Source organism: Urocampus carinirostris, chromosome 1 (genome assembly GCF_059441175.1).
Source record: "Urocampus carinirostris isolate Australia breed hairy pipefish chromosome 1, RoL_Ucar_1.0, whole genome shotgun sequence".
In the NCBI taxonomy this organism is placed as follows: domain Eukaryota; kingdom Metazoa; phylum Chordata; class Actinopteri; order Syngnathiformes; family Syngnathidae; genus Urocampus; species Urocampus carinirostris.
The window spans coordinates 40,773,699-40,833,949 of NC_142349.1; the positions used below are offsets into that span (position 1 = coordinate 40,773,699).

Here is a 60,251-nt window from a genome sequence, read left to right on the forward strand (position 1 = left end):
GCTATACTAATAAACATGACATGATGTGACTTGAGTTTTGAATAGATGGACTGGGAGAAAATGTTGGAATAATTTTCCATAACCTTCAAGGCAATTCAAAACTGTTTGATTTCTAAACGATTAAAAATATCAATCCCTGTGTCCAAATCAGACACCTTCATCCAAAAACATCTTGCATGTTTCAATGGTATCCCCCAAATTATAATTTCCATATATCCATAACTAATAAACAACATTTTCCTGTTTTGTAAACCTTCTTTTATTTACAATATAAATAAATAAGCACCAAAAATGTTACTAGTTCACTCAATTTAACGTGATGATAAACCCTGTTGCATATTCCAACACACAACATCAATAAAATAAACACATTCATCAGCCGTCACTGCTAAAGTGGGTTCTTGTCGAGTTGGAGCTTCCCTCTCCCAAGTCCTCCTCCACCATGTGCAATTCGTCCATCACTTGCAAACTCTCACATATGATCCCAATTTGCCTCTTCATGTGCGCCATTGTGTTCTGCATCTTCCTCATCTTCCTCTGCAGGGCGGCAGCGATAGCCCCGTGGTTCCTGCTCTTGGCCTGGTACTGCAGTTTGAGTTGCATGTAGCAGTTGTGCTTAGCTCGCGTGCGGTTAGAGAGTACGGTGCCGCAGCCCATGTGGCACGGTTGGCGCCAATGCTCGCAGTGCCGTGAGTGGGTATCGAGGTCGCGGCGGAGTAGCTGGGCCCGGCAACCGGGATACGGGCAAGAGACAAGCTCAAACAAGCAGTTCAGACTGTGGCAATACTGCTCCGAGAGGGCAAATGTTGCTGTGCAACCATGGATCTCGTTCTTACACTGTAAAGGACATGACATTAAGACAAGTAATGTTCAAACAGGCAACGATAAAGAGTATACGTTTCTCGAAGTGATTATTAGCCATGATATTAGCCTGAGATCCCGTAAAAATAGCATAAAATCCAACTTTGCAAAGAATATTGCAGTTATGAGTAGATGCAGCCATACATTTGACCCAAAAAACCTTCACATAATGTACAGGTAGTTCATTTTTCCTTATTTAAGTTATTGTATAGGGATTTGGGGAAATACATATAAGAGCAATGTAGAATTGGTTATTTGATTACAGAAGGAAGCTATTAAGACTGTGCATAAAACCGGGTATGAAGAACATGTACAAATTTGAACATTTAGTGAAAGGTAAATTACTATTTTTAATATACAAACCAAGCAAGCACCAACAGATATTCAACAGATGTTTCCGTACAGAGCACACACCTATCATTTCTCGGGAATCCATAACTTCAAGGTCTAATATTCTCGCACATTGAAAAGCCATTGTACCACCCAAAAAGGTGTTAATTGATGGAACGATTTAGATGATGATTTTAAAAATGTCCCTTATTTACATGGATTTAAAAAAATATATACAATACGTATTGTAGAGCAAATAGGCCCAGAACAAACATGACTTCCACATTTGTTTAAAATAACTCACTTTGGTACGGATGGAACAACCGCGTCCCCTTTTACTCCACACAAAAACGTGGTCTTTGAATATTATTTTTATCAGAGACTGAAATTGTTTGCTACTGCACTCGGGAATATTTGCAGATAGTTCCGGTCCAACATTGACAAAAAGACTATTAAAGTTGCCCACAATTTGATCTAAATTATAATTGTCACTGTTGTTCTCAGTTAAATAGTTTGGATATGCATTATAGACTTTATTACCTTTTATTATGGTATTTCATATTGCCAAATTTATTTAATATTGTTTTTGTTCTTATGTAATAAGTACAATATAATTTTTTTAGTAGCTTCAATATGCCCGTCAATTTGTTTATATACGTCTTATATCGGGATTCGGCTTCCTTGGTTCTTAGTTTAATGAATTTCCGATATAAAGTGTTTTTCTTCTTGCATCAGTGTATAAATCCTTAGTTATCCACGCATGCTTTACGGATTTAATGTTAATATTAACTTGTCTTATTGGACAATTTTTATTATACTGTGCACTCAATATCTCCCAAAATATATCAAATGCACTATCCACATCTTCTGTACCATATATTTTATTCGAGTTTACTTACATTTTGATTAAGTGATTTTTTTTTTTTTCAGTTTTTAAGCGTTTGTAAATATATTCTATAGTTGTTTTTTGACCAAAAAGCTCATCATCATACATTGTAAAGTCTGGCAGGTGGTCAAAAATATCACATACCAACAATCCATTAACGTTTGCAAATTCAATATCATTTGTAAATACATTGTTAATAAGTGTTGCACTGTGTGAAACAATTCTACTTGGTCTTAATATAGTTAGGTATAGACTCATGCTGTACATTCTGTTAATATAGTCATCAGTGGTTTTTACCTTTGTTTGAAATGTTGAAGTCTCCACAGATGAATAGTGTTTTGTTGCTTGTGGCGGAATATGTTTTTTCAGTCCAATTTGTGAAGGTTTCTAGACTTAAGCCTGGTGATCTGTACACACAACTGACAATAATATTTCTCCTTTTTTCGTTTATAATTTCTAATGTTAAGCGTTCAAGCAAGTCATTTATTATGTTTTGAAATATTTCAAATTTGAATCTCTTGTGCACGTATGTAGTAACGCCTCATCCTGTTGTGTTTGACCTATTTACATTGTTTATATTCGTCATTTAATTAAAAATTGACTCCCTTTTCCTCATTGAACCAGGTTCCAGAAGCTGCAATAACACCAATTGAGTTCTCAGACTGCTGTAAGTATTCTGTAATTTCTACAAAATTTGCATACACATTTCTCAGGTGAATAATTGATCATTTCCCTTTAGATTTTACAGTAATATTATAGTCATTTTCTGTTTAATACTTATATAAGCTTCTTAAAATTTCTAAAAATAAGTCAAAAGTCATAAATCTTTCTATAATTTAATAATCTAAGGGGCCAGTCCTTTCGATCTTAAAATAATTGAATGAGTGTTTACTATAAGTTTATTTTCATTATCATGCCTTGACATTCAACATTTATTGTGTTTCTATTTTGTTGTTTGTTTTGCCAAGAATATTTTATTGTTCCCTTTTGTTAATTAGTGGTTGATGTTGTTTTATTTTTTTGTGCTGTGCCCAAATAAACTTAATTTATTCATTCCACTTGAATGGTTTCGTTTTGCAAAGAAAAGTGTGACATTGAATGTTAACAATGACAATAAATAAAAATAGTCTATTGGAAACTATATATTTCACTAAAGTTACTTAAACACCAACCTTACAGCTAATGTGGTTTAGGAATAGAATGGTTGATTAACACTATTTATGTGATATATTGGTCAATTTATTAATCACAGCCATGACGAGGAAAAAAAACTGAACGAAAGACTACCTGAATCTCAAGTTCGTTCTCATTTTAATACATACCTTTATCTTCATGCGTCCTATGGCCTTGCTGAGTTTGAACATGACAAAAATCATGCATGCGTTAATGGGCTTTCGGCAGCAGGGGCAAGTCTCCCGTCTAACAAGGTCAGACATCAGTGACTCAGTAGTTGCTTTTAAACATTTCTATACCGTATATTCAAGCTTGGATGTACCTCTTGAGCCACTGTAAAATGCATTTCTTGCAGAAGATGTGGTGGCAGGCCGCTCGAACCGGGCACCGGAGGACACCCTGGCATATGGTGCAGATGAGATCGTAATCTGGGTTATCCACAAACTGCTCCACGTCATAGCCGCCAGATTGTGATGATACATCCGCCTCCGTCTGGAGCGCAACAAAAAAACAGTTTTAGGAGGCGAATTGGATTTAAGCATTTTATATGAAGCAGAAGCAAACATTGGCAAGTGTTTGAGCCCCTTAACACATTGAGAAGCTATCATTTCCTTTGATTTAAAGCTCTACATTAACGCTAGATCTATGATGACTTATTTGACTGCTTCTTTTCTGCTATCATCCAATGAACTATTCTAGTTTTATTATTAAAAACTTAATACAGAATAATTGAAAAACTGAATGTGATCACTTTGAATTATTGTATAGAAAAAAAACAATTTTAATCGTATAAGCCGTTGTAATATTGAAATGTCACTGCCTGTATTTGGTCATGTTTATATAATTCTTTCATGTAAAAGCTCATTACTTCGGTGATTCAATACTATTCAGTCAAAATAATATAGTGACTCACATATTTTCTGTTGATTTATTTTGTTGCCAGAAATGGCCTTAAAAATGTGGTTGTCATCATATCGGTGCCTGTTAGAACCTGTTTGGACAAATACTCTTGTTTGGGGAATTTCCACTTTTTTTTCTTTAGGTTTTGTTTCAAATAATAGACCAGAGTGACAGTAAGCCAAATTAGTTTTTACACTTGTGAGTTCCTACGGCCTTTGTTCTGTAGCTCACTTGTGCCCGTAATGTTCTGTAATAAAAACTTTAAAGTAACTACTCGTTTCTCAGGTTTCATTTTGACCGACCTAGCGTGTTATAAAGATACAAACAAACACAAGGAGGAAAATCAAAGCCTTCTCCTTAAGGCCTAAATGATTAGTCTGGAATTGAAGGCACCAAAATGTGAAACCAGAATTACCCGGTACTTTATTTTTTTTAGGTTTACCATCACTAGGTAACATAAGAATTATGGCCGTGTGAAATTTGTAGCCTTGAATTATCCAATATCTATAGTAATTCTTAACTTTGATCAATTGAGTATTAAAGAATAAACTTAAAAAATGGCATTTATAGAAACATACTTTATTAGAAAAAATGATCTGCATAATATTACTACAGAAAGTAGCTGGTCATTCCAACTTCATTGTTGGGATCAATCGTTAAGTTGTTAGAAACTCTTGTTAGAACACAATGTAAACCGCACAATCCAGTATTAAATAATGTTTTACTGTAATAAAACATATTTTAATAATTGTCACTTACTTTAAGTGGTTCAAATCCAAGTCTAAATGTACTTCCCTTTATTTAATGGTTAAACAATTATCTAATGTGACTCATTTTAAGACAAATTGATGAAAAAAAATGTTTATTTCCTAGCCTCAATTACATTTCCTCATTGATTACAAAGAATACATGTCGCAACATTCGCTGCTCAAAATATCTGCGTTAAAAGTTATGAATTAGGTTGAATTAAATCCACTCTTAAAAAAATAAATCTTTACTCACCATGTTGTTTATTTATACTTCTGTTTCCATCCCAGCAACTTCACTCCACAATGACCCATGTCACGCCGTCGCGTTCACACCCGCGTTATCAGGACAAAACAGGCATACGTGAACATTCCTGACACAACATGAGGGAGGAACCCATGTGCTCGTGCATACAAATGACAACACTGAGGAGTCAATTGTGACAGCCCGGCCTTCATTTTGCAGCGCATCCTTTCCATTCCCTGTTCTAGTGATCATTAGATATTCTTTGTAGAGACAGAACTACTGCCACTTTGTGAGCCCAAGAATGGCTGGTTTCACACATTAGGTGCTTTAACTTGGTGAAAAACCATTACAATTCTTACAATAGTTGCATCTAAGATCAAATATACTGTAGAGTATATAAAGACATCCATCCATTATCTGCACTGCTTTTCCTCAGGAGGGTTGCAGGGGTACTGGAGCCCATCCCAGTTGCAGGGCACATAGAGACAGACAAATTACTCGCTCATTTACACCTAGTGACAATTTGGACCGGCCAATTAACCTGACATGCATGTATTTTGGAATGTGAATGAGGAAATCGGAGTGCCCGGAGGAAACCCACGCAAGCACGGGAAGAACATGCAAACTCCGTACAGGAAGGCTGGTAGCTGGATTAGAACCCATTACTTCAAAACTGTCCTGCGGACGCGCTAACCACTCAACTGCCATGCCGCTGGAATATAAAGACATTTTAGTGGAAAACCTCCTGAATAAAAATGGTGAGTAACAAATTAGTCAAACGTTGAGCTCATCGGAAAAAGATACTCTGCAATGTTTTCAAATCACAGGAAGCCTTCAGGCTGAAGTGGTAAAGGGAATCTATACATTGGACTTCAACAACTGCCAGTTCTAGGAAGAAACTGTCAAAAGTACAAACACGGCCAAAACAGCTTTCATAACCTTAAGTTCATTTTTCTGAGCAATCTTTCTGCAGTTTTGGTTAGCTAAAGATAAAATTTAAAAGTAATAAAGCAATGATCTGGACAATGCATACTGAAATACATTTGTCAGAACCAAACTCATCTAGGGAGGAAGGGGGTTGGCGATATATTATAACATGATGGACTTTGACGAAAAAATTGAAAATATATTGGAAAACAAACATTCAGCCTTTTTGAAAAATGTAAAACTATTATTTACGCTACCAAACAATAATTGGATTATGTAATTGTTTTTAGCAATTCAAAGGTGCACTCCTTTGGATGCAGGTGAGGAGTTTCAAATAAATTCATCCTTCTTATAAAAATTGTAGACTCATGCTGGTGAGCAGATTTTACTTTTAGAATTCTTGCTTGTTAACACCAAATACCTACTGTTAAAAACAATGCACATACTCTACTCTATCAGCTTTATTACAATAATTCACAAAATGACGATTAATACTGTTGTTTTTCTGAATGATCACCGAACCAAATAAAACATTTTTTGGAGAAGGTTTTGCTCATAACTTCAAAAAGATCTTTTTTTTTCTTCTTTCCTCTAACAAACAGTATCTGAAAAAAAAACAGACATTCGGCAATTGGAGAAGTCATAAGACCTTGCATCTATGTGCAAGATTTTCATATCTACATACCTATATATTTATAACAGCAAGACTTTCTGTTTTCTCAATCCTCTAACATTCGTCTCTGGTACTGTAAATAACAATAGTGCAAAAATGAGATACATCTAATGCACGTTAAACACAAATAAATACAGTAATCCTGCGAATTACACCCATTTTAGTTCAAACACACCACCTCAAACGCTCGATTCAGTCTGGGAAAGCTCACAATACCCTCGTCACAACCTCAAAACATTTTCTCCCCGGATCTATGGGATTAAAGTAGGTCACCCTTTTTGAGTCCTATCAACCCACTGCATGACTTTTTGCCCAGTTTTTAATCTTTATTTGTAATAGGGTACACTGCATGTAGTCTACTCTATTAGAAATAAATACACCTCCACAGACTCTGCCGCTATGCTTCAGGTGATAGGAGCAGAAAGAAAGAGGAACGGCGAGAGGTGCTAGGAATTAAATGGACTGAATAATAGTAGTAGTACAGTGAACATCATAGCTCGGGACCCTAATCATCTCAGTGTGGTTAATTACTAGAAGCAGCAATTTCCCCACGAAGCATTTTGCATGCACTTTCTTTTAGTAGTATCCCTTTAATGTGTCTGGGGGTTGTTGTTAAGTTCTGGGCGGCTGCACACAGCGACAATAAATTATTTCTCCCTTTTTCGAAATCATCTCAAACACCCTCTCCAGTCTTAACGGGTAGGGCAATAACGATGTCGCTTGATTGTGACGTAATCCCTCATCTTGACGATGACGTACGTTCCATGCGACTTATCTACCAACATGTGGCGAATATGTTAAGGATGCTACTCATGAGCAGCTTTAACGGAGCTTTGACTTCAGTCTGCGTAATTGAGAAAGTATAACGGATTGATCGTTTGTCTTAAGCATCATGGCAAATATCACCGTTCAATTCAAAACAAAGTAAGTTTGAGACCTATTAACCTACTGCATGATTCTCTGTGCCAAACTAAGCTAGCAGCAGTTTACTGTTTTCTACCAATGTGTTTTACAGCTATGCAGTTTCCAGGAAGATAGAGCCTTTCTATACAGGAGGAAAAGTACAGGTACATTGTTGAGTTGGTTCTTTAAATGTCAACACGTACTTCGCAGAGGGCTGTCATAGTTTTAGCTACAGATTCTACTTTATTTTTCCATGACAGATCAGCAAAGATGAAAAATACATTTTCTGCACCTGTGGAACTCGTGTTAATGTTTTGGAAATCGACACAGGAACAATTGTGCACAGCATTGAGCATGTAAGCAAGCGCAACCTCGAACTGAAAGCAAAGTGACGTGACTAGATTTTATTCTACATATTTTTGCAGGATGATCAAGAGGATATTACATCGTTTGTCCTAAGCTGCGATGATGAGGTATGGCTGCTTGCTATTTATCATTCGATGAAAGGCAATGGTTACTCACTATAATTTCACCAATGTAAAATTTATTTTGGAGAATTCGGATTGTCTTTACCATTCTCAGATAACGCGATTCATTTTCTTATTGCGCTCTCATTTGTCTTAAAATCGAAACAACTGTGTTCTTCTGCAAAGATTATGGAAATAGTTTGTATTTTTAATATTTACTGTGCATACATAACCTTTGATTAGTAGATTTTTGTCAACTGTATATGATAATACATGGTACTTAAACAATTCGGAATCTTCAAAAGTTGAGATCGATTGTTGTGACTTTCTTTAAATGATTCACACTTAGCCAGAAACTTGCAACTTGTGCATTGCTGGTTATATTGTTTGGATCTGTTTACTAATTCGATGTTTGGGTTCTTCTTCAGGTGCTTGTAACAGCCAGCAGGGCACTCCTACTGAAGCAGTGGGATTGGAGGCGAGCGCTGTGTACTCGCTCCTGGAAGGCCATACACACTTTTCCCGTAGCCAGTATGACTTTTGACTGCAGCTCCACGCTTTTGGCCACAGGTGAGCTTTAAGTATTGTTCTTCTTTCATTGAATTACAGTTGTTTGAAAATCATTGCATATGTAGTGTGGCGTTTTTTTAATCAATTAGGTGGATGTGATGGCACTATCAAGCTCTGGGATGTTGTGAAACAATATTGCACTCATAACCTTAAAGGCTCATCTGGCGTTGTGCAGTAAGTGTAAAACAACATATTGTGTAACTTATTTTTCAACGGAGATTGTTATTTGTTTACATATGATATGTCACGTTTCTAAAACTATAACTCAACAGTAATAATCATGTGTGCAGCCTTGTGGAGTTCCACCCAGATATAAACCGTTTGCAGCTCTTTTCGTCCTCACTTGACTGTGGGATTTGGATTTGGGATTTGCGCACCAGCCAGTGTGTGTTTGTGCTTCAGAGTCACTATAGTTCCGTCACTTCTCTCAGCTTTACTCCAGATGGTGATACCATGATCAGGTACACATGTTCAATGTGTATCAGTTAGCCCTCCAATTGCATGCATTATCAATCTTTCCGCACTTTGCCCCAGCTAATTTGTTAAAGTATACAGTAAAGATACAACAACCCACAATTTGTTTCTTTAGCTTTTATTATTTATACTTTTAGGTTTATCACTAGATGGCATCCCTTAAAATGACAGTAAATTGTTAAAAATATTTAGGTCTACAATGCAGTGCTTGCTAATGATTACAATGTTACTTACCTGGTCTATAGCGACTTTTCCCCCCGAAATGGAGATAAAATTATTGTGCCATCTTTAATGCGTATTTTGAAATGTAATATACTTTGGAATATTTGCGTTGGATTTTTTTTCTTCGTATAGTTCAGGGAGAGATAAGATCTGCACAGTGTGGGATCTGAAAACCCAGAAAGCTAAGAAAACTGTTCCTGTCTATGAGGTAAGTTAACAGCTGTTTTTTCGCATTAAAAACACACACACACACACAAAATAGCTTTTCTCTGAACCCACAGCAATAATCTGACTCTAATCTTTATCAAGACATCTAGTGTGAATTTTGAGCTATTCTATCTGTCCCATATTTCACAGTCGAATACTTTCACCACTATTCTTCCTAACAAGACTTTGATGGTTTCATGACTCAAGTGTATTGCCTTTTGTGTACAGGCTGTGGAGGGTGTTGTAATCCTTCAAATGAAAGAAGAACTCTCTCAAATTGGAGTCCAAAATAAAGATTTGCATTTCATCACGGCTGGCAGCAAAGGTTCACTGTAGTCCGTGTTCCTAATATAACAGTATATTCCTTTTAACCGGTTTCATCAAAAGTCACCGACTTTTCCATACAGGGCTGCTGAGAGTGTGGGAAGCCAGCACGACCCGCTGTGTCTATGAGCAAGCCCCTCCTGTTACCCTGAGCTCTTCGTCAGAGCATGACAAAGAGACAGATGACAACCCTCGCAGTCTAACATACTTACTTCACCTGCCTGCCTCGGCCCAGCTGGCCACGGTCACTGCAGAGCACAACATAGTGTTCTATCAGCTGCCTGCTCTCAGCACACAGCAACAGGTATGCCATGAATAATTTTTATTTGCATACTCAAACTAATCCAATAAAATTAGTAATGACAACAGTAATAATACTATACAATAAAAGACCCAAACCACGGTGTTATCATTATATCAGCAGGGACCTAAATTACATGGGAAAATGCACTAGATTTGATCTCGTCACAATATTTCTGCACACGGCACTACATTGTCTCACTTTTATCTTGAAATTGTACATAGTTGGGAATCCAGCCCAGATTACAGCCACGAGTGCTGTTGATTACAGAGGGAAAGGCATTAGATTTGATCTAATCGTCACACTATTTTTACTCACGATACCATGTTGTCTTGCCTTTTTCATCTTGAAGGCGCACATGATTGGTCAATTGCTGTACAAGAGTTGTTTGGCTTAACTCATTCCCATAATGCAACATTCTACAACATGGCACAACCTTTCCTATATGATTGCTGTAATCTGAGATTGAATCCCATTGCAGCCTATGTTGAGCATATGTGATCGCTGACATGTGTTGGTTGTTTAACCTTCACAAATTGAGGTTTGTACTTCTTTCTGTGAGGCCCGGTACCAGTCCGAGGCCCGGTGGTTGCTAACCACTGCATGAGCTGGCGGTAATGCCACTGAGGCGCACACATTTTTCATAAGATATAAATGTGAATGCATTTATGTAGCGCTTTTCAAGTCAATGAAGACCTCCCAAAGGGCAATGTGCTTCACACTTTTCAGTTTTACACATTAATCGATTGCAGCGTCAGCCATGCAAGGCGACTACCTGCTATCGGGGGCATTAGGGACCCAGTGTCTTTCCCAAGGACACTTCGACATATAACACGGAGGAGCCGAGAATCGAACCTGCGACCTCTTGAAAATAAGCGCTTTACCTCCTGATCCAATTTCGCCCCAACATTTGAGAGTAAGGAAGAGGATATCTATAGGATGCACAACATCCACTTTCAAAAAGTTTCTTGTTTGAGGCTACTTGTGTCATTTCCCCTACTTTATTTCCTGAAACTGTTAATCCACGAAGAACCACAATTATTTTAAATATGTTCAAAGAATGTAAAAAGTCTTTACTTCTTATAGGAAATGATAGTTTTTTTAATGTCCTCCTCTCCGCTATATTGCCGCAACCCTTCCTCCTTGTAATCCCTGAACTGTGACTATGACATGAAGAACATGCTGAGAGCACGCATTCGTTCTAAGTTGCTAGGCAGATTTTAAGCAATAGCCAGTTAGTTTATGTTCAGGAAACTCTGGGAGCAGCTAATAGAAGCGCGTACTGTACTGTATATTTGACTTTATATCCTTAAATGCCTTTGTAACTAAAGGCAATATTTTCCTGGTGAGGTACTGTAAATGGTCTGCATTTATATAGCGCTTTTCAAGTCAACGAAGACCTCCCAAAGCGCTTTACAATGTGCTTCACACTTTCCCTTTTACACACACTAACCAACCGATAGCAGCAACTACCTGCTCATCAGGGACATTACCTGAAAGTTTCGTATTTAGTCATTAGTAAGAGGTACCACTGTACCAGCAAAAGAAAAAAACAAAAACGAATCCAAACTAGATAGATAGATAGATAGATAGATACTTTATTCATCCCTGAAAGGAAATTCACATTTCCAGCAGCATCCCTGAGCTGAGAACAATACAATAATAAAGCAAAAAGAATACAATATACAGTGTGACGTGCAAATGCCCACTGTAGCGTGTTGTATAGAATAACTAAATAGTGCTACAACAGAATACATATTGCAATAAAATTCGGTAACATGCAATGTAGGTGGTGTGGTTTACTGTGGGCTTTTACTCTGCCGGGTAGAGTTAAAGAGCCTCATGGCATGAGGAAGAAAATATCTCTTCAGTCTATTAGAAAAGCTTCCGAGGGTGGACTCGCACTGGGGCCATAATACTAATTTATAGAAACAAAAAGTTGTTTCTATAAATTAGTATTATTAGTATTGGCCCCAGTGCTAATCCAAACTAATTAGAAAAAAAATCTAGACTGCTTAAGCAAGTGTTCTTAAGCACGGTATGGTGGCCCTAATGTGAGTGTTCCCTAAGAACACAATTTGCAGAAGTATTCACTGACTGAACCTTAGTCACAATCCTGTTATATTTATTTTCTCTGATTAAAATTTGAAAAAAAATTGGCAGTGAGGGGTTATTAGTGAGTGATTAGGTAATATCCTATGAACCTGTATAGATTGTTCTGTTGTAAAATTCAAGAATTTAATGTTAAGTGTTGAAATGGTTAAAAAGGAAGCTAAAGGCAGAGAAAATCATTCTAGTGAAATATTCCCTAAAATTTAGGAATATTAAATTGCGATTTCAAAGAATTTCCTCTTTGCATTTTCAGAGGAAAAAAGGACAGAATAGCAACCACTGTTGCCAATCCCAATTATGCAAATTGTTACTTGACTCTCCAAGCTACTATATTTTGCATGACTATTTCACAAGACAAGTTATAACAACAGGTGGGGCGTTTTTTGACTGGTTAGCACGTTCCCAATTCAGAGGTCTCGGATTCAATTCAGCTACCAGCCTCCCTATATGGAGTTTTCATGTTCTCCTGTGCCCACATGGGTTTTCTGTGGGTACCCTGGTTTCCTCTTGCATTACAAAAACTTAATTGGCAGGTTGAAGGGTGACTATTGTCACCTGCGGTGGGCCCCAATGCCCTGGCGACCTTAGTGAGGTTAAGCATTTCAATGAAAAGTGATAACACAAATGTTAATAAAGAGTAGATATCCTCTTCTCTTACCTTTTTTTCCCTTGCAGTTTGTGGGTTACAGTGACGAGGTCCTAGACGTGAAATTTCTTGGTAAAAATGACAGCCACATTGTAGTGGCGACCAACAGTTGCCAGCTCAAAGTTTTTGAGTTGCTCACCAACAGCTGCCAGATCCTCGATGGTCACTCAGGTGAGTTGCCAGCAGATGGCAGCATGTGTGTGATTTCTTACACACACACACACACACACACACACATATAAGACTGAAACTACATTCTTCTTTGTTAACATGAAAATAAGAAAATGGAACGGCATCATAAATTATAAAATACCTCTTATGTCCATCTATGTTCTTACTCGATTGGTCTTTGACTTCAATCGTTAGACATTTACATTGGTCTTAAATTTCATTTGGATGTGGTCTTGAAAGGATCTTAAAAAGTCTCAATGGTAAAAAAAAACCTTGGGGGAACTTTGATGTGACAATATGTCCCCCGAGAAAATGAGTTACAGAATTCATTATTAACATATTTGTCGGTTTCACAACTGAACAGTAATTAACTAGGATGTGCTACTTATGTAATCCAGTATTGTCATTTAAAATCGAGCTCTCTGGTGCCACTTGCCAGTTGATATGAAAAGTACAGCTTCCCTTCGACCACTTACACTGCGAGTTTTAGAGGCACCACTTTTTTTAATTTAATCACATGGACAATGAAAAAGTGTAACCTATTTATTGCGAAACTGGAGTTTTTTTCCCCTCAAAAGAGGGCCCCATTTATTATCTCTGACCATGAGTAATTAAGGTGAAGAACTGGTGTGGTGAGAGAGCTTGCCGAAAGGGTTGATGAAAATGTTCTGAGATGGTTGGACAAATGGAAAGAATGGATGAAGGCCACTTGACTGAATATGTAGTGCAGAAGCAGTGGGGAAATTAATGAGAGGAATGCCCAAATATGGTTGGGTAAATGGGATGAAATGTGCTCTAGATGTGAGGTTGGTGAATTTTATGGATGCAAGAGAGCATGGTAGGGATAGATGTGTATGGCGAAGCATGACTGATATCGACACATGTGCTGCGGAGGGGGTAAACCAGTGTATGCTGTCGAGACTCTGCTGATATAGGGTCGCATGGCACAGCAACTCACTCCTTGTTGTGCTGTGGGCTTAATGTTTGGTGTAAGATTGGGAAGAGCAAAGGGGAATGAATGTTTGGTCAGTGTAAGTGGGAACTTTACTCAAGTCACCTGCACGAGAGGGATATTGCTTTGGTATGTTGATAGATAGATAGAAATTTATCCAAGTAATAATTTCTCCGCTGTGATGATTGACAAGTAATTAAGCAGACTGTGTAAGAATTCCATTCCTAATTTGACATATCCTCTCGTAGATACTGTCCTGTCATTGGATGTGTTTAAAAAAGGTCATGTCTTTGCGAGCTGCGCCAAGGTGAGGACACACCTGTGCCTGTCATAATGAAACTTTCCCAAAAATTAATTGCTCACAATAGTAACAAGTGATTGTTTTTAAGTGTTGTCTTCATTCCACAGGACAGATCAGTACGTGTGTGGTCCATGGACACTAGTAGTGGCCATGTCCGCTGTGTGGCCTACGGCTCCAGCCACACTAACGCTGTTGGTTCAATCTCCTGTTCCAGGTAACTCATTGTGTTCCAAAATTATTATCAGATGCATTGAGTTTTAATTGGATTTGGTGAAGGTTTCTTAAAATTATTCCCCTCGAGTTCTTAAAGCAAGTGAAAATGTATTTATGAGGCCACACCTTACGCCACTCTAAAGAGAGAAATTTATGAAAGGTTGTAATTGGCTGTGCCCCCCAAAAAAGCATAGCTCATAATTAAAGGTGACATACAGTAGAACTGTGAATAAACCACCGTAAATTGTCAAACAGGTTATAAGCACATGCCTTAACCCGCACTACATACTTGTTTGTAGTGTAATTTTGATACTAGTTTAACAAATCTGATTACACAGAGACTATTGAATGTTAATTCAAGAACTTTTCTAACTCAAAAAAAGTTACCTCGTGTATTCAATGAAATGCCATTAAGTTGTTACTGCTCTCAGTCACCCACTTTTTAAATATCATTATTTAACTTGTGTGTACAATAATTCCTCGGTTATCGTGGTTTGCAGCCCTTTGAGACTCTTTGTGATTAAGGGCTATACAATTAAAAATGACTTGACTTGACGTGGGACCAGACCCCCACCGCGAAAAATGTAGATCCGCAAGGTTGCATGGCACCTTTATAAAAGCCCACAAGGGACTTTATTTCCTTTTTAGATGACCTTGTTACTGACTAAGAGTATACAACTAACCAAATAACAACTATAGATCTACTAATAAAAACACAGAATTGCTGTTGAATGATCTTCATTGTCATTATACAAACGTACAGTACAATGTAATATGATGGCTTCTCCCTTGAGTGAAAGAAAGCAACTAAGGGAGCGGTGAACACAGACTTGTGCTCGCACACCCCGTTTTTTTTACTGACTGCATACACCAGCCTATCACAGTCATGCACACCCAACAAACAAAGCCCTCCATAACTTAGCCTCATAATAGCATTTTATTTGTGCTGTCTGCTCGGAACACAGCGTACAATACATTGAATCAATGACAATAAAGACCATTAAGTTCAAAATCCACAAAGTGGGGTTAGGTCTCTATTACTTTCTTTGAATTTGAAAAAAAAGAGTTTTGTCCTAGTGTAGACATAGCCCAAGTCAATCCAAAATGAAATGTTTTAAAAATGTCTGACATTAATGAATTGTTGTTTGAACAGGTTGAAAACGTCCTTTTTGGTGTCCGGCAGTCAGGATTGTACAGTAAAGGTGTGGGATCTTCCTCCAGATTTATCTGCCACTAGCACAGACTTGCATATGCTTAATGCACGTGCCACGGAGAAGGCACACGATAAGGTACGCTGGCAAAGGCAAATTGGAAACAATTTTATTTATCACTAGGACTGAGGTAGGGAAAGACAAAGCAACGAAGTAGCAATCACGTAATACTTAATGTTATGCAAGCTCGGGTTGGTTGGGGTACATTGAGTCCTTCTATACAGCACTGTGATATGCATTTTATTGTAGGTAAAGTGTTAGACAAATATATTTGATTTAATTTGATTTTTACAAGAAGAAAAATGATGGCAAGAATATCCAGGATTAAAGATTTTGACTTGCTTTTCTTTTTTTAAAGTTAATTTATCTGGTCAAGTGCTGTCAATATACCTGCTCGCAACAATAGGGTGAGCTCAAATAGAAAATACGAAGATTAGATAGATTATTCAAAAGTATATCATTGCTGCAGTACACATGTTTTCCATCTAATATGAAAACTGTTTGCCCCACCTAGCTTTTGCAAGACATTGTACTGATATGCTGCTCACTGATATCTCCTGGTTTCAGTTTCTGCCAAGTAGAGGACCTATGGAAAAAAAGTGTGTTGCAATCTCACATTGCTATTTGAAACGCCATTATTTTAAAAGGGCTAGTTTCATTCTTGAAACTCAAAACCGCTACGTTATTTGTCGCTCTGCACTTTTTTTTCCACTCTCAGGCAAAAACATTGGGAAACATGGAATGTAGTTTGGTGACTAGGCCACATTCATTCCTTCTCAGAAATATACAGTCAATGGTGCAGATAAAATAGCCTTCTATTTTATCTATGACATTCTACACTGTCATTTGTACAAAAGAGACCAAATCATTAAATCAACAGGGATAATTTGAAACGGCCAATTAACCTGACATGCATATTTTTGGAGTGTGGAAGGAAACTGGAGTGCTTGGAGGAAACCTACACAGGCACGGTGACAACGCGCAAATTTCAGACGGGGAGGCTTCTGTAGCTGGACCTGAACAATGTACATCCACACTGTGGAGCTGTGCGCTAACCACCTATCCGCCGTGCTGCCACAATCAGTCATATTAACTCCTTTTAAGATCTATAGAAGACATTCTTTCCAATGATACCAAATTTGTAGGGGTGGAGCTTTGTTACCTTGACTTCACCGTTAAAGAAAATGTCTTCCCTCAGTGCAATAACTTAATGGAAAAAAGTGATTCATATTTTTTTATCAAAAACATTTTCTCTTAAAATGCTTTAGGCATTTTATTAATAACACTCTTATGAACACATTATTTTTTTTTTTTAGTGTAAGGACGTTGTCTCGCGCTAAAAAGTGGACTGCGTGCAGTTTTCCACTTTTTTTTTTTTTACATGAAAATTCCAATCATGGCTTTAGTTCCAGGGACTGCCAGTGTCTGTTCACTGTAAAGCAAACATCATAGCTTTAAAACAAAAATACCAACTTCAAAAATGTCTTATGCAGTATTCCAAATACTTCACATACTGTAGAATCGGGATTTTCAAAATAAATGTGATTGGACATTTTTTCCCTGGTAGTCAGGAGGATATGAGAGTATTTGTTCTAAGTTTGATTGTTTCCATTTATTTCAAGTTTGATCTTGCCCGTAAGTTGTTATAAATGCCACACCATGTTAAGACTGTCACAGCATATGAGACATTTGAATGTGAAGTAATTAATGTTATGCCGCGGCTGCTTTGCTTTTCCAGGATATTAATAGCTTGGCCGTTTCTCCCAACGACAAGTTGTTAGCTTCCGGCTCACAGGACCGCACGGCCAAACTGTGGTCGCTGGCAGGGGAGGGGACAATACAACTGCTTGGAGTGTGTCGGGGCCACCGTCGAGGCATCTGGTCCTTGTGTTTCTCGCCCGTTGACCAGGTGCTGGCCACTTCTTCGGCTGACGGCACATCTAAACTCTGGAGCCTGCAGGACTTTAGCTGTCTAAAGGTTAGCCAAGAGACTATAGCACCTTTCCAAACAATGAGCTCCCCTTTATTTTAGATTGTAAAATAAAACTGTTTTTTTTGTTTCAATTAGACATTTGAGGGGCACGACGCATCCGTGTTGAAGGTCATCTTTGTGAGCCGAGGAACCCAGTTGCTCAGCGGGTATTTCAGACACCTTTACCCAACGTTTCACTTTGCCTATTTATCCTGACAGTCTTACCTTTTTTTTTCTATTAAGTCTTTATTACCCGTTTACCCTGTTGTGCCATTTCTTATCTTATTTCAAACAATATTTCACTGTGTTGAGAATAATGATGAAGAGAATTCAATACATGAAAGTATGAACTCAAAACATGGAATTGCTCCTCTCAAACTCATGTTCTTTGCTTTTACTGTATTATTATTAATGATGCCAATTCCAAAGTTATTTGAAGTGCCTTTTATTAAACTTGGCCAGATACCGTAACATCAAACACTGACAGTTTACACACATTTTTTAAAATGTAAAGTAAATTATCCCAACGTGGTGTTGTCAAATTAGTATTGTGTCAAAGGTAATTTTCTATTTTGCTTATTTTGAGGTTCTCAATCAAACATGAGAACCGATTATTGAATACCATTTTTAAACATTTAAACTTAGAGGTGTTTCATTTTAACACAATCATAAAATGATATTTGCCAGACAAATAAATGAGACAACTGATTATATGCATTAAAATAAAATGAGAAACCCGCAGCAACACCTCATAATACCTTCTATTTAGCATTACGGAAGCCGAAGTCTTTCATACTTAGGTCATGATTTAAGAAGAAAATGTCTTTCATACTGAGTATGTTATTAACAATTTGTGAAAATGTTCCTTCTTTATGAATTGATGAACAGACCCCCTTAAATACTTCCTAAATACTATACCAACAATTAATCGCGACCTACACTAGCTTTACAATACATTAAGTCAGTGTTTACTAATGCTTCACTGTCGCCCTTTGTTCTCCCTTGTTTTATCATCAACTCCCTAAGTTGTAGTGAACAATAACTATTTTATCCATGTCCTTTTAAATAAGCACGAATGTGAACTTAATCTTATCGCGTACTTTTTTAATTACTTTTTATCGGCGGAGGGTGATGATAGGAATTGAGGTTTTTTTTTGTATTCTGTTCACAAGTGTCATGATTTTACCGGTGCTCTTTGCAGTGGCTCAGATGGTTTGGTGAAGCTTTGGACCATCAAGACCAACGAGTGTGTGAAGACACTAGACGCTCACCAGGACAAAGTGTGGGGGCTCAATGCAAGCGGGAAAGATGACAAGATGGTGACCGGGTCAGCTGATTCCAACATCATTGTTTGGACGGTAAAGGATGCATGGACAGTTGGCTTATTTGAAATATAAGACGAACTTATAAAAAGATGTAACTTACAAATACAGTGGAACCTCGGTTCTTGACCATAATCCGTTCCAGAACCCTGTTCGAAAACCGATTTGTTCGATCACCGAAATCATTTTTCCCATTCAAAATAATGTAAATCGTTTTAATCCGTTCCAACACCCTGAATGTTTACCTTAAATGTTTAACATAAAGTTAAAGCTAACCCAGGCTAATCGTACGTTCGCGTTATCGTAATCTTCTGTACGAAAGATTACGCTAACATGAACGTGTAAAAAAAAAGGATAAAGAAAAGAATTATGAATAGGATTTCTTACCTTTGTGGTGGTCAGCAGAATGCGCAGGCAAGATCAGACACCCGCACACCTCCTTCATATTTTGCTATTATTTCTTTCTTAAATGCAATAGTTGTACGCACTACTTTTCTTTTTTCACCTGTAGCAACTTTGCTGCTTGCACTGAATTTCTTCGGAGGCATAATTAGGGGCTAAAACACTTGGTACACCTATATTAAAAGCGAAAGTAACGCGATAACAGTTGGTCACGAAAAGAGCGATCTACACCCGTACGCCGCTCAGCATCGCACCCTAGCATACGCACTCACGCATTACCGGCGTTCGAACTCGGATTTTTTTGACTGAACAGCGAAGCAAGAATTTCTCAAAATTTTGGGTCGGACTACGATTTCTTCAAACTGAGAGGCGTTCAAAAACCGGGGTTCCACTGTACCTGATCAAGGAGATTGTGTGAAAATGGTATGGTAACCAACTTAGTCAGCTAACTAAATACATTCTTAACAGGGTTAATTGAAGGCAATATGGATAGATAAATGTATAGATTCAGACCACGAGCTTGCAGCATTTTTTACACAATGTAAGCCTGTTTTCCTAAAATGTTTTTGGGACTTAAATTGATGTATAGAGTGAAAAATAATATTAACATATTTTTTTAAACCTTTTTTCTCCTTAAAACGGTGGTTTAGTAAATCCACAAAACACATCTTTTACTCGGTAGTTAATCCGAAACACATCAAAAAATTGCAAAAATGACGAGTGGGGATGGTCAGTTCAGATCTAGATCGGTATCTAATCGATTTAAGCCAAATTGACCGGAACAATATTGATCAAATCCACAAACCCTATCTATTACAAATGTCCTTAAATCTTCATTCATTCTTATTCAGATGTTGTCTCCCTGTTTTAAATTCTGTTGTATTCTAATGTTAAGAGCATTCTTGCCTCCACACACATGAAGAAATTGCTTCTATAGGAGAATGAATCTGGACATGTGTGCTGCAGTTGCGCATAATTAAATGATAAACGGTTGTTTAACTTTGGCACGTCTAATTGTTGTATTTGCAGTCAAAATGGAAGATTTTTGGTAAGGAATGGTGGTACTAAGCCATCCTTATTCTCTAGCACTGATTAACATTCTTTCCTTTCGCACAATTTTATTTTATTAAATATCTCTAAATTAGGGGTCTCCAACATGGACCTAGGAACTTTACGTTTTTTAACTTTCCAAAGAATCAAGTGCAATTACACCTCCACTACACTAGGGAGCAGCAGTGCTCTCATTGGCAGTGTTTTTTTGTTTTGTTTTTTACATTTAACCTCCATGCCGTGCAAATAGCACATTGTATAAGCATTGAGTATGAAGTTAAGTTTCCAAGTGGAGCAGACCCTTAAGTGATCATTTGAATAAAATGATTACCCCAGATGAGGAGACTTGATGGGTGGGGCGCGAGAGGACTTTTTGTTTTGAGGGGAGCATGACAGAAAACAATCGAGAAGCACTGCTAGTAGTCGCATGATAAATTGTTATTCTAGAAACTCATACAGAACTGGGTGCCCTTTGTGCTAATTTGCAACAAAAGTTGCTCTTAAAAAGAATTGGAGACCCCTGTTCTAAATGGTTAAAATCATCATTTAAATAAATGTTGAACTTTTTGTCACGTACCTATTTTTTACATCAACTAACGAGTTAACTTGGATGGATGGATATTTCACATTTGCTCGATATTAACTTTAGCACAATTTACTACATAAATATGATTTACTTCAATAATAAATCGTTACTCCATGAATGTAGTTTAAACAAACCTCTCAAGCAAAGTCACAACAGTTGTAACTCACAGTACGTGATGTTCCAATGCTATGCTATCAAGGTTTGGCTTCTTAAGGTATTGTAGGTGTGTATGTGTTGAGGTATATAACATCAGTCCTTACATTTAAGGTCACGTGGTTCTAACCCTCAGGCTATTCAATTGTCTGCTAACATAGCATTCATGTTAATGGATTCCATTAAAGCCACGTTCATGGCCTAGATCAGGGTTCAACAACCTTTTTAAACCTTAGGCTTGTGTTTTTTTTTTTTCCCCCCATTTTTGAAGGCCTACAGAAAATGTATTTTTGTAGTTATATAGGCATAGAACATATTTTAGAAAGCTTCAACCTTCATCTTTCCATAGAAATAAAGTAAGTTTTGTAGCTTTAACCATTGATTATTAAACAACAGTTGAACATTGCAAAGTTTCTTGGAAAGATTGATTCCAATAAAACGTCTGAGCGAAACTGCTTTTTGTAAAAGTGTGCATTTCCCTTTTTCAGGGTGCAGGTGCTTGAAATCTTTAAAAAGGTTAATTTTTAAATGTTGTTTTCAAGGTTTGAAAATTTGTTGATTTTTTTTTTTTTTAATGAAGTGCTTGTAAATGCTTGAAATTGTTGCCATGTTTCTCGGCATTCTAACTAAATAGACCAGGCAATAGTTGAAAAAATAAATAAAACAAGTCTTCCTAAACAATGAAGATGCCATACCTTAGTTACACATCAGTTATATTTTAGAATTTACTTTATTTTCTTTACAATATGTCTTAGTGCTGTCATCAGTAAGAAAAAGAACAAGAACATTTGATACAACATGGACCAAACAATGATTGCAGCAGTCACTAATGAAAGAGGGCACAGAAATATTTTGTATACCCCATTTAGTGATTTTGTATACCCCATTTAGTGATTGATACAGTAGCTGCCACTTTAATATTTAACTAAGGATTCTGGTTCGTTTTCCTACATACAAAATTCAACAACAGGGTTATGGACTGAATCGCATTGTTGTTGTTTTTTTTATGGTACTGAAGAAATTGGAAAATTTGGCTTCAAAAGTCCGTAAAAGAGCTTGAATTTGGCCATAAAAGGGTGTACAAACACTGTGTGCTTTTTTTGAATTTGTGATACCTCCAATATCCAAACAATGCTTTCCATAAACACAATAATACTTTGCTTGCAAAATAACTTTATTTAAAGAACATTGAACTTATTGCGCACGTTTTTTCCAGCAAAGTGATCACATGATTTTGGTCACTCTGGCGATCGCGTTCCCTCGGGCATGCACGAAACGTCATCCCTCTCTGACCAGACAATGATAATAGGACTTATCTTTTGTAAATTGAAAAAGCTCTCTTGAAGCTGTGTTTTGTCTGCCTTGCAAGTCTCGCTGCACCTCTTCAGTACGCATACTCGCTGCATGAGGCTGCCTACACATACACACACACAAACACACATTTTCCGGTAAAAGAAAGTGGGGGCTGCCTTTATGTGTGGACAAAGATCTGATCAAAGCCACTTTTGCTATCATTTTGAAATCATTCACACAAGGCTTGATACTTAGTCATTAGCAGCGCCAAACCCCTTTAGAATAAGTTTTGATTGTTTTCTCTTCTAAAAACTATTTTTACCTTTTTGTAATCACGGGTATTGCTTCTGAAAACGTGTGTATTTGTTGTGACACTGAATGAGTTAAACATTTTGACGAAAAGTTTATTGCAACATACTTTTTTAAAAGGAAAACACAATTTTGTATTCTTTGGCATCTGAAATAAAATTATTATTCCATTTGCTCTAACCCTATTATGGTTTAGAGAAAATTACATTTCTTTATCATTGTTTTTCATAGATTATGAAACAATTCTGCTTTATTGTAGTTGTATGTCAATGAAAAAAAGAAATGAGAGGCCCATCAATTGTTCACTTCTCCATGTGATTTGTGATAAGTAAAATCTAAACTTACTATCACCTTGTTTTTATTACCAGGATGTGACAGAAATCGAGCAAGCTGAGGAGCAAGCCAAGCAGGAAGATCAAATTTTGAAGTAAGTCACTAGGCCACATTCTAATCGTTCACATTACGGGTAAACTCTAGACTGCTGATTGGAGCAATTAAATGAGTTGAAAGCTGCAGTCAGGGGTGTACAACTTTACCCAAAGCTACAATCTCACAACAAAGTTGCTTAATGACATTTTTTCCCTATTTTATGGTAATAAAAATTACACAGACAATTATAAACACCCGATTTTATCTGATTAAAATGTGTAAAGAAAGTTCCTTGTTATTATGTGATATTAAGAAGTAATGGCTCATGGAAAATGGTACTAGTTTTATATAGTGCTGATCCCACGCAGCAGCAGCTGAGCTGTTTCCACTTATTGATTTAGAATGCAAATAGACAATAGTTTGCAATTCAAGTTTCCATGAGGATTATAACATGTTATAAATGCATGAGACTTAAACAATTTTTACTTGATAATGAGCAACGAACTATTGAATAACAGTCACGAAGGAGGTCTAAATCTTGGACGCCGCAAACCCTGAACACACTGACTAACCTAAGCCATGTTCTTCTGACATCAATTAACAAAACAGTGTTTTTGCGGGTGCTTAAAATCCTTAAAAATGCTTGAATTTTAATGTGTTTTCAAGTGCTTGAATTTGTTAAAAAAGAAGAGTTTATCCGAGCAGGTCGAAGAAATGCACGTACTTGTACACACATCATGAAGGATCTGACTGAGGCTGCACTCATGACACAAGTCAGGGGATGGCGACAGAAAGTAACAAAGTTTCAAATTATGTACAGCTCCTTTAAATTTTAGAAGCATTGACTTTCCTTGGGCTGCACCCACCTTAAAAACATCCTTACGGTTGGTGGGATCAATAATAATAATAATGACAACAACAATTAGTCAATCAATACTATTATTAACAATATAATCATTTATTCTTTGAATGATGTTGGAGAAATTGGAAAATTTTCTTTGAAAGTCCATCAGAAAGTGCTTGAAATTGGCCATGAAAAGTGTACAAACCCTGAAAAAAGGGAATGGAAACTCACCAGGACAAAAAATACATTTAAAACCCATTCTGGCTAAACATGCGCAGCAGTAGTCCTATGGAATGAGGGGAAATTTATTTTTTATGAAATCGTTTGTTATAAAATAGTTGTACTGTATTAAATCTAACAAAGCGGCCATACAAAGCTGTATTGGTGATGACTGTTTAGTTTGGCAAAATCTAAGCATTGATATTGTATTACCTGTTTTAATGATTGTATAAATATGCAAGAGAAACATTAAAAGTGATTTGGAGCTGTGAAGTGCACTTCATCCATTTTATGGAAAAGAATGAAGACGTTTCAATCTCTTTGATCATTTGACCATCTATGTTCTTACCGTCATAATCAGATAATTTGCATGCCGAAATTTTAAAAAATTCACATTTCCCTCTTGACTACCTTTGTGGTGCAGAATTCCATCTTGGCATAATTTCTTTGCAAAGATGGTAAACTGTAGTTACATGAAGTATCTTGTTCCAAGAATGACATCCCAAACAAGTTTTTCCTCTCCCGCAGCTCATGGCGGCCGAGTAGCTGCAGTCAAAAGTGCAGAGGAAATCTCTCATGCTCAATGGATTGTGACCAGCAAACGTTTTTTTAGAAAACTTGGTATGCTAAAATTCGATTTTTTTTTCCTTCTCTGTTTTTGTGAAGGCAGCAGGAATTGTCCAACCTACTCCATGAGAAAAAATACCTGAAAGCGCTGGGCCTCGCCATCTCGTTGGACCAGCCACATACTGTGCTTTCAGTAATCAAAGGTAGATTACAGGTTTTTATTCGTCATTGGCATTTTTCCAGAAGTTGCATAATAATAATTACTGTACATTAAAAACAAATCTGGTTCCACAAGTTCCTACATGTGGCCCCATTTATAAACACATTGAGTAATTTGGCATTGCGTAACACAGTTGCACAAATCCTAAAGCATGTGCAACTGTAAAAGGTAAGAAACGCTGTGTAAGTGACATGCATGCCATCTCTTATAGCAATCCGTGAAACAGATGACAGCAGTGACCTTCTGGAGAAGACTGTTTTGCAACTTCGGGTTGATCAGAGAGGTAACCATAACTTTGGGCAAGGTCATCCATTATTAGACATATATACATTCCTACTACATACAGTCACTTCAATAAAAATTGTTGAGAGCTGAAACCAATTTTTGTGTAGGTTTTCTTTTTTCAAACCTGATAAATATTTGTTTGTTTCAGGTATTTCTATTGAAAACAGATTCTCTTATCCAATGGAATTAAACCGCAGCCAGCGGATAATTAAAAAAAGTGAAATCAAAGCACATTGCAGGCTGTAATCATCCATCCATCCACTACCTGCACCGCTTATCCTTAGTAGGGTCGCGGGGGTGCTAGAGCCATCCCAGCTATCCTCGGGCAGCGGGTAAGGGACACCCTGACCTGGTTGCCAGCCAGTTGCAGGGCACACAGACGGACAACTCACTCGCTCATTCACCACTAGAGACAATTTGGACCGGTCAATTGACCTAATATGCATGTTTTTGGAATGTGGGAGAAAACCAGAGTGCCCGGAGGAAACCCACACAAGCACGGGGAGAACATGCAAACTCCACACGGGGAGGCTGGATTTTGAACCCTGAACCTCTGCACCGTGGGGCTGCGTGCTAACCACCTATCCGCCGGGCTGCCTGTAATCATACAATACCTTAAAATTACATTATAAAACAGATTGAATACAATATTGAAACTGGCTTAACCTTGGATATAGAAACATGTTTACTAAATATACGGAATAACTTAATTGCCACTAAAATATCTTCAAAAGACCTTGCGTAATAGTTCACCACGATATTTCATGGTAGAATAAAATGCAGCCAAAGCACAAATACTTGAAATACCGTAACTCAGAGAAATCAAATTTTGCAATATGCTGGTACTTTTATACCTGTCTCAAAATTAAGTCTTGATGGATTTAATATTATTGTATATGTTAAAGTAACCATTGCCAGTATCCAGGACTGTTTCAAAATGTAAAATGTTTTCGTAACAGTTTTTTTTTTTTGTAATGTAATAATAATTATAAACCTCATACATTCTGGATTTATTACAAATGAACTGAAATAGTGCAATCTTTTATTTGTTTTTACTTTGCTGATGGACATATCGTCACATGAAAGCATTATTTTGATGTTGTGGAATCGAATAGATCAATGATGTTGCCATTTTCTCAGAGTCGCTACTGCTTTACTGTGGTGTGTGGAACACAAATGCCAGAAATTGTCTGGATGCCCAGGCTGTCCTCAAGGTGTTGCTTACGCACGTCCTACCTGAGGAGCTTCTGCAGTACCAGGGTGCCCGCACTGCCCTGGAAGGCCTCATACCATACACAGGTAAGTACATAAACGATTGTGGGCATCTTATTTGGTACGTAGATCTTTAGCACAGTCTTTATCCTCCTTTTATTTCCATTACTGTCACGTTGCTAATAAAAAACATCAAATGCAAGCTGTGGCTGATGAGATGCATCATTTGATAGACTGTAATGGGCAAAATGTGGTTTGATGAAACAGGAGTTTAGAAAGTTTGACATTTTATATTGAATTCAACATTCATTACGGATATACTTCTCCAAAAGCCAACCTTCTATGAAGATGTATTCTGGAGAGTACGGATACACGCACACACGAAAATGATGATGCTGTGGGGATTGATCCTGGATCAGATACTCAGAGTGATTTTTTTTTTTTTTTTTAAAGGGCGGGGTGGCTGGTCCTTAGCCTTTTTATTTTCCATGTGGGGCGTGCCAGTTGTTTTCAGTTGTCCCAAAATTGCTGCTAGAAGCATTCCAATCTGTTATGGGCAAGACTCCAGATGTCCAGGCTTAAGACGAGATTTAGTCATTGATTTCGAGGCAGTTGCTATGATTTCGAATGGTAGGGTGTTCCATAGTTTGGATTCCAATTAGACATGAACTTTTCTCATGCATTTGCTACATGTCACTGCCAGTCCTGGCTAAAACATTTTCAATTGGTCCAAAAATGCTGCTGCTTGTGCAGTATTTTCTAATCCTGACTGACCACATTGCCTTAATTCTAGACTTTCTTCCCTGGTAGAGAGGAGAACTGCAGGAGGGGGAACACTTGCCACATTTTACCGATAGCCTTGGTTTGCCTTTAGCCACAAGTGGTTCTTACTTGAGAGCTGTTGAGCTGTATTTTAAGAAGAATCGACTGCTGTTGACCCGAAACTTAGGCATTCTTTTTATTTCGGGACCTAAAATTCACAATAATTCTCTGGTTACGGGGGCAATGTAGAATACATTTTTTAAACTTTTAAACTCTCTACCACAGTCTGATCACCAGACCGAACTACTGTGGCTACCGGGGGATACGTGTCCCTTTGTAATTTAAAAAAAAAAAAAAAAAATTGGTGTTTGATTCAGAATTAGAGCTAGCATTGTTTTAGTTTTAATGTTGGTTGTATTATTAATAATAATGCATTTTTTTATGTACCTAGTTACTGAAGAAAAACTGCTTTTCTTCCTTTGCATGTTCCTTTATTTCCAGGTTATGAGACAAGATATCGGTCGAAATTTACGCTGGGGATCACCTGTTATGTCGAGGTTTCAGTTACAGAATATTCTCAGCACAAATGAACCTTCCGTGAAATTTACAAGTGCAAATGCAACATTGTTTACAAATACTTTCATACTGGAAGGGTAGGCCATGAGTAAAAAGGAAACCTAAAGTAAAAGCTGAAGTGGAAAATCCCCCTACAAGAGTCTTTCGAAATAAGTCAATATTCCTGTCTGCTGTTCCATCATAAAGGGCCAGTGACATGTGTTTACAAATCAAACCCTTGAAACCCACTAGGGGAAACAATCACAAGATTCATGTTATCAGACTTAATTGTAATGCACTTAAATGGTTTGAATTTATATGGTGCTCTTCAAGTCATTGTAGACCTCCCAAAGCGCTTCACAATGTGCTTCACACTTACCTATTCACACACACTCACATACCAATAGCGGCAACAGCCATATAAGAAACCTACCTGCTCTCAGGGGCATTAGGGGTTTAGTGTCTTGCCCGAGAACACTTTGACATTTAACTCTGAGCAGCTGGGGAATCGGTCCTAAGACGAGCTTTGACCTCTTATGTTATAATGCCACCTCTAGATTTGTGGTCTCTTTGATGAGAAATAAGTAACTGTCCATCCAGGGGCACAGAAGTTCCACCCTTCCCAAAGGCTAGAGTTCTTTGAACTGGAGTCGAGTGTGAATGTTAAGTTCTGTCTTTGGACCAAAAGCGCACAACCAAAAGGGTGGATGGAAAAATAAAAGGGGAAAACGAAGGCGTACGTAGTCCGATAATCCAGTAGAAACGAAAAAGGGGGACAGGTCTTTCGGGTCCACTCCAACAAACAAGGATAACAGGAAAAATAACAGGAAAGTTGTTGCGCTGGGCTCATTTGCCCTACACATGTCATTTGTGGGTTTGAATAAAATAGCGATCCAAAGCACTTATGTATGATTTGGATTGGAGCCTGACAAATTAAAACCTCGTAATACAATGCTGAATACATGTCACTTTGTTTCAATTTTTATTTTGTTTTTCTCCCTTCAGAGAGACACATGCAGAGGATCAGCCGTCTGCTGCAGTCATCCATGTTCCTGAACTACATGTGGGAGAAAATGAGAGTAGCCGAGGCACCATCCAGGTGAGGGAGGCTTAATTTTGCCATTAAGCTTAAAGGCATAGCTCCTCGTTAAGATGTACAAAATACAGAATTGTAAGGTTCTTCTTATAATTTGAGTAAATGAGATGATTTGCAAAAAGGCTTACATCTTCCACCAGTGTCTGAAATAACGTCTGCCCGGACGCCTGGGGCATGCATCTTTTACGACGGGAGTACAACTTACAAAACGTCTCCGCCCGGACAACCGCCGACAACTTTTTTTAAGGGGAAAGAAAGAGAAAAAAAAAAGACCGATTTTTCTTTCAAATCAAACGTTTGCTTTATTCCAATTACAAAATCTTGGTTCAGTTGGGAAATTTCGGTTCGTTTGGCAATTGGCATACTCGGCAGCCAATCAGAAGCCTACATCCAATTACTTCGTGCTTCCGGACTTTCCCCAGCGTTATAAGGTCGTTCATTTTCATATCATTTTCCCAAGTAGACGCACAGAGAACACAAGAAAAATTGATATGTGGATAGGAATTAAGCCAAAACCTCAGCCCCAGAAGAAAGGTTTAAAAGAAGCAAAATTTATGGCGCTACAAAACGTAAACGCACATTAAAAGCATCGTGGAAAGAGGAGTTCTTGTGGCTTGTAGCAGACGAGGCAACACAAACATTGCATGAATGAAGATGAGTAAATACTTGTACATACTGATGGCAGATGGAACACAGCGATGTCATATACATGCTAGGCATGTTTAAGTAGATTCATCCATCCATTATCTGTACCGCTTATCCTATGTAGGGTCGCGGGAGCCCAATCCAGCTATCTTCGGGCAGGGGACACCCTGAACTGGTTGCCAGCCAGTCGCAGGGCTCACAGGGACAATTCGCTCCCTCATTCTCACCTAGGGACAATTTGATCCGGCCAATTAACCTGAAATGCATGTTTTTGGAATGTGGGACGAAACCGGAGTGCCCGGAGGAAACTCACGCAAGCATGGGGAGAACATGCAAACTCCACACAGGAGGTTCGATCTCACGACCTCAGAACTGTGTCGCATATGCGCTAACCACTGCGCCGCCCTGCTGCTCTAAGTAGATTTTTAATAAACTTTTTAAAGGTTTTAAAGTGTTGTTCTCTTATATATTCTGATTATACATTCTTAATACTTTTGCAACAATGTTTTTTTTTTTTTTTTTTTTTTTTGCGATTAGTCGTCTTAAATTTTTGTCATGAGTTTCAGACAATGCTTCCACGTATATAGCCTAAAATACCTTCCTTTGCTTAAATATCTCCCCCTATAAAAAAAACCTAGCTTTTACGCATTATCTGTTTTCAGATAAAAACACCTTCTTAATGGTAGTATTGATATGGATAGCAGACGGTTACTGACATATTTCAGCTCTAACTAAATTAAAGGTGAAGATAAAAGCCAGCAGTTCCACAAATAGGAGAAGGAATATGGCTGTGAAGATTGAGGGATATTTTCCTTTAAATGATTGCTGTGTTTAACCATCCCAAATTGTATTACCGCAAATTCCGGACTATAAGCCGCTACTTTTTTCCCCAAATCTTCAGCCCTGCGGCTTATTCAGTGAAGCGGCCAATTTATCGAATTTTTCTAACTGCCACCAGCGGCGCTAGAGTATAAAAGGTAAGATTAAGACCAGTAGAATATGGGCGCCAAGAAAAGACTGCAACCTCTAAGTTTAAGCTTACATTGTCTGAAAAGTTAAGGTATGTTCTGATATGGAGGAAGACGCCCTTAATGGCGATAGTTATGAGCAGAAAGTTAAGGACGATTTTCCGTGAATTTTCCCAATTACGGGATGCTTTTTTTTTAACAGGCACGTTTAATACATTGCGAGCATGATCCTACTAGCGTGTTGGTACCTTTCAAAGGCACTGTTTGGGATGAAAGTTATATTCTTATTATTATTATTAAAGCTTTGAAAACTCTCGGTGTACCGTATTTCTTCGTAAATATGTGTAACTATGTATAATATGTATTTGCAACTGTATATTTTTGTAATGTATTTATTTTAGAGATTTATTCTGTTATGTGTTCTACGGATGAATCAAAAAGAAGGGGTACACGCGGGCTGATGGGAATTGGGGTAAAGCTGAGTTACCGGTAGATCTGTCTGTTGTCGCAGCGGACAATAGTGGATATCTATTTTCCCCACCCTTAACTTTGGAAATATACATTTTGTTTCCTTGGATTACTTTCAACGGGACCCGGACTTTACAAGTTTGCATCATACGTTAATTACGGGTATCATTCTCCATTTATGATGCCAACTGTGACCCTAGAATTGTGTACTATCTATCGGAAATGGGCATTATGTATAGCTCTCCTACTTTATCGGCATGTGTCCGTTGGGTCAGTATGCTTTGCGTAGTGTCAGTATCGTAGCTTATGAACTTGACCAAACTGCAGCAATGCTGTAGGTTCTGTGGTTCTGAATTGCAGTTTTTGCAATCGGGAGATGGAATAAGAGCTTGCTCTGTCCACTCCATGCATCGGCCCGGTATTGCAGTACCTCCGGGAACGGTGCATTCGCACTGATCGCTGCTTGGCTCTGTGGCTAGGACCTTGACTCAGCCTCTTGGCTGAGAACAAGTGTCTCGGCCCCTTGGCTTTGTAGCGTATTATGAATTGACCGATAACGGATAATGGATAATTGATTAAGAATGTAGAACAATAAACCTTACAAAATCCCCCCCGCAGTCACAATCGCGGAGCTTACAGCTCGGTCTGGGTTAAACTTGTGATTGTGTCACAAGTTTAAATGCGGGCGCACGCAGCTTATACATGGGTGCCGCTTGTGTAAGAACAAAAGTAACAGATCACCTAAAAAAAAAAGGTGGGTGCGGCTTATAATCAGGTGCGCTCTATAGTCCGGAATTTATGGTAGTCTTAAATTTAAACTTCAGTAAACAGTCTAAATGGTAAGTGGTCTGCATTTATATAGCGCTTTTCAAGTCAATGAAGACTTCCCAAAGCGCTTTACAATGTGCTTCACACTTACCCATTCACACACACACACACACCAATAGCGGCCGTGCAGCCATGCAAGGCGCCAACTTGCTTATTGGGGGTATTAGGGAGTCAGTGTCTTGCCCAAGGACACTTCAACATATAACACGGAGGAGCCGGGAATCGAACCTACGATCTCTTGATCCCAAGACAAGTAGATAAGGCGAGAAGACCTATTGGGGTTTGAACTCTCAAGGACGACCGGGAGAAGTGCTCTCACATAACAAAATTCACATAGAAGTATTGGTCATTTAAATTTGAGATAAATACAATAAATATATGTCTTGTTTTCTCTACTAGCATGGGCCAAGATGAGGAAATGGACTCGACACCTCTTGCGCCTGAATCTGTGTTCACGATCGATAAAGAGGGAAAAGGCAACATCAAAGAGGAGCGCAGTGAGGATGATAGTGAAAGTGATGAGAATCCAAACATTTCCTATGAGGAGGAAGAGGAGGATGAAATGGTGAGCGCCACTCAAAAAGCCACTAAAAATGCCAACCACCACCCAGTCAGTGAGGAAAGCTCTGAAGAGGAAGACGACCAAGACGATCAAATGACATTGAAAACTGCAAACGGCTTATCCACCTCGTCGCCATCGCTCTCTGTTCTCACGAGCTGACTGACATCATAAAGTTCCCATGCAAACGAGCGCTCAGTTTTAATTGGCTGCAGTGGTGAATTATGTAAGCAAGATCTCAATAATTATGTGCTTTGTTTCTTTTATAATTAAAACCTAACTGGATGTATTTTAATACAAATGAATTTGTGTCTTATTTCTTCACCCTTAACATAAAGTCATCTTTTGGGACATAATCATGAAGTGGTACACACTTTATTGGGTATATTAAACTTTTTTTAACAATTAAAACACGAAAAAGTGGCTGTGCAAAATTATTCAGCCCCATTGAGTTAATACTCTGTAGCGCCACCTTTTGCTGCGATTACAGCCGCAAGTCCCTTGGGTATCAGTTTTGCACATGGAATGGACGGAAAGCTTTTGTGTACAGCAGTTTTTCGTTGTTTCTACAGATTCTCAATTGGATTGAGGTCTGGTCTTTGACTTGGCCATTCTAACACCTTGATATTTTTTTGGGTGAACCATTCCATTGTAGGTTTTGCTTTATGTTTTGGATCATTGGCAGGGCCAACATCACCCTAAACAAGTACACGAAAATGTGTCAAATACAATGTTGACATCACGCTGTGTCCTTAATGACACAATACACAAAGAGGTAAGTATTAGTTTCAGGAGCAGCAAGTCAACTGCAGGAGAGAGAGTGGGAAAGGTGAGAGGAGAGAGAGAGGGAAAGGTGAGATGGCACAACATTCATCTGGTCAGGTAACTTAAAATTAGTTTTACCTGGTTATATCAGTATCAGAAATTATTTTCCCCCCATTTTATTAACACTCCACTTATTGAAACATGAATATTTTGTTTGTTTGTTTGTACATGATTCAATTGTTTGTTTGTTTGTACATGATTCAAATTGAATCTTTTCTTCCGGCGCCGTCACGAATGGCAGCCACTCCAGCAGCTCCCGTGTTATTTTCGATTGTTCTCGATTGTTCTCAGCTCAGGGATGCTGCTGGAAATGTGAATTTCCCTTCGGGGATGAACAAAGTATCTATCTATCTATCTATCTATCTATCTATTGTCTTGTTGGAAGACGAATATCCGTCCCAGTCTCAGGTCTTTCTCAAACTCCATCAGGTTTTCTTCCAGAATGGTCATGTATTTGGCTCCATCCATCTTACCTATCCCTGCTGAAGAAAAGCAGGCCCAAACCATGATGCTGTCACCACCATGTTTGACTGTGGGGATGGTGTGTTGAGGGTGATGAGCTGTGCTGCCTGTACACCAAACAATGTCTTGCATTGTTGCCAAAAAGTTCGATTTTGGTCTCACCTGACCAGAGCACCTTCTTCCACATGTTTTGCGTGTCTCCCATGTGGCTTGTGGCAAACTTAAAATGACACTTTTTATGGATATATTTGAGAAATGGCTTTATTCTTGCCAATCTTCCATAAGGGCCAGATATGTGCAGTACAGTAATCTGTTATCGCGGTTAATAGGGACCAAAACCACCCGCAAAAAGTGAAAATCCGCGAAGTAGCGACGCCCCTTTCAAAAAGTTTCGCAAGCCACTGATATACATACATAACCTACCCTGGTCATATCCCTCGAGAGGGGTGACCGACAGCAAGATAATGACTTACACAAAAATCAAAGAAAAGAAAAAATGAAAAAGTACATAGTACAAGTTTATTCATGTTTTAGCTAAACTTAATTTTGTAAGCAACACAGGAGCAGGAATTTTCTATGGGAGCTGGCCATTTGTTTTATTGCCGTGGTCCAAGACTAAAACAGAAAAAATCCTTATCTAGTTGAAGAGGGTTAGGATTAAAAATGTATATATGTGTCACATTGTAGTTCACGAAGTACTGTTAAGAAAAGTTATATTTACACAAAGAGTGTGGTTGTGCACAAAGGGAAATGTCTAAAAATGATGAGCTCGGTACCAGGTTAGTGAGTTATAGTGATACATGGGATTTTGCTTGGGCACTATTGGATTTTTATATAGAAGTTTTACAGCACAGTTTCTTTTATGTATAATTTATTTTCATTTACAGATGAGTGCATTATGTTACATTGTAATTGTTTGATCTGAATTGTCCATATGGGCTCTAACGAGTCTGAATAGGAGCAGGTGATGGGCTGGGAGATCTGTTAGCGTTCTTGCGGGTGATGGTTGTGCAGCGGGTAAGGATTTCTTCAGTCTGTGGCCGGGGTGGTACCTTGGGTACTGAGACACCCTTAAAGATGTTTGGGTCAGAGACAGCAGGCACCATTCTGCCTGCCATTGCCTCTTGAGGGCTTAGCGTGTTCCTGGTTGGTGGAGGCGTCCGGCTGTTGCGAAGGCGGTAGTCATCTGTGCTCATGCTCAGATTGATGCTCGTGCTCGCAGAGGACGAACTGAACTCGTCACTGCTGCTGAAGTCACTGTCACTTGTGAACTCTAGCTCACTTTCCACCATTAGGCTTTGGGGACCATCACTTTCCATATCCGTTTCCACCATGATGATTGGGGTAGGGACGTAGCTTGCGTTTAGAGGTGAGGCCAATCTTGGACTGCGAGGTGAGATGTGTCCTGAATTGGACAATGAGGCACCTCTTGGATCAGGAGATAGGGCTCGTCTTGGACCGTGAGTTAGAGTGTGTCCTGGATCTGGCATTCGGGTGCCCCTCGGATCAGGAGATGGGGCTCTTCTTGGACTGTGAGGTGAGGCCAGGCTTTGATCAGACAATGAGGCGCTTCTTGGATCGGGAGATAGGGATCTTCTTGGACTGTGAGGTGAGGCCAGTCCTGGATTGGACAATTGAGCGCCTCTTTGATCAGGAGATGGGGCTCTTCTTGGACTGTGAGGTGAAGCCAGCCCTGGATTGGACAATTGGGTGCCTCTTGGATCAGGAGAAGGAGCAAGTCTGGTATTTGGAGGTGGGGCAGGCTTTGGCTTTGCAGGTGCTGCAGGGGTCTGCTTGGGAGGTTTGATGGGGACTGGTTTGGGGGGGGGCAGAGTAGAGGGTGAGTTCAGAACCTCTGCAGATTTAGACAACTGCCTGGTCCGGGTGTTGAGCAGGTTGGGTGAGGCAGGTCTTGCAGTGTTAAAACCTGGATTTAGCAGGTTTTCTTGAGACAGGCTCATGGATGGTGACTGTACTGTCAGGTTGGTTGGGGACAAAAGGACGGGACTGCTGGGTCCACGGCGGCCTCTGCCCAGTTGGCTGTGGCTTGGGGGCTTCAGGTACATGCTGGGAATGTAACCAGCCTTGCCTTGGTGTCTGTGGAAAGCCAAGGTTTAAATTCAAATCTCAGAGGGTCGGAAAAAATAGCCCACATTTTCAGAAATATGGATACAATTCCATTTCGATTAAATAAAGGGGCCATATCTTCGATTAAGTACTCTGGCATTGCAATCGTTGTCCCTGTAAAGTAAAATCTATGCCAACATACATGATTTCCCAACCGGATTTTAAAGTAATTTGTGTACGTGGTCTGGGAAAACAGTTTATCCCCAGGTCATATAAAAGGACTTATGCATATATGCAGTAGCTTATAGATTCAATTCGACTGATAATCCATTATAAAAAAAGGTCAGGTTAAGTCCCTTAATTTCATATATAAATTATGTCAGGACTATTTGGAGTGGTAAGTTGACAGTGCAAGGGTTGTACCGATGCAATGGGATATGGATTTTGCTTGTTTAATGTCAACATTATCCATTTCAAAGCGCGCAGATATACACACTGTTGTCCATATTTTTTTCATTTGAATTTGACACAGAAAAGTCTGAAATTTGATTATTTACTTTCTCCGTTTGATTATTGTTCGCAAAAAAAAACCTTAATTTTAGTCCCAATCTTCTTATATTTGGATTATTCATGGACCTTGGAAAAAAAGAAAGAAAAGTTGGAGTGAAACATCAAGACGCTGCATAATAGAAAAGCCAGAGCGGTATCTTAAATGAGCAGCTTGTATGTGACGAGACTGAAACCTTATTCTACAATAATATATCTTGTTGTAATCTAACCATCTGTCCTTCAAGTCCTGCGGAAGGTGAAACTTTCCTAGGACGAAAAGCAGGCCGCAAACTGCTCAACTATCAATGCTACAAAGCTATTCTATCTTTAAGTACAGTGATAGTCTCTGTTTCTCAAATTTAAAAGATCCCAATGGTTTATAGCACTTCAAACCATGTTATAGCAATAATTTGGTATTTGTCAGATTAACGGCGTTTACACTTGATTTTCAAGACATTGAAAGTTCAGAATACCTGATTAGCCACCAGCCATTTTCTGACTTCTGCAGGACTTCCACCGAGGCACCGATGCTCACTGTTATTTCGTCATCATTTTTGGATTGATAACTTTTGGTAACAGTATAAAACAGCCCTGATGAGGAGCAAATATGGAATGAAATGATATGCTTAACGTCTGAAAAAGGTGTCTCCAGGGTTTGTCGGTGGTTTTGGGCTGTACCTCTTTCAGGGAGTCCATCGATATTGTCCTCTTCCGGTTCGTTGTCTGTCCTCTCCAAGTACGGGGCAGGAAACCAAGCCATACAGTTGTCATCATTCTCCACAAGCCACCAGCCTGAATTCAACCATGTAGGAAAACATCAGAATCGGATGCTATTTTTTTTGCTGCGTTTAGGTTTGGATTTCACAAAGCTTACCTGCTTTGTCCTTGATGAGGACGTCAACATTTTCATTCAAGGCCACTTTGAATGGCTTGTTCTTGGTGTCCTTGGTCTCATAGGGAGCCACACACCTGTAAGTCTCTGTGGTAAATGGCTGAGTTACGTTGCCGCCTTGGCTGAAAACCTGCTCTTGTTGAGCATGAGATTCAGGAGGCGTGATGATAATGCTGAGAGGGGTACAGAAAATGAGATCTAATTATTGCACAAAATCAGATTCCTTTGGTACATGAGATAGAGACAATAAATTGGCCATAGCACTGAATGCATCTACATTAATCCGTCTTGCAATTGGCTACAATCCAGTACAGTGTTTACCCCACCTATGGCTTAGAGTCAACTGGGATTGGTTCCAAATATGTATGCTACCGTCCTGCTTGTTCACTTGTCAACTAAGGTGTGTAAGCATGCCAGCTAGTTAGTCAACTATGTCAGACTGGACAGGCTTGATGTTCCAGTGAGCTTTTGGAATCTGACGGAACATTTTTATGTTTAAAAATGCAGAATTCATGTGCTGAACTTTGAATTTCAGTAACTGTGCCTGAATTGAAAATCCAGTGATTCAATTATAACTTTAAAGTGTAATACAAGTCAAGTCATGTTTATTTGGATATCCCTTAATCACAAGGAGTCTCAAAGGGCTGCACAGACCACAGATTATTGCAAACCACAGACTATTATTACAAATGGATAACACTTGGGCAGCATTTTATAAATTTTACTTTGGTATGGAGTTCCTACCCACTTCATTTACTTAAATTTTATGAAATGAAATGATCTGCATTTATACAGCGCTTTTCAAGTCAATGAAGACTTCCCAAAGCGCTTTACAATGTGCTTCACATTTACCAATAGCGGCCGTGCAGCCATGTATGGCGCTAACCTGCTTATTGGGGGCATTAGGGGTTCAGTGTCTTACCCAAAGACACTATGACATGTAACACAGATTTGAACTGCGATTCTTTTTATCCTAAGACGAGCGCTCTTCCTCTAGCGTCTGATAGAGCAGCCAATCAATTTATCTACTTTACACATTTTTGTTATTGCGTCATGAAAATATATATAGTGTGTTCTGCATTCTGATTGGCTAAACCGTCTCCCCCCTTATTTGATGATATAGAGATTTTTTTTAAATAAATAAAACAGAATAATTATAAGGTACCTTTATGTGTTAAACAAATACTTGAGCCTGTTAAAAAAGTTTGTCCATTGGTATTAGTGCATATCATAGTATTTAATTGAATACGAATTGTAAAAAAAAAAAGGTCCTACTTCACGGATTTTACCAATGAGTAGTTCTGTTTTGCTAAGTAACCCCTGCAAAAAACAAGGGATGGATGTAATTTTCTTTTCAATTGTTTGCACTATCGTGAATCTGTGAAGTAGCGGGAAAACACTTATGGTCTTAATTTAAATTGAGTACAAAGCTGAGGGAAATGTGCAAGAATTGTGCACATGGACTAAATGCAGTTAATTTGGCAGCAACATTTTTCCCCATCTCCAGACCTCGGACGTCAATGAATCAATGTAACTTTTACTTCTGAGGTGGCACACATTTCATAGGTCAACTTTGTGTGTCAGTGAATCAAACACATACCCATTCTTAGAGTACTCTGGCTGTAGTTCCTCATTTTTAGGGTGCAGAAACTGAATGAGGTGCACTGACTGGTTGACTTGCGGATCGCAACTCAGCAGTTCATTGCAATACTGCTGCAAGGGCTTCAAGTAGTTCAGAGACTTAGCTGAGGTCTTCTGCCCTGCTTTGGCCTTTTTTGCAACTAGAAGCATACATGACACTCGGGTCAGGCGCTTGGTCTTCCACACTTTTAGTGAGTGACTCCAAAGACAAAATACCTTTGAATTTTGGAACGATTCTCTCTGACTTCTTTGTGCCTGGGAATGCTTTCTTTATCTGCTTCTGTAAAAAAGGCCAAAATGGTACATTTAGCTGCTGGACTTTGAAGAGTTTCTACATTTGAGCGTGTCAAACTTACATGCATTTTCCTGAAGTCCTCCACAGTCCTGTAGATGACAATCTCTTCCTCGTCGGACCAAAGCACCGAGGTAATGTACATCTGAAGGAGGGTAAATGTCACACAATACAACTTAATTTTCAAAAAATTCCAAGAAAATCAAATGTCGAACTGCTTACTTTTTTCTTGTCTTTCTCCATCACTCCGGTTAAACGGATGCTGATGGGGTACCTCTGCGACATGACAAATCCAAAGTTTGACGAAGCCCAAATCGGCAAATGAAAAAGATGTAGGACAATGCAACACACAATTGCTTCTCCGTCTCATTTATACACGCTCCACCTGCACAGGTGTGGCTGCTTGACAAACAGCAGTATTGGTCACACGGGAAATTCCAACATTTCCCCGAAGCACGTCACAAAGAGGGCCAAAACGTAAGAAGCAACATTTAGCTGGACGCAAGTACTAGATTTTAAAACGATGAAAGGCTATGAGAATATCAAGGCATAATTCCTGCAACATAAATCGAGAAATATTGGTTTTAAAACATAATAGTCATTGTTGTGCACATTTGTCATCTTAGTAGCATCGAAAATTAAAATAGCCTAAAATTAGGGTGCACATTTGGCCTTTGAGTTCTGCAGTCCTGCATGTTTCGAGGTTTTTCTGCTCTGAGACAGATGATTCTAATCACTAAGATGGTTCTTATGCTCTTGTAGAACCGAACAATTACATAACATGTGTTGGAGAAGAGAAACCATCTAAACAAGTCAAGTCAAGTCAAGTCAAGTCAAATGTATTTATATAGCCCTTAATCACAAAAATGTCTCAAAGAACTGCACAGGATTACAATTACAAAATTACACAATTACCTGATCTTAAACCAGCATGGGCCAAGATTTTCCACCCCTGCATGGTCTGTGTGCAGACTGTCAACAGAATTGAGCCACATGGCTTCTTTTTGTGGCAGCTAACATCAAAATGCGTTCCTAACAACGTGCTGTGTGTTATTTGAACACTGGTCTTGCTCACAGTGCTCACTTCATATTTGATTTGAGGGACCAGACTCAGCGAAAACCCAAATTCTTTACATTTCATTTGATGAGGAGGAACGATGATTTTGGCTCGTCCACAGAAAAATAACATACTGTATAACACATGATGAGTGGATAATTAAAAAAATATATGTTAGCGCGAGGCACTGCCCGACCTGTCTCATTCTGTAACATTTTATGCCCAAAATTCAGGTCGAGTTTGTGCCTGGGTCTAAGATCTTATCTCTAATCTATATTCATTGGTATGTTTATGTTTTCCCCCCTACAGCAACCATATATTTTTCCATGATCAAATATTTTTGAAGAAGCGCCAGGTTGCCACCTATTGTAAGTTGTAACACCTGAGCTAGAGATATTCTCTGTAATGGACGACCATTTCTTTAGGAACAGGCTCTAGTAATGTCGAGTCAAGTCAAGTCATTTTTATCTGTATAGCCCTTAATCACAAAGAGTCTTAAAGGGCTTCACAGGTTATTACACAGACTATTGTAGATAGTAGCCTAGCATTAGAAGACATCATGCAGGCCTATTCGAGTGTTTTTAATCAGTGTGCCAGGGCGGGCTAGTCTGCTATGCGACCTTGTGTAGCGTGCCACAGGAAATTGCTTAATCTTTATTTAAAAACAACATTTTTTGGGGAAAAAAGAACATGTCATTGTATCATTGCAATCTTTCAATGATGAACTGAGTAACTGTAATATTCATCAGGATCAGCAGGTTCAATCAGATTACTATTTTCTAATAAACTATCTGCTCACAATGTAGTAAGGGGAAATATATGAAATACTTCATTTTTTCTGAATTATCTTATCTTGTATTTCATCTTTTTAATATTCGTTATATTCTTTTATGTTTACATGTATTCAGTTTCTTAGTTTTATTATGCTGACAACTATGTGGACAGCAAAGTAAAAATTTCATTGTGCAGGGAATCATGGTTCTTTACTGTGCATATGACACGTTGAATCTTGAATCTTTAGGCAAGATGACAATTAAGGTTTAAAAACAACATACAACTGGCGACAGGAATTCATATTTAAATATGTTCGATGGACGGTGTGCTTCGAGGTTGTTTTTTTTTAAACAAGTGTGACTTGGCTCAAAGAAGGTTCAGAAACACTGGTCTATAGATCTTTAAATACTAATCAATGACGTGGCACGCCAAAAAGGTTATACGTTAACGACCCCCTGTGGCATGCTTTAACATTACCAAGTACATTTTAAATGTAATACTATCACAACGTTCAATTCTTAATTCTGTTCAGTTAAGTATTTTCCCAATCTCGTTGAAGTATTAAACTTTGAATTGTTTGTATAAATTAATACTTACATTCGGAATTTTATTTTATATGATACTGTGACATTTGTTCTCTACTCATGCCTCAAATACAACTGTTTTATTAAGTCATAGAATGACAACATTTCATTTTCATATATTTTATTTCAATGCTTGGAAACAGGGAACAAAACGCACATTCAATTTCCAATCAAAACAAAATGCGGCACATTGCTTTCCTTGAATTGACTGAATTAAATTCCCCTCTGAACTCTATGAAATGTTGAGTGTAAGGGTCTCCAACGTGGTACCTGTGGGCACCAAGATGCCCCCTAAGGACAACTGAAGTTCCCGCATACCTGTACTGAAAATAGTTCACCAGTCCTAGGCCATTGGAATTTTGTAGTATTTTTTTTGTGGTTGGCAGAGTCTCTTTAACCCTATTTTTAATTATTAACCTGGTAACAACATTGCTCTAAATAGTAAAAAATAAATTAAAAAAGGAGCTCTCAACTTGAAAAAGGTCAGAGACATCTGGAATAGAGTCTATGAGCCAGGTTTTGATTCCAACTCAATGTTTTTTTTTTTAAGCTCCACTCAATTTTCCATAAAGTTCCAGTAGGGTTTGGCCAGGCCACAATATGCTTCTTTTTGTTCTGGAACGAGGATGTTATGCAATAACATCCTCGGTGTCATTGTTTCCCTGAATTATTTCACGGTGGTTTTCCTCTTTTAAATTGAGGCTCCAGGGCTTGTCAAACACATCTAAAAATAACTTTTATTTAATCAACGAAAAAAAAAAACAACTGGTTGTTCGTCTCAAAGCCAACTTGTTTTGCCTTGCATCATAAAAAGCCTTGAGGGTTTTGCCACTTTCCCTTTGTTATGAACAGGGATTAAAACAATTTTTTTTAACCCCCGTAGGAGTCTGACCTCAGAAATAGTACTCTAAATAATTCAACATATACATTTGCAAAATGAAAGAAAAATCTCTTATTCTAAAGTCTGTGATTACATAATAGTACAATGACAATGAGACATGTTTACTTACATGAAAATAATCGCCTGTCATTTCTCTAGGGTTTGCAAACACAATAAGCTGAATAAAAAGACCCATTCGAGAATACATAACATTTTTCATGATTTTAATCAAAACAGAAAAGTGGATGTCTATTCAATTAAAACCTATATAGTCAAACATGTAACAATACACTAAGGTTCAACCAATTAAATCAACATGTATTCGTGACTAAGCCAATTCATTTAAGATGGCGATATTAAGTACACTGCGACTGGCTAGGATCCAGTTCAGGGTGACCTCTGCCCACCGCCTAAAGATAGCTAGGATGGGGTCCTGCATCCCCGCAACCCTACAGAGGATAATCAGTGCAAAAAAATGGATGGATATCAAGTAGAGCAGTGCTTTTCAACCAGTTTGCTGTGAAACATTGTCTAGTGTGCCGCAGGAAATTGCCCAATTTTATCTTTCAAAAGCATGCCGTTGTTCCGTATCTGTGTTATTCAAGTGACCAGTCAAGTAACTAACATTCATCTACATCAGTGGGTGGCAGCAGATAAGCCTTTTTTTTAATACAATACATGCTCATGAGGAAGTTGAAGGAATAATAAGTCATTTAGTTTGATGATGCTGTTTAATAAAGTAAATCAACGTAAACTAATTGCACATCGGTTTTCCCAATGTGATTATTTTCTTATTTTACAACCCTCACATAGTAATTCATTTTTTGTCCCAGTGGCAGATATTTTCTCAATTTTAAGTATTATCTTGTTATTGTCCTAGAAAAAAAATACACAAAATTATAATATAACTTGAAAACAGGTTAAAAGTATTTAATAAAGTCCCAAATTATTCACTAAAACGAATAACATGTATTACACCCATGACCAAAATCATTAGAAATACTTAAACTCAATTTAGGCACCACAATAATTGAAGTTTTAAGAAGCAGAAACTGATACCAGGAATTCATTTTGAAACGTTTTGACGGACTGTGTGCCTTGAGATCTTAAGTGAAAAAAGTCTGCCTTGGATAAAAAAAGGTAATGTTTGTTAGAAAGCCTTTCTGACCTGTTTTGCTATGAAACTATTTTGTAGGGAGCCTTAATTGAGCATCGCTTGTGAAATGAGTTACAGAATGTTTGAAATTTCTTTGTGTTTGAAAAAGCAATAGAATAAACAACCATTTTACTAAACAATAATTCAAAGAAAAAAACGTTCTTTCAATTGTTTGAAATGTCAGCTGTGGCTATAAATATATGGTTACAAATAAACCCTCGATTGGTACGACAGAATTGAGAGTAAAATTAGACACTCAACGACACGGTTGACAATTCTATTGTGCTTAGTTTGGGCGAGGGCTAATCTCAAAACTAAACAAAAAATGGTTTACATCAATAAGGAAGTTATTTCCTGCATATTACAAATGCAATAAGGCACGTACACGGTTATATACTCAAGTCATTTCAGTGAACTGTGCAATGATGGCTTGATCTCACATTGTGTGGCTGATTGACAAAGATTATTCAAAACAAGAAAAAACACTGTTATTTTCACTGTATAGTAAATTCTTAAAATAAGCTAGACCGTAGGATAACATTTTATTGCTCCACGGAAAATATTAACGGGAGAACCCAAAAACTTATTATAATTATGACCCGTGAGTTCTCCAGGGATAAGTATTATTTTGCCTTAGGGCAACGCACTGGTTGGGTCTAGGCAACAGTGAGAGCAGGCCTTCCGAAGGACTCAAGTGACCAAGCCCCAGGGAAAGGACAGACACGAGCTACTCCAGAAATGGATCCGAACAGATGTGGAGGAAGAGCGAGTGAGCAGGGCAGTTGGACTAAAGACAGCAGGGAGCATGGACAAGGTAGGAGAGAACGTGCAAAGTGACCTGGTCATACAATATTATCCAGGCAGACTTTCACCAGGTTTGGTTCCTTGTGCAGGCAGTTTAACATGCTGACCTGAGCCCAGCGAACCATCATGTGTGGGGTAAGAGCGAGAAACGCTCTTGTCCCCTTTTCGCAGGAAGACAAAGTGCTGCCCAAAGTCCCTGGCAAATGGTTGCCTTCGCTGGAGTCATGACCAGGTTCTGAAAGCGGTTGCTGAGAGTATAGCCTAGGCCCTAGGCAATCAGTACAAGCAAAGACCATCCAGCACCGACCAAGGCAATCCCTTTCATCAAGGCAGGTGAGCAAGCAAAGGCATGTCCACTCACAAGACCTCTCCACACTGCCTCTGGTTGGCAGTTGCGGGTTGACCTGGAAAAACAACAAGTTCCCCCAGCACGCTGCAGCAATATCTCTACAGCCAGACAAGATCACATTTGAGGCTTTAAAACACCTGATAATGCTGGAACTCAATAGTACCCTGAGAAGAGCGTGTTGAGGAAGCCAACGCAACTAGTGGAGAAATGAAGGGTTTTCCATGAGCTTAAAGAAGTTAGATGCAGAGGCTCCGCAGGCTAATCCTCCTGCAAAGTCCATTAAATCAGTACAGCTGCAGAGAAAGCCACTTGATGGCTATGGCAAGAGTGTCTGTTGCGTGACCCAAAACACTCAATGAACTCAATGATCCCAGGATTCATCACTAAGAGATTTCTTGCAAGTAAAGTTGTTAAAAGTAAAAATCTCCAAAAGCCTTGCAGTTTTGAATAAAGTAAAACCATTTCTTGATAGGGATGCTCTCTGAACTTTGTACTGTACCATGTTCCTTTCATACCCAATATATTGTGAATTGTGGGGAAACACCTATCAAAATACAATGGAACTGTTAGTTAATGTACAAAGACGAGCACTGCAAATCATTCACAAGGCTGGGTATATAGATCATACGCATGAGCTGTTTTTGCAGTCTAAGTTATGATTTTTACAATCTGGAGATGGAATAAGAGCTTGCTCTGTCCACTCCACGCATCGGCCCGGTATTGCAGTACCTCCAGGAACGGTGCATTCGCATTGATCGCTGCTTGGCTCTGTGGCTAGGACCTGGACTCGGCCTCTTGGCTGAGAGCAAGTGTCTCGGCCCCTTGGCTTTGTAGCGGATTATGATTTGACCGATAACGGATAATTGATAAAGAATATAGAACAATAAACCTTACAAAATCCCTTCCCCCCCTGTTGAGATTTTAGGACTTAGTCAAACATACAGAAATATGAAGAATTTCAAATCCCTAATATATTATTGGTCCGCTACTTGTAGTAACACAGTTATGAAAATTTTCTCCTGTTAAAAAACAAAACAAAACTATTGTTTGCTGTATACGAGTTGCTTGTGAGCTGTAAAAACTTGTTTCGCACCTGCTGGTAATATCAGTTCAACAAAAGTGGCAGGAAACCTAATTTAAATTGCTTTAAAATTTGTATATGAGAGAAAAGGGGTGGGATTTAATGTTTTCTTCACCCTACTCTCTTTTAGGTATTTGGTTTTAATTTAGGTTATATTTACACGTGTTCACAAAGAATACAAGTGCCTGAAATAAATGAATAAAATGAAATGAAGAGTCTGGGTGTTATCATCGACAGTACACTCTCTTTCAACTCTCCTATAAATAACATCAGTAGGGTAGGGCTTACTTTTACCTCTGTTCTATAAACCGTCTTCGCCCCTCCTCCCAGCCCCACCCTTGTCCAAAGCCTTGTCACCTCACGCCTTGACAACTGCAATTCCCTCCTATACGGTCTAGCTCCCTCAAAAGCTCCTCCATAAACTTCAACTTCTCAAAACTCTGCTGCCCGAATTGTAACTAAAACCCCTCTCCCCATTCACATCACCCCCGTCCTTTAGCAACTCTACTGGTTCCCAATCAACCACAGAATCCCCTACAAAATTGTTCTGTACAAATTAAAGGCCATCCATAACCTTGGCCATCCCAAACTCTGACCTTCACAATGCCACACAATACCGCACCGTCAGGTCTTCCTCCTCCATCCATCCATCTCACTGTAACCACCCCCCATCTCAGCTCCATTGGGAGCAGTTTTAAGCCACACAAATAGAAAAATATTATATTGTCAATTTTGGCACGATAAATTAACCTTTAAAAAAAAACCATGAAACTGAATTTCTTTTTACGCATTTGACAGAAAGTGTGCCTAAAAAAGTTTTACTGAATAGTGTGCCTTCCCTCCAAAAATGTTGAGAAACACTAACAATGAACTGAGAGAAATAAAGTAACAAATGTGAGAATAGGCAAACATATTGATACTTTTTTTCCATTGAAATTATTTTTTATTAGAATAATGATACTTTTGTATAACAACACATTATACACATAATGAAATTTTGCCATTACAGCCCCCCTCCATTTACTTTTCTCAAGCAACTTTCCAAAATATTGCTACCTCTATTTGTAAAATTCAGACTAATGGTGTAGAATAAAACATTTTTCACCTGCTTTGATGTCTCAACAAATTCCTGGGCAAAAAAAAAAGTGTAACTACCGCAATTTGACATAACATCCTTTATCCATGACTATCTGGTGTTTAGGGAAAGACCTAAAAAGATAACTTACTGTACAAAGAATTAGGATGTAGCAATTTGCAAGCATGTTAATTATTACCAATGGCACATGATGGTTCCCGATTTTCATTCTTTTACAAGTTTGACATGTTTACATGTTTGACCGAAAACCAACATGACATGGTTCAGTCACTTTAACTCAAGGTGGGTTTTGTGGTTTCTGCGGGTAAAAAAAAATGGTTGTGTAAAATAAATTAAAACTAAATATCAGGCTATTTTGACACAATCAAAGGCAGACCCCCATCTGGTCTTCCATCCACAGTGAGTTCTGGTCCATCGTGCGTCCAACTTGCCGCCTCCATCAGTCTTCCACAGCAGTAAACCTTGCGGTGTGGGGTATACCGAGTGGTCTCCAGGCTCCGTTCTGGGCAGCGTGTGGTTCTCATATGAAGACCAAGGCGTTGGGAGTCGAGACTTCCATGACAAACACATTTGTGCTCTTTTTCAGCGAAATTCGTAAATGGGCATACTGTGCTCACGGACGTGATTCAGGTTGAGTGACTGATACCTGCAAGAAAACAACAGAGACAGGTTTAAACTTCATCTGTGTCGATAAATAAATAGTTTGTAATGTGAAAAAAATGCCATTTATTGTATTTTATGAAAAATATTTGACCATGTTTGGACTTAACTAGGGGGATTAAACAAAATTAAATAAGTTACCAATTTAGACGTAGATAAGAATGCAGCTGAATTTCAAGGTGGGGTGCGTCATTTAAAGTGTCCATAAAAAGTTGAAAGTTAATATTTTTTCTAGTAATTATGTTTTAACAACGCCCAGTTGAGTTCAAAGAGCCTTTGTATATTTTTTCTACTGCACTTATCTGCTTTAATTTTACATAGGATGTTCTGTCTGCGGAAATGGGGAGCGGGTGTGAAGAGTGATTTCATGTTGATTCTCACGTTTATTTAATTTTTTTATCCTAGGCTGAAAATAGTGAACTTAAAAAAATGACCGTTTCAAATACAGTAAATTCAGTGACAGTCCAAACTGCAACCTAAACCCCAAAAAGATGAAAAAAAAAAAAAAAAATTTTGAGCGTGTCTAGGAAATGCACATATTTGCGCGAGACACACAAGCAGTCTACAGAGGCTGCAATGATGATTTGGGCCTGAAGATGGCATGTTTTATTAGGGCACCTCCTATCGGTAAAAAAAAGATAATTAAGGAAAACTATCTTGGTTTGAATAATAAGCAAAATTCATATAAACATGCATTTTTCCCTCAAACACTCAGAGAGGAAGCATACATAACAGTCCGGCATCGATCTGCTCTGCGTATCCAAAAAATTGGCAAAAAAATAGAATTGTCACAGACTCTCTGTAGTTTAAAATTTCCGTTGTGCTTCTAAGCACTTGTTTTTGGTTGCATTGCACAGTACAACACAGTGACCATGCGATGGAACAAAAACCCCCTGCCTCGCCAGACTGGAGTGTTCGGGCAACCACTCGCCGAGACCCCTAAAGCTCACGCGCACTCCTGGTCCTCTTAGGCTCACTGCGGAGGGTGCAGAGGCAAACCGGAACTACCCAGGATGGCAGAGCTGCATGCCACCGCAACGGGTATAGGACGTCAGCCGGTCCCCCCCCCCCCTATTCCCTGGTATACTTTAAATCACTCAACTACAACAGCTTCAACTTAGACTTTGCTATCCCAGTCACTCAGACCACAACAGCTGGTTAAAGACTGACTGTACCTGAAGCTTTAATGTAATGGTGCATTTTCGAAAACGAGGATTTTTCGACTGACACTTTGCATTAGTCGGTCAGAGATCGAAAAAGTCAGAAAATGAAAATAATTTGACGACACAACGTTCCATACTTTTGTTAGTTTACTTATTTAGTTTACTTATTATTTGATTTACTTACTTTAGACGGCTTGTTCTGTTTATGCTTTGTAAATGACATCAAGACACTGCTGAATTAAAGACAATTACTGATGAATGAAATCCATTTTTGTTTTTTGGGCTGATACCGGAACAACTATCCAGTATATATCAAATCAGGACACCCTGGAAAATCTCAATACTAACGTGTTTAATACCCCCCAAAAAACCTCAGTAAATTATGAAATATTTCATACTACTTCTGCTTGTACATAGGGGGAGCGAATGGCTAGTATGACTAATTCAAAATTACAAGTTTGGGGTTGAAATTTCAACTTGGTTGCTAATGCTACACTGTCCCAGTTGCTTGTTTAGAAATGTTTAAAACCAAATAATGCCGCAGCTGACCATTCCGAGCTCCTGTGGTAGTAGTATCCCTCAATAGTGGCTGTGGACTTCTGGAAGCAGATGTAGTAGAAGCCTGCAAACGACGCACCGCTTATGTCCTTGATGGTGTGATCTGGAACCAGGAACTGCTCCTTTGGTTACAAAGATCATTCATGTATAAAATCTCTAAATGAAAGGAGCAGTACTAAAAAAAAAAGCTGGAAAAATCCTTTGACACCAACTTTCCATCTCATGAAGACATAATCGCTGCGTTCCAGTTTGGCGTAATCAAAGTCATCAGAGTTGAAACTTTTGGCCACTTTATAAAAAGGTTGAAATTTGCCCTGAAAAAGTCAAGTCAATGAAAGTCTTAAAAATGGGAGCAAAAAAGAAACTTTTAGAGGTTGGGTTGACAAGGACATACCCAATGCTTCCTGTCTACATCCTCATCAGCATCCCACTTCCTCGTTAAAAACGGTCTTTTTCTACTGATGATTTCACCGGCAAAGAACGTTGTGAGCGTTGGATACTCCTAGCAGCACAAAATAGAAAAAAAGGGTAAATTCTAGGCGAGGATGAGCGATCTGACATGCTCGTGTTTTTCTAGTTGCATCAAATTGATTAGGACAGGTGTCTGAAAAATTAATACAATATCTGAGAGTCCTGTATAAGCAAAAGCATCTCTGTTTGGAGCAGTAGAAATGATGACATCAACATCAACTAGGCGTACCTAAACTTCTTAAGTTTGGGAGCATTTTAGACTGGATACTGCCAATAATAAGACTACTGGCAAAGTTCACAAAGTAGGCCTTGCGTACTATAGCGGTAGATTGGCGACGCACTAACATTTATCGAGCACGCCAGACAGTTTAATGAAATACGTTCTGAATCACAGCGGAAATATTGAATAAACACTCAGGCCTATACGGTTTTGATGATATACATTGTACATTTCGTACACTTCTCTATGAAAGAGAGCTGGAGCGTTATGCCAGACTGTGCCTGAAAAAAGTATTTGAAATTAAACCATTGCATTCCAAAGAACAAACGTCAAGTAAAATAGTTTTATTTTAAATTGTTGAGAATTGTTAAGTATTTATGTTACAGATTTTGCTGTTGCTAGCAATTTAAAAGTTATTGTGATATGGGAGGCTGAACGGAGTTGTCCACCCAAATATCAATTAAATCCAAGACCTGATTTTCTATTTATTGAATGCTTTCAGTTTTTTTTATACGCTAAGCGAAATATAAACCACAACCACCCTCAGTTTTGTCCCTGTTGTACTTTTAAATGCGCACACTTGTATGCTTGTCTGTGTTGTTGTAAGGCGGACAAAGCAGAGGGTACCCGCGGTATGTGATTATTCGTTTCAATAGTCTGTGACTAGTTAACTATCATAACAATCGCTAGTAGCAGCCCTAGTCTATAAGAGTGCTATTCAAATACATTTTAATTGGATCTGATGTGCACCACCTTAGTTAACAGTTGATCAATCTGCAACACCCTGCAAACTCATACACAATGATACGGCTAAAAACTTCTCTCCCACATTTCGGTCAAAAAAGAGCCATAACTGTGTCAACTGGATTCCATTGAGCGCTGTTAGGGAAAACACAAGTCCTGATGTCAGCTGAATGTCACCTTTCAGTCACTCACCTCAGTCAGGCCGCTGATCTTTAGATATCCACACAAATAGAAGTCCTCTGGCGTCACGTGCTAAATAAAATACAGAACTCATTTTAGGGAAGTCTATTTATAACAAACGGCAAAGCCAGGTCAAACTCTTCATTTTTCTAATCCAGATGTTGAGAGCCCAAGGCTTGTTTGCAAGATATGGCTCTTTTCAGGAGTACATCTGGCTCAGAAACAAAATAAGGCCTAAGCAAATCTTCTGTCATCAAAAATGTAGCCTATGCGAAACTGTAGCAGCACTGGAAATGACATGGTTCAGTCCCATACACATTATATATATTATTATCTGCACAATTTGTCCTAAGTAGGGTCGCGGGGGTAATGGAGCCCATCCCAGCTGTCCTCAGGCAGTGGGCAGATGACACCCTAAACTGGTTGCCTGTCAGTCCCAGGGCACACGGGGACAGATAACTAATTTGCTCATTCAGGGACAATTTGGAATTAATTAAACTGATATGCGTGTTTTTGGAATGTGAGAGGAAACTGGAGTGCCCAGAGGGAACCCCAATAGCACGCAGAGAACATGCAAACTCCGCACAGTAAGGCTGGTAGCAGGATTTGATCCCATTACCTCAGAACTGTGTCGCGGACGCGCGGTCGGGCCAATTATTGTCGCCTATATTTGGAAATTTGACTGATATCGGCATCCTTTGAAGCAGATTAATTAACACAGAGCAACAGCGGCACAGAACCTTTCTCTCCAGCTCATGCCTTGTGTTTTGGACGGTACCCACCCCGCACCTTCCGATTGGATAGACGACTAAGGGCGGAGCCACTGGAGCAGGAAGCCCACTCTGCAGTCACAGACTGGATCGAGAGTCAGGACTGTCTTATTTTTTATATTCGCTAATATTTTTCATATTCGTGCAGCGAAGCACAGACGAAAGCAGAAAACACCGGTGTCTCACTCCACTTAACGTGAACTCAGATCTTCCTATGGTTCTCAGCGCTGCTCTTCCAATAGAATGAGTGTTGCAATCGAAGTCTGTATAATGCGTTAATTGAAAAACATTGATTCACGTGATTTTGCAACATTAAAAATGTCTTAAGCCAATTCTTAAGATTTTACAGCAAATAAATATCAGCTCCAAATGTCGGTTATCGGCGTCCTCTTAATACTAATAATCGGTATCGGCCCTGAAAAACCCTTGTCATACGATCCAGCCTCGGCTACAGTTTACAGTTACAGTGTTGCACAACCAGACCCAGTCTTGGCTGTACGTCTCTATGAATACTTGTACTGTATATGGATGCTCATTAAACTATGTATGTACGCTTATGATGAAAACCTGCAGAACACACTGTAAACACCCGAAGGGATTTGATCGGGTGAGCGGTAGGGGCCGGTGGATCTCTGCAAACACAGCACGCTCCGCCGGTGGATCTCTGCAAACACAGCACGCTCCAATACCTTTCTTTTATCTGCATACTTCTTGACTGCAGTGTTTTGTGACATTTTTACAAAAGAACTCTGCTCGCACCTTGTTTCGAAACCTTTATTCACAGACAAAATGACACTCAAAAAAGGGCTCTACGATCTGAAGTAACTGTGGGAAGGAGACAAATATTAGGAGGTATATTTGTTGACATGTGACAGGCTATAGCATTATTATGGATTCGTATATTTTATCAAATTATAAAATCTCACACATGTAAAAAATAATTATTAGAACTGGAAAGCGGATTTGGCAGTTTTGCTAAATTTTGTCTTAAAATAAACAGTGTGGCGCCAGTGGAAACATATGTTGGCCTGGAGAGGGATGGGCGCCACAAGGCCCCTACGACTCTAGTGTTTAAGGGATCGATCGATCCAACATACCCGTCAACCTGTACGGTTTTGCCGTGCAAAGTAGGTTTTTTATACATTTTTAGACGAGTAGGACGTACAAGGAAATCTGCACGGAAAAACGCAAATTTGTCAATGATGGGTACCATCCGGTATACACAGACTATCACGAAATGGCAAATCAATCAAGTCAAAGGAGTTCGCCGCGGAAGCCTCTATCTCGGTATTGTTTTTTTCGTTGCAAACGAAGCGAGCGGTTTAATGCTACTGTGCGCATGCATCATTCCGGAAAAATATATATATCGTGTACGATAACTTTGTATTTTGTACGGGAAAATACGACAGTTTGTACGGGCATGGGGCCGTGAAGGTTGACAGGTATGGATCCAATAATAATAACAATAATAATAATTTGCTTTTATTGCTCTTTGGGTCAAAAACGTTTCTGACCCTTAGTCTTATCTATCCCATCAATTAATTTTCGTCAAATTGCGAAATGCAGAAGTCGTTAGACATAACACACAAACATATCCTGTCTACTGTATAGTAATCGTTCAAAAAATGGTTTGACCCTTAATTAATGCATCTTAAACACAACCCCGCAACAAAAAATAAGCTCACCTTTCCATATTCATGATTTGATTCACTGTTTAGTCAAAAAAAAGTCAGTGTGTTAGTATTGGAACTGAAGTTAAATCAAGTGGCAAGTTCGTTAGAACAATAAATTCAAACGTTAACACCGGACTGACCTGCAAAACAACATCGACGTCGTAGGCGTTCCCTTTGCTCTTCTGGTAGCCCCGAAACTGGGAGCCACTGTACAGTAGTGACGTGGCCACGCCCGGCTGCTGCCCGTGAATTGGGGCAGGGGGAATAAGTGAGCCCGGGGATGGACAGGCCGCGTCGGAGGGGAAGCAAATCTCGGCTGGAACGGGCATGGCGAGCACAAGCGGGTTAGGGTCACTTTCGGCTACCGTCATGAATTTAGAAGCAAGGGAGAGACAGTGTGGCAGGAGTATTAACCTGCCCACCAAAAGCAAAAGTTTGCACAAATAATAACTGGTGATTTCCGCAGCGACTCTGAATGGAGAATTCAGCTTCCCGACCGCTGATTGGCCTAAAACTGGGGGTTTAGCTGACTTTTTATTGGGTAGTTACACCGAAAGGCATACTGGGATATGCAATCATAGTCCAGAGATTCAAGATTGTCTTTACAGTATTGTCATTAAAGCACCAGTGTATAATATTTAACCACTAGATGGCACTGTATTGACAAATGGGAACAAAAAACCAGTGCCACGGAGCATTACAGCAGCAAGTTAACCGACAAACATGGCGGCCTTTGAAAGCGATTTCACTGTGTCAAAGAAATACAAACATATTGACCCATTCCTGTCAACCTTCACAGCTCCTTGCTCTTACAAAATCTTGTATTTTCCCTTGCAAAATACAAAATAATCTCACACCATATATTTTTTCCAAATATGTTTATTAATGTAGTTTAACATGTTTTATTGTACATGTGTTTCGCATACCTGTCAACCTCGACGGCTCCATGCCGTACAATTTGTCGTATTCTCCCGTACAAAATACAAAATAATCGTACACCATATATATTTTTTTTTGGAATGATGCATGATGGGAAATACCTGGGCGGCAGACGCATGCGATTGACAAATTTGCGTTTTTCCGTAAAAATTTCCTTGCACTTCGTACTCATCTTAAAATGCATTAAAAAATGTACTTTGTACGGCAAAACCGTAGAGGTTGACAGGTTTGGCTTCATTATATCATATATATTGTTAAATAACATTTTGTAGTTTAGATACTGAGTTTCTCGACATGGTTGAGGTTTATTATAAAAAAGTTCAAAAATTAAGTAGCTTAGACGTTCACTGTAGAAGGAAAAAATACATGCAAATATAATTAAGTAGAATAATACATTTTCTTATTCAAATGATTAATTCATTTTCTGCATTAAATTATTGTTGGTAATATACCGATTAAAAGGATAACCACAAACCTGTCTTTTTCATTTTCTCCTTTTATACTTCCTTTTTTTCTTAACATTTTTATACAACAATAATGATTTGTAATATAATGCATCAAAGCAAGTGAGCAGTTTGAGAGCCGGCTCTCTTTAATGAGTTGAGCCGAAAAAGCCGGTTCCCTAAAAAGAGGCGGACTTCTTTTCACTACATAACTACCACATGAAATCCGAGGCGGCAGATGCATGCGCACACTAGCATCAGACCGCTCGCTTCGTTTGCAACGAAAAAAAAACCGGTTCCAAGATAGAGAGTATCGCGGCCAACTCGTTTGACTTGATTGATTTGCCATTTCGTCATAGTCGGTGTACCCATAATTGACAGATATGCGTTTTTCCGTACAGATTTTCTTGTACGTCGTACACGTCTTAAAATGCATAATAAACGTACTGTGTACGGCAAAAACGTACAGGTTGACAGGTATGTTGACCTATGATTTTATTTTCAAAATAAAAATAGTTCAAGTTTACATGCTCAGTAATCAATATAAATGTTTTTTTACTGAATAAATGTTTTTGTACTACTAGGAGGCACTAAAAATCACACGCTGTCCCTTTAACATAAAATGCCAATGACATTTTCTTTGCAACCCCAGTGTACAGAGTTTGTAAACTTAAAAGTGACTGAATACTAGGGGTGGGCGATACCGGGAATTTTAGTATCAATCCGATCAAAGTACACACATCATAGTATCGATCCATACCGATCTGATAACAATACTTCATGCTTGAAAATGTCAAGATCACCAACTAATTGAACTCTTACCCCTGCAGTAGAACTACACTGCCACACCCGACATTTTCCAACCACAGACTCTGCCAACACACCAAAGACCCACGATTTGTTCACAAGACCTTTCATTTTTCCCAAGGTGTGCACAAGAGCAGGGCAGGTAAGGAGAGGTGTGAGCAAAAGTGTGCCTTCAGTCACAAACCCAGGCATAAACTAAATGAGTGACAGAGGGTGCTGAATGAGAGAAGGAAGGGCTGCGCTATCCTATCTACATAGAAAAGCCGTGCTTTGAGGAAATTCGTGGAGGAGCAAAGTACCGATCCCAGGAAAATAAAATCTATCCGGTCAAAGTACCGATCCAAGGGATACTGGGATGTGCAGTAATATGTTTGTTGAGACTTAAAAAGCACTGACAACTTCATCCACTTAGGTTTCACTTCTCTCATTTCAATCTGGTGTCAAAGTATTATGTATTTATGATGTATCTTAATATCTATGTGTCGTAAACATTGTCAGGAGACAAATGTAAAGGCTATAACCAGTGTTGAGTACGTTACTCAAAAAACAGTAATTAGTAACAGTCACTAGTTACTTCATCTAAAATGTGACTCAGTTACCCCTAGATTACTGACACCAAAAAGTATTAGTTACTCTGAAAGTAACTATCTAATTACAAACTACAATATACTGTATACTTGCATAGAAGCCACCTACCAATGATGTATCTAAAATAGCCAAATAATAAGATAAATAGAAGAAAAAGTGAACACTAACCTGTGGAAGCAGTGAACCCTTCATATATTTTGGTTTGTGTAACCTGAACCTTTCTGGGACACTCTATATCCATTTTATCTCTGGGCTTCAAACTACTCCAAGATCTCCTTCTCCAATGCTTGATACTGTTCAATATATGTCCTTTCTTTTATCAGGTTTGGTGCATTGCAAAAATAATTCTTCAGCACACTTTTATCATAAATTCTGTGCTTACGTCTTCCCCATGGATTGAGTTGGTTTGTTATTCAACCAGTTCAGGGTGTCTCCTGCCCACTGCCCAAAGAAACAGTGTAGCTAGGATGGGCTTTTTCAACCCCGCAACTCTAGTGTGGATAAGCAGTGCAGAAAATGGATAGAATGTGGGTACTCATAGCAGCAAGACAACGGACAATCATGTCAGCTCCCTCTAGGTGAGGCTCATTTTATGTTAAATACAGATTTTTCAATCTACCATTATTTTAAAAATGCACTATTATATGATAGCTCATGTATTTTGCTTATTATTTAGATCAATGGTTTGTTTTCTCACATAAGTTTTTTTTCTGTCAATAGGAGGTGCTCAACAGTACACTATGTCCCTTTAATAATGCCTTGGCATTGTTCATGGATGAGTTGTTTTATGATGCTAATGATTTACATACTGTAGAGTACACAGTAAAAGACAAACATTTTTGCAATACTCCAGTTGGTTTTCAAATAGATCCTTCTGTATCCATTCAAAATATGTTCTCCCAAATAGTTTTCAATATCGTCAGCACTACACGAGCTCTTTCAGCTGCTCCCTCATATAGTCCGCATATCTGTGGATATCTGCGATGCGCATTCTGTTTCTCTTCAGCTCTGTGTCCTCAATCTAAAACATCAGATTGGCACAATGTGACCAGCACACACACACAGACCACATTTGTGAGGCACAATTTTATGTCTGTTCACTTTCTTACCCCTTTGATGAGGGCCACTTTCCAGGCCTCGGCACGGGTGACCAACTGAGTCTCTCTATCATTAATCGTCTGTAGATGGTTATCGTGACTGGCAGCCAGAGTGTCCATCACAGTGTTTTTGTCCAAGAACAGCTACAATGAGGAACATATTTGTCAAACATTGGCATGCAAATGGAACAAGTAATCGAGGTTTACTTTTTGTTGTTTTAATATCTCGTGGATTTTAAATTTAATTGTCCTTATCGTCATTGATATCAACATATTGTGCATTGTGTTCTGGAGCAGACAGCACACTGTAAATGCTATCAAGGGGGGGCAGGTGGTGTGTTTGTTTGTTTTGGGCAAGCGTCACTGTCTGTGTGCGTGACTGTGATATGTTGCTGCATGCTGTCAGTCAAACAGCCCGGGTTGGGCGGGCGCAAAAAACAATATGCCCCACCCAAAACAAACTGTAACTAGTATTTCAGCGTCTCATTACATTGGAAATAAAATTTCCTGAAAAGTTGGACTCTGATGAAAGTCAGAAGAGTGCAAAGAAATGGTGATTACCAACGGGTGCTCTGTGGATTGTTATCGGATCTACATGGCACTGATGCTGCTTAGTGAGAGCAATAAGTAGCGGTGCTGCAGGTCTGGCCTACTGCTACGACTATGTAATGAGCTACCCCTGCCAAGCTTGTATCCCACCAATGCCAGATCCATTACCCATTAAACGGATGACCTGGAGTTAAAACTTGTAGGAAACCACTATATTCATGACAGTTGTATTTTAAGCCTCACGGAGACCTGGCTCAATTTGAGGATCCCGGATGCTAGCATGCAGCTAGCCAGCAGCTCCCTAAATTGCTGTCTTATACTAGAAGGAAAAGACCTCAAATTTTGTATAGTGACAATAAAGACCATTCAACTACAATTTTGTGCTCTGTATTTTTATTTATAAATATATAGTTGTTGTTTTGTTACAGTCGTATACTCTCAGTCGGTAAATACGTCATCTCGAGGTAAGTTTGACCCTTGGGGGCTTTTATAAAGGGGTGTTGGTAATTTGTGGATTTTCACGTTTCGCGGGGGTTCTGACCCTTAATTACTGCGACAACTGGGGTAATACTTTCATACCACTTTTTATTTGGAAATTGGAAGACACAAATGGAGAAACCATGAATAATTAAGAACCAAATCATTAAACTCTTACTGTATTTAATGATTTTTACCAATAAGCAAAGTGAACAATGTATACCTACCATTCTAACATCATCGGGCAAATCATCTTCCGCTTCTCCTTTAGCCACCACTTCTAATGTGGTAACAGCAATTTGTGTTATCTTCTGATGATGGCTGTCCTCCAGCTCTCGACAATGGACGAATGTGCGACTCAGTCAAGGAATCCTGTAAAGCTTATGGCCAAAGCTATGTCTTGAAAGGCAAACTAAATGTGGAGTTTAATGCTTCTTTTGAAACACTTAAGTAAGACTGTGAAATATTTTACCACCAGATGTAGATGTGTTGTCAAGTGAAACCGGAAAAAATGTGTTACAAAACACAAGAAAGAATACAAACTATGGAGACTCAAAGTGACTAAACCGCACTGTTTTTCCTCTCTTTTTTGCCCAAACTTTCAAAAGGTTTTTGGGGATACCCTAAGCAGCAAGATGTCCAACTCTCATGTCAGCTACCTCAATGTGAGCCTCATGTTATGTAAATTAATTTTAATTTCTTGACCTATGAATATTTTACAAAATTTCTGTCTATATGATACTTCATGAGGTTTTGCTTATTATTCAAATCTATGTATTTTTTTAATGATTTCATTTATTTCACCATTAAATAATACACTCTGTCCCGCTGAAAGTTAGCATATTTCTGTCTAAGGTGGTCATTAGATAAGTCTTGTAGTCTAATAGCGCTACTTGGGCTTACACAGGCCCTTCCTTGTGGTGTGTGGGTAAAACGTTTACTGAACAAACAATCAACAATAAACCATACTGGTCTAATTTTCATACCGTGACTTTATCCGTCAGTCTTCTTCATATTTAAGTACAGTGATGTTCAAATATAGATATAATACAGAGGTAAACCTAGTCACATTCACTGTAATATTTCCCCACAAGTCACATTTCAAGTCAAATTACTAAAATAAAAATCACATGAACGTTAACAAGTGAAGGATATATGCCTTGAGCTATTTCGCTGAAGCTGCCGGTCATCTCCGAGATATTATTGTCAAACTTTTTAATTTGTTCCTAGAATGAACAGCAATTAATTTACAACCTCATTTTTGCACACAAAAAATAATTCAGACATCAACACAATAGCATAATAAGTATTAGAGGTAAACTTTTAGACTCAATCTCTCAAATCAAGTTAATTGGTCAGTTTTGGACTGGTTCTGGCTTTTATACCCATGAGTTCGGGTCGGGCTGTTTTTTTTAGGCCTGATCTTACCTCTAGTAAGTATCATGAACATAATCTTCCAAAGTAGTTTAGTACAAAAACAATACCTCTAGGTAGCTGTATAGTTGAAACTCTACTTCCATTAGATTGTAACACAAAATGTTGATTTCTTTTAGGCAGGTATCCATCTTGGTTTTCTTTTCATCCACTGGTGCCTCTTTCAAATCCTGTGTTCTCTGTAAAATCAGCAGAATAATTTATTTGCAAAATGAAAAAAGAAGATGATGAAAACAAGGCATAATCTGTCGATATATAAAGCTGGCAAAAGAAAGTTCTTTATTTGGCATTAGTTACCAGCTGGCGCCAGGGAAGGTGGTAGACTCCAAATGCACTTGTGCTCTTTGGGTAATTTAGCTATTTAAACTTTGTTAAAAAAAAAAAAAAAGAACATCAGGTCAACCCAAACCTAATGGGGGCAAAACATTCAAGCAAGGAATAAAAAAATGTAACATACAATTGTTTAAA

The 60,251-nt window shown here is 38.7% G+C and overlaps 5 protein-coding genes and 2 pseudogenes across 7 annotated transcripts in view; 3 read left to right on the top strand and 4 right to left on the bottom strand.

Moving 5' to 3' along the window:
- Positions 1-333: 333 nt before the first annotated feature.
- rnf151 (ring finger protein 151) lies at positions 334-5,323 on the bottom strand. Its single transcript, XM_088355276.1, has 4 exons — positions 5,153-5,323; positions 3,573-3,742; positions 3,400-3,496; positions 334-837 (listed from the first exon to the last, which is right to left on the bottom strand). The coding sequence occupies exons 1-4, from the start codon at positions 5,153-5,155 to the stop codon at positions 376-378; spliced, it is 732 nt and encodes a 243-aa protein (XP_088211402.1). The 5' UTR covers positions 5,156-5,323; the 3' UTR covers positions 334-375.
- Positions 5,324-7,482: 2,159 nt separating this feature from the next.
- tbl3 (transducin beta like 3) lies at positions 7,483-32,806 on the top strand. The gene is made up of 23 exons (XM_088339134.1): positions 7,483-7,667; positions 7,759-7,810; positions 7,907-8,002; positions 8,072-8,119; positions 8,542-8,683; positions 8,773-8,857; positions 8,974-9,144; positions 9,512-9,587; positions 9,815-9,911; positions 9,994-10,214; positions 12,999-13,140; positions 14,341-14,399; positions 14,501-14,607; positions 15,760-15,895; positions 17,556-17,795; positions 17,886-17,956; positions 18,991-19,147; positions 23,273-23,331; positions 25,003-25,106; positions 25,335-25,406; positions 26,549-26,707; positions 28,943-29,036; positions 32,342-32,806. Exons 1-23 carry the CDS (start codon positions 7,636-7,638, stop codon positions 32,661-32,663), a joined length of 2,742 nt encoding a protein of 913 aa, XP_088195260.1. The 5' UTR covers positions 7,483-7,635; the 3' UTR covers positions 32,664-32,806.
- LOC148374648 (U2 spliceosomal RNA) lies at positions 31,406-31,566 on the top strand (annotated as a pseudogene).
- Positions 32,807-34,293: 1,487 nt separating the features above from the next.
- On the bottom strand, positions 34,294-39,591 carry noxo1a (NADPH oxidase organizer 1a). Of its 2 annotated transcripts, XM_088339136.1 has the most exons (8): positions 39,452-39,591; positions 39,294-39,374; positions 39,154-39,217; positions 38,897-39,077; positions 37,279-37,469; positions 37,083-37,196; positions 36,878-36,995; positions 34,294-35,885 (listed from the first exon to the last, which is right to left on the bottom strand). In XM_088339136.1, exons 1-8 carry the CDS (start codon positions 39,512-39,514, stop codon positions 34,730-34,732), a joined length of 1,968 nt encoding a protein of 655 aa, XP_088195262.1. In that variant the 5' UTR covers positions 39,515-39,591; the 3' UTR covers positions 34,294-34,729. The 2 variants fall into 2 exon arrangements, with proteins under 2 accessions (XP_088195262.1, XP_088195261.1); XM_088339135.1 differs by having other exon boundaries at positions 36,878-37,196.
- A 5,898-nt stretch (positions 39,592-45,489) lies between these two features.
- On the top strand, positions 45,490-45,577 carry LOC148374650 (U2 spliceosomal RNA; annotated as a pseudogene).
- Positions 45,578-46,831: 1,254 nt separating this feature from the next.
- gid4 (GID complex subunit 4 homolog) lies at positions 46,832-53,943 on the bottom strand. Of its 2 annotated transcripts, none has more exons than XM_088339137.1 (6): positions 53,590-53,943; positions 51,019-51,078; positions 49,786-49,893; positions 49,604-49,705; positions 49,383-49,513; positions 46,832-47,656 (listed from the first exon to the last, which is right to left on the bottom strand). In XM_088339137.1, the coding sequence occupies exons 1-6, from the start codon at positions 53,818-53,820 to the stop codon at positions 47,593-47,595; spliced, it is 696 nt and encodes a 231-aa protein (XP_088195263.1). In that variant the 5' UTR covers positions 53,821-53,943; the 3' UTR covers positions 46,832-47,592. The 2 variants fall into 2 exon arrangements, with proteins under 2 accessions (XP_088195263.1, XP_088195264.1); XM_088339138.1 differs by lacking the exon at positions 53,590-53,943 and adding an exon at positions 52,357-52,573.
- A 2,847-nt stretch (positions 53,944-56,790) lies between these two features.
- The window catches only part of drc3 (dynein regulatory complex subunit 3), a 7,003-nt gene continuing 3,542 nt past the window's right edge, over positions 56,791-60,251 (bottom strand). Inside the window, exons 8-12 of the mRNA XM_088339139.1 lie at positions 59,834-59,962; positions 59,505-59,575; positions 58,577-58,700; positions 57,336-57,467; positions 56,791-57,247 (exon numbers count right to left, since the gene is read on the bottom strand). Of these exons, the coding sequence (XP_088195265.1) occupies positions 57,152-57,247; positions 57,336-57,467; positions 58,577-58,700; positions 59,505-59,575; positions 59,834-59,962 (552 nt within the window). The 3' untranslated portion in view covers positions 56,791-57,151. The remainder of the gene's footprint in view (positions 57,248-57,335; positions 57,468-58,576; positions 58,701-59,504; positions 59,576-59,833; positions 59,963-60,251) is intronic.

Excerpts from the sequence above, each read along its gene's own strand:
- noxo1a (XM_088339135.1), bottom strand. The coding sequence starts at position 39,514 with ATGTCGCAGAGGTACCCCATCAGCATCCGTTTAACCGGAGTGATGGAG. Across the intron at positions 37,470-38,896 it reads CCAGAGTACTCTAAGAATGG|CATTATCATCACGCCTCCTG; the intron begins GTATGTGTTTGA and ends TACCCCTCTCAG. Across the intron at positions 35,886-36,877 it reads AATGGCTGGTGGCTAATCAG|ACACCAAGGCAAGGCTGGTT; the intron begins GTATTCTGAACT and ends GGCTTTCCACAG.
- rnf151 (XM_088355276.1), bottom strand. Across the intron at positions 3,497-3,572 it reads ATTTTACAGTGGCTCAAGAG|ACGGGAGACTTGCCCCTGCT; the intron begins GTACATCCAAGC and ends TGACCTTGTTAG. Across the intron at positions 838-3,399 it reads TAGGACGCATGAAGATAAAG|TGTAAGAACGAGATCCATGG; the intron begins GTATGTATTAAA and ends TGTCCTTTACAG.
- gid4 (XM_088339137.1), bottom strand. The coding sequence starts at position 53,820 with ATGACGGTAGCCGAAAGTGACCCTAACCCGCTTGTGCTCGCCATGCCC. Across the intron at positions 49,894-51,018 it reads AGATCAGCGGCCTGACTGAG|GAGTATCCAACGCTCACAAC; the intron begins GTGAGTGACTGA and ends TTGTGCTGCTAG. Across the intron at positions 47,657-49,382 it reads TACCACAGGAGCTCGGAATG|GTATCAGTCACTCAACCTGA; the intron begins GTCAGCTGCGGC and ends GTTTTCTTGCAG.
- tbl3 (XM_088339134.1), top strand. The coding sequence starts at position 7,636 with ATGGCAAATATCACCGTTCAATTCAAAACAAA. Across the intron at positions 8,684-8,772 it reads CTCCACGCTTTTGGCCACAG|GTGGATGTGATGGCACTATC; the intron begins GTGAGCTTTAAG and ends TTAATCAATTAG. Across the intron at positions 13,141-14,340 it reads GATCCTCGATGGTCACTCAG|ATACTGTCCTGTCATTGGAT; the intron begins GTGAGTTGCCAG and ends ATCCTCTCGTAG.